General features: G+C 35.5%; 4 protein-coding genes across 7 annotated transcripts; 2 read left to right on the forward strand and 2 right to left on the reverse strand.

The window, feature by feature from the left end:
• The first annotated feature begins 13422 nt into the window (after positions 1 to 13422).
• On the forward strand, positions 13423 to 16961 carry LOC132300516 (uncharacterized). Of its 2 annotated transcripts, none has more exons than XR_009480465.1 (3): positions 13423 to 15232; positions 15321 to 16233; positions 16342 to 16952. XR_009480465.1 is itself a non-coding variant. In XM_059797626.1 (3 exons), the coding sequence occupies exons 2-3, from the start codon at positions 15967 to 15969 to the stop codon at positions 16944 to 16946; spliced, it is 876 nt and encodes a 291-aa protein (XP_059653609.1). In that variant the 5' UTR covers positions 14805 to 15232; positions 15321 to 15966; the 3' UTR covers positions 16947 to 16961. The 2 variants fall into 2 exon arrangements, 1 of the variants encoding a protein (XP_059653609.1); XM_059797626.1 differs by having other exon boundaries at positions 14805 to 15232; positions 16338 to 16961.
• A 1682-nt stretch (positions 16962 to 18643) lies between these two features.
• LOC132300517 (prolycopene isomerase, chloroplastic) lies at positions 18644 to 34033 on the reverse strand. 3 transcript variants are annotated; one of them, XM_059797627.1, is made up of 9 exons: positions 33734 to 34032; positions 32265 to 32488; positions 30184 to 30294; positions 28338 to 28391; positions 27606 to 27893; positions 22380 to 22571; positions 22131 to 22289; positions 20227 to 20463; positions 18644 to 19195 (listed from the first exon to the last, which is right to left on the reverse strand). In XM_059797627.1, exons 1-9 carry the CDS (start codon positions 33915 to 33917, stop codon positions 18881 to 18883), a joined length of 1764 nt encoding a protein of 587 aa, XP_059653610.1. In that variant the 5' UTR covers positions 33918 to 34032; the 3' UTR covers positions 18644 to 18880. The 3 variants fall into 3 exon arrangements, with proteins under 3 accessions (XP_059653610.1, XP_059653612.1, XP_059653611.1); XM_059797629.1 differs by having other exon boundaries at positions 30225 to 30294; positions 33734 to 33873; XM_059797628.1 differs by having other exon boundaries at positions 18989 to 19199; positions 33734 to 34033.
• A 12560-nt stretch (positions 34034 to 46593) lies between these two features.
• On the forward strand, positions 46594 to 51169 carry LOC132300519 (uncharacterized). The gene is made up of 5 exons (XM_059797630.1): positions 46594 to 46750; positions 47129 to 47213; positions 49359 to 49425; positions 50476 to 50580; positions 50767 to 51169. The coding sequence occupies exons 3-5, from the start codon at positions 49381 to 49383 to the stop codon at positions 50881 to 50883; spliced, it is 267 nt and encodes an 88-aa protein (XP_059653613.1). The 5' UTR covers positions 46594 to 46750; positions 47129 to 47213; positions 49359 to 49380; the 3' UTR covers positions 50884 to 51169.
• A 6945-nt stretch (positions 51170 to 58114) lies between these two features.
• LOC132300520 (cell division control protein 2 homolog) lies at positions 58115 to 67907 on the reverse strand. Its single transcript, XM_059797631.1, has 9 exons — positions 67367 to 67907; positions 64921 to 64980; positions 64657 to 64841; positions 60828 to 60948; positions 60147 to 60320; positions 59042 to 59202; positions 58868 to 58943; positions 58692 to 58766; positions 58115 to 58514 (listed from the first exon to the last, which is right to left on the reverse strand). Exons 2-9 carry the CDS (start codon positions 64930 to 64932, stop codon positions 58425 to 58427), a joined length of 894 nt encoding a protein of 297 aa, XP_059653614.1. The 5' UTR covers positions 64933 to 64980; positions 67367 to 67907; the 3' UTR covers positions 58115 to 58424.
• Positions 67908 to 72089: the final 4182 nt, after the last annotated feature.

Below are 72089 nucleotides of genomic sequence, written 5' to 3' on the forward strand. Positions count from 1 at the left end.
CAGAAGTGTCAGCCAACTGGTCATATAAGCCAGCCAGTTAACAGTTCATTTTTGGCCAAAATAGAATGTTGGCATCGCTGAAACATTGTTTCGGCCGACTAACCATCACTGTCAGCTAGCTGCCCCTTTAGTTTCAACTGGCTGACGCATAGTTTCAGCCGGCTGATGCCTTTAGCTGTAATACCTCTAATTTTAAAAAGGATAGTCTTGGTATTTTTATTAAGTATTTTGTTGCATTTTTCATTATTTAATTATTTTTGTTGCTTGGTTATTTGAATTAATTGTTATTTTATGAATTATTTGACTTATTTGGATTATTTAACTTATTTGTGTTTTTACTTATTATTTGTCTTTTTGGATTATTTAACTTAATTGTGTTTTTATTTATTATTTGTCTTTAATTGAATTATTGTAATTTTTTAATTATGTAATTAAGTTAATTAGATTAATTAGGGTTTTCTTTTAGAAGTTACGTATGTGCAGCCAACATAGATTATAACTTAGGTTTTGTTATATGGGCCAACTAGGATTTAATTGGGGTTTTGTCTCTAATTATACATGGACTAGGGTTTGTTTTAGTCTTTATATATAGAACAGTACGTCTGCTAGGGTTGGAAAAAAACCCTATTCACGTATTAGAGAAATAGAGAGAAACAGAGAGAGGTTGTAAGGAAAACAGAGCAACTTTGGTGAAGGTTTTGGCTGTGGATTTAGGGTCTGGCCTAGGAGAAGGGAAGGCTGAGTAGTAAGAGGTTGAGTTGACGGTAAACAAACGTCATCGGAAAGCTTAAGAAGACGGCGACAAGGTTTTGAGTCCAAAACTGTAAAGGCAAGTTCTTTTCTTCCTCTCTCCCGTTGGCCTGTGTTCTGTGCACCTAGATAGTCTCTAGGGTTTAAATGATCATTAATTGAAACTTACATATTTATTATATGTTATATTGATGATCTGTATGCGTTGAATCAATTCTGTTACAGTTCTTACATGTTTGAGTGTCAATTTGTTCTTTAAGCATGTTAAATCAGTATGGTTGTAATCACTGTAATTACTTTTAACTATTGTAAACAAACCATTGGGATGCTACCAGGATTAAATAAGACTCTTAGGTTCAGTGTTAAAGAGGAACAGAAGGGTTGGAATGGCCAAAGGCGACGCTGAAAGTCAGAACGGAGCAAAACTGGACTGGAGGCTCTCAGAGAGGGAGAGAGCTGGCTCCATGGAAGAGGGAGTCGTCTCCCTCATCTTCAGAGTCGGCTCTTGGGAGTCCAGAGCTGGCTCCTAGGCCCTCTGAGCGGCTCCAAGAAGCATAGAGCGGGGTCCATGCTCTAAAGAGCCTGCTCCCAAGTTCTGAGAGCAGGCTCTCCTATTTTGATGCGTATTGGGAAGGTTCTTGAGTACTGTTTGGACGGTTGGTGTATTCTGGGCTATTTGGGACTGTACTCGGAGGTCCTAAATACTAGTTTCATGTGGGATTAAAGTCTTTTATAATCCAAATAATGCTTGTAGGCTAATAGAATGAACAGTATGGAATTAAACAACTCTGCATGCTATTAATGGATGAGAAGGATATAAATTGCCTCATTTTAAATTAGTGATTTAATGGATTATAGTATGAGTTTAAACTTGTTTTAAATGCACAATAGGGTCCTTTAATTAACAGATTTAGCCTACGCATGTGTTGGATTTTAAATTGCTGAAATAGTAGTTCTTTTCTGCAATTACATGAACAAAGGATTTGGATTTAATTGCTGAGATATTTTAAACTATTATGCAATTAACTGGAATATGGTTTAGATTTTAATTGCTGAGATATTACACATTATTCTGTAATTAATTAGATGATGGTTTTTAAATTTTAATTGCTGAAATATTATATATTATTCTGCGATTAACTGGATTATGGTTTTGGACTTTAATTGCTAAACTGTTATTTAGGCTCTGTAATTAATATGGATGTTGTGGATTGTATGCACCGATATGGGACGGTGGCATACTAGGGTTGGTTTAGCTCAAAACGTTAAGACCTAACCTATTAGAATAAAGGAATGGATTATAAAATATTGAATCCTAATTATGTTTAAGTCAGATCAACTGACTAAGTTGAATGACTTCCTGGATTAGTTGGTTGTAGTTAAGTCATATCAACTGAATAAGTTGAGTGACTAACTGGATTATAAATTGTATGTCAGCTCAATGAATAATTGAATGACATACTCTGGTTTTGGACAAACTTTAGATATATGGTTATGGTACTATGAGATGAGCTTGAGTCTCAGGCTCGTTGGTTAGGGTGCGTATATGCAGTGCATGTGTAGCTGGCTATGATAGGTTGAGATGTACCCTGTTAGGTCTAGGTATTTATGCCCACCTTTGGGTGCGTTTTTGCATGTTGCCTTCTATTCAAGTTGAGACCCCTTCGTAGTCTAGTGAATGTCCCTTAGTGTGGATATATATGTATTTATGGACTAGATAGATATTGTGAGTTATCTAGTATGTATCTGCATATCGGGTCACTGTATAGATTGCAGTTAGATTAGAACTTATTCATGGGCCTGACCCACTCTTATATTTTTCAGGTATCGGACGGTTCCAGTCTTAGGCTTGATCGTGCTGAGCAGAGACTACCATTCACTCTAACGAAGACGTAGGATTTCATTCTATGTTCTAGATTTGGTTTTGTTCCAATTATTTTATGTTCAGTTGGGATTTGATTTAGGGGTCCACTGGATGGATTCCCGAGTTGTACTCTTAGAGGTTTTGGAAAGTTGAATTTTATAAATCTTTAAGTTTGAAGGATTTTATATTTGGTATTTCTTTTAGCTTCATTATTTTATTTCTTAAATCTTTTATATTCTGTGTTCGTTTATATATTAATTGTTTGATATTCCCTCGGGTTCGGGCTTGGGCCTAATCAACACGTGTCTCGGATTCGAGAGGTATCACATCAGCGCACCAGAATTCTTGACCCGACTTCAAAGAGTCATATCTTCTTCATTTCTTAACCAAATTGGGTCAAATTTGAGTCTAAACTCAATGATTTTGAGTTCGCTTTCCAATAATATCAATTTCATTCCATAATTCCTACTATTTAGAAAGTTATGACCATTTAAGTGCATATTGCTCCTAAAATTTTCCAAATCGTAAAGGCCTAATTAATTAAGTGAGATTATTGTCTTTGTACCTAGAACCGTACCAAATGAGTTTATATGACTGAGATGACATAAGTGGACTCTTCTGGACTCATTTAGAGTCAAGACATTTCTTTCTTTCACCTTGAATAACCTTATTACCCTTGGGCGGTGTCGAGTCGGATTAGGACTCGAATAGCGTTTCGGACCCTTCAGTTTGAGTCATTACAATGGTGGTGGTGATATATATATATGTATTTATATACATATATATATGTATATATATATCTGTGTATGCGTGTATATTTATAATATGTACATAGAGAAAGAGGGGGTACATATATACATATAACTATCTTGGGGTTGTTTCGACTATTGATGCAAGTTTTGTTTGTAATTTAATGGCATTATAAGGGTAATATGATTTTTTTACTTAATTGAAGGGCATTTTGGCCACTTCAAATTAATTTTTTGACAAAAAGTACAACCTTTTGTACGGAAGGGAGGTCTTTGCAAAATAGGGCAAATCTCAAAGGGACGCATTGCAAAAAAATAACAAACCTCTAATTTATTTGCAATTAAGTTAAACTTCAGGAGAGGTCGTTGAAGTTTACCTTTTTGTAAATATATATATTTACAAAAAGGTAAACTACAATGACCTCTCTCTCTCTTGTTGAAGCATTATACAAGAAGTTGAGTTACCAAACATGTTTCTGTTTCAGACTAAGTTAAACACCACAAAAACATTATTATTAGAAGTAGTCGACAAACGAACCATAATGCTTGATTCAGTCGGAAAGGAAAAAAAATTAGATAGAAGAGATGTGGCCTAACGGTACAAGGCTCCTACTTCCCAAAGGGAGGTCAGGAGTTCGAACCTCAGTGGAGGTAGTGTGTGTGAGTTTCCCAACTAGAAAAAATATATATATATATATGAATGAGACATCCATAGATAAGAGACTTTGTGTCCTTCCCTCTTTTTGTTCGGTTGAATGAAAAAGAATAGAATAAACTCACAATTTACTGTATTTGTTAAGAGAAAAGGAAAAAGAGAGTTTTAATTTTTTTAATAACTATATGTAATATTATACTTTATAGATGATAGTATTGTAATATAAAATTTGTATAATTTAGGATAATATTGTAATTTGAAGCTCCACTTGTTTTTACCTACTCTTTCCCTCTCATATTGGAGAGATGAAAATTTGGTATTTTAATCCGTTAAACTATAATTCTTTTTTAAGTAATGCTCTTTATTGAGTGATGCTCTCAAAAAACTCTATAATCATAAGTCCTCTATTTTAATCAATAAATTAAAAAAATATATTAAATAATTTATTTAAATTTTTACACATTAAAAATTATCTTATTTTAATGGTTAAATATGGAGAGGGCTCGGATCTTTTCTTATTAGAGAGATCTCAAAATTCCCCCAGTCTCAAAATAAGTGTTGCTTTTCCTTTTTATCTGTCTCAAAATAATAGTCCACTTCCTTTTTTCAAAGAATATATTTCACATTTTTTATATATATATCCTTTGAATTTAAAATTTCAAACTTGATTATTCAAAACTTAAAATGGCAAGTTAGTAATTTTTCAGGTAGATAATGTATGTCTCACATGTCTCCTTAAAAATTACTACACTTCATAAGTTATCCTTAAATTAGATCGGAGTGAGTATTTAAATATAGACCATAATGATAAATAATATCTTAGGGTTTATGCCCTAGAGTACTTTTGTTATAAAATATTTATATATTTAATAATAGTTCTACATCGATAACCTTAGGATCCTTCCTCTAGCGCTAGGCTATTTTTGTTATTAAATTGTTAAAACTTTAATATTTTTTAGAGCGGGAATAACACCGCCCTAACCTTATTTAACCATTTTATGAACTAAAGAAATGTCAAAAATATTATTAAAACTTAAAAGAAGCCCTTTTGCAAAGTAAGAAAGACATACCCAATTCACTCACATCAACGTCAACTATTAAATGCATTTTAACCCTTTTTAGCTTTGTTACTTTGGTGCCAAATCAGTGAAAGAAAGAAAGAAAGAAAGAATAGGTGAAAGTATATTTAATAATGTTTGTTATGTTTTATATGTATTTTTTTTATATAAATAAAATTTCCAAATATATATATTTTTTGTTTTTGTTAGTGTAGTTGAACAATATACCATAGATTTTTGTAAACATCCAAACATATATATTTTTTCTTTAAACATTGTACAAGAAACTTGGTTACCATACATATTATTGTTTCAGAATAAGTTAAGCCTGTAAAAATATTATTACAATTATTGGTCAAACGAACCTTAATTCTTGGCACAATATGAAAGAAAAAATTTGGATGGAAGATAGAGAATAAGAGATGAATGAGACATTCCTAAAAATGAGACCGTGTCATTCCATTTTTTTGTTCGTTTAGATGAAAAAGAAGAAAATAAACTCACAATTTACGTTGTTTGTTAAAAGAAAAAGGAAGAAAGAGTTTAAATTTTTTTTTTTTTTTACCATTATACCAATTATTACATGTAATATTATAATTTGTAAAGGATAATATTATAGTTTAAAAATTATATAATTTAGAATAATAGTGTAATTTGAAGCCCCACTTGTTTTTTCTAGTATCGCTCATATTTGAATAAATAAAAATTTATAAAGAATAAAGGATTATTTATCACACCTATCATCTTTTCTCTCCTTATCTATTCTCTATCAAATTAAAGAAGTTTATTCATTTCTTTCTGTTTCCTTCTACTCCTTTTCTTTCCTTCTTACCAAAGAACACAAAAAACAGTGCTAGTAACTTTTCGGGTTATAACTTACCAAGCAAAAGAAATGACACTTGGTGATAAAAGTTTTTTTACTCATTAAATAAAAGAAGAAAGGAAAAGTAGAAAATCTCATCTATTATAATTTCTTTATCGAACCAAAGAAGTTTATTTTTTCTTTTCTATCTTTCCCCCTTTTTTTTTTTCTTTTTTCTTTTTTTTTTTTTTTTTTCAGAAAGCATAAAATAGTGGGAGTAATTTTTAGAATTATAACTTACTAAGGCAAAAGAAATGACATTTGGGCCCCATTTACTTCGACATAAAAATATTTTTCTTTTATAGGTAAAATATTTTTAAAATTTTTATTTTTTCGGTGTTTGATAAATGTATAAGTCGAGATTGAAATCGAGTCCATCGAACGGGACGTATAAAATAACTTGTGAAAAATTATTAGATAAGTTATTTTTGTAAAGTTTTAATACATATTATTTTCGTAAATATTTTACGATAACAAAATATTATATATATATATATATATATATATATATATATATCTTACATCGAAACAGAGCTTGGTGATAATTTTTTTTAAAAAAAAAATTCATTAAATAAAAGAAAAAGAAAAAGTGGAGAATCTCTTGTAGGGCACTTAGGCAACTTAGATCATGCATCAACTACAAAGTAGTATTAATGATAATGATTGATGAGTTACTCCACCATTTTTGAGCCACACAGACACGCAAAAGTGGGTGATGAATTCATAAGCATAAGGCGTGGGACATAAATTTTCCAAAGCAGGTGACGCGTGGCACTTTCACATTATTTGAAGACCACGCCTGTGGATGGGCACACCTTTGGAGTGTATCAAAATTGGAAAAAGGTCGATATCCAAATCATTGAAGAGATAATTGGACCATCCATGTCGTTGACATTTTCGTCCCTCTTTATTTTCAAAACCAAATCTTCTCTCTCTTTTAAATCAAATGGAGTGAGTTGAATCCGGATCCCTCCTGCTTAGACAATTCTCAACACTCTTTCTGGGGAATTACATCATAAAAGCAACATTGATGCAAAAAAAAAATAATAATAAAAAAAATATTGTTTGGTGCAATATATTTATTATAATTATATTACGCTACTATAATACTCATGTAATATATTAAATCGTACTACAAATACCATTAAATTAAAATTTTGATACACTTTTATCAACGTTCGAACTCAGACCTCTCCTCTTCTCTCCTCTTCGAGGAGAAAGCCTACGATACAATATTCCTAAGACGGAATCAGAGTTCAGGCCACAACTCTTTGCTTATATACATATATATAAATATAAACATGGGAGGAATGGTACTCTCGGAGTATTGTAGACTTTTGCCCCTTCTCTTTGAGGATGATGAGATTTTACCATTGGGCTAAAAGTCTTGTTGTATTGTTGATTTAAAGTTATTGCATACATTCACCATGCAAAATTATTCAATTAAGGGAAGGATAAAGAATGACACGAAAGGATCATGGTTCACTAATATTACTCTATTTTAATTGTGTCACGCCAGTATCTAAGATCCCTTGCTAATATTTTTTTTAAGAAATTCACGTACTCATTTACGAGATAGAGAAGATGGATACCAGTAGGTTGCGATCCTCACTAATAGTTCATCTTTCTTATTTCATAAATCAGTTCAGCAATGAATTATAAATGAATTAAGCTCTTAAGTTAGTTTGATAAAGAAATTTGAATATCATTTAAACAAATAAGTAATGCCACTAGGAATGAATCAAAATTTGAAGTCACAATAACCTCACTTATCACTTAATGATGAACACTTTATTTTATTTTTTTATATAAAAAGACGTATAATTTTTTTTTTTTTTTTCAATTTACAAATGCAACTTAAATTTAGTTGTTAAAATTTTTAGTTTTATCAAAAACACACTATTTTTTAACAATCCAATTCAACACTTTAGTTTTGAATATATTAAGTTATTCATTTAAATGTGTTTAGAATAAGTTTGCATATCACAAATTTTTTTTTTTTTTTTTGAAAAAAAAAGGAGTAATTGAGTTAAAATTTTAAGTGAGAGGACTTCATTTAAAACAAAATACTAAAAAAATCCTCAATTCACAAATACCACTTAAAACTTAAACTGAAAATTTTGTTACTAAAATTTTAATAGTTTTATCATACAGCACCTAAGAGATTTTCAGTATAAAGATTCTTCCTACTTATTCACTTAAATTTTCACTCATTTAAGTGAAACTATTTAAAAAAAAAAAAATTCACTCATACACATTCAACGGACTTCACAATCAGAGGGAGGCTGGCTTCAATCAAGCTGAAGAAAATAGCTGACCTGAGTAATATTAACAAGCTTGATGACTTGCAGAAACTCTTTATGGAGTGTTGCAGTTTAGCTCATGCCCAGGCTCTTATCACAGATTAGCTGCTGCTGTCCTAAGTAGAAGATTTGATGAGATGCTATCTCTTTAGCTTTGGTTTAGAATGGTCTTCAAGTAAGTTTTGGTTTTGCTGTTAGCCTGATTTGGTTCTGTATGTTGTTTGTAGTTCTCATGCCAAGCTTTTGCTTGTTAGCTTTTGTTCTTCTTATGTTGCAGCTTGGTGTCCCCAAACTTTGGGGCTGATTTGTACATATTTTCTCATTTTATAAAAGCTTACCTTTAACTAAAAAAAAAAAAAAAAACATAAATTTCAATTTACATTGTTTCATCCATTATTTTTAAATAGATAATGATTTAAAGTCTGAAAGTCGGAAGTGCTAATTGATTTATGTAAGTAAGTGCTGACATCATTATGGTATCATTAAAATTTCTGATATTATGATAACATCAGCCCCTATTCACATAAAATTAGTCAGATGTATCCGATCATCGGACTCCCTATCATTACTTCAATTATTAAAATGAGAGCATAAATGTAGTGTAATCACACAAAACTTCAGTTATTTAATATCAGTGATGAGTTTCATGTTAACTTCTTACCAATAAGGATGTTCCTTTTTCTGCTTTACAATAGCTGAAGGCACTTATTCAGTGTGTTTGCAAAGACTGTACAAATTACAATGCCAGAAGACAAGGACTGTTTGTCTCTCTGAGAACATAATAAACAACATTAATTAACGAAGCTCCAATAAAATGATGAAAATTTAGGAGCAACATTAAATTAAGCTAACCAATGTTATCAGATTCCTACGGCATCAAGAAGTTGCGAGTGTTGAGCAACTGAAACAAGCGAGTTGGCAACAATGGCACCACTAGCAGCAATGCCGGGAAATGTAGAGTCACCACAGCAGTAAAGCTGTGAGATTGGCGTTGAATGTCCGGGAAATGTAGAGTCACCACAGCAGTAAAGCTGTGAGATTGGCGTTGAATGTCCGGGAAAAGTGTCTTTACCGGCTTGTATCGCTGGCCCATAAGTTCCGCTATTCCTTCGAAGAAACCTTTGATGCGTCATGGAGTTCCGACCAACTTCACCTCACACTTCTCACGATTGAAACCTGGACCTAGTGCACGCTCCACGGCCCTCCACATTACCTGGCTTATGAAGTAATTATAAGAAATGGTTTGTCTCGGGAAACTAATTAGACCAGACATTTTGACCAACAATAATCTTGTTTTAAATAATAGTGACAGAATAGATTTCTTGAGCTAGTTGGATGTAAATAAGTGAGGGAGCCAATAGGAAATATGAATATCGAAGTCAAGACTCATCCGGTAGTAGTTAAATTTATAAAATTATTAAATATTATTATTATTAACTCCCAAGTGATTTGCATGACTTATTTGAAAGAAAATCCACAGGATACATTGGTTAAATTGCATCGTACATGATAAAATCAAACCGTCTCCATTACTTTCATTCAACCATAGAAAAAAATTAATCTCCCCCACTCTAAACCCTAAACCCTAAAATCTAAAGCAGAAAGAAGAGGACAAAATCAAAAGAAAAAGGGCATCGAGTTTGGCACAGAAACTAAATTCAACAACTTGTGCATTAACGCTGAAATGACAAAATAAAGCAAGATGATTCAATAATTTACTGTAGCTACTTATTGGTTCTGTTAATTCACCACCAAACTTACTGTAGCTACTTATTGGTTCTGTTTCCTTAAAGCAAGATGATTCAATAATTTTAATCATTACATAAGCTCCAACATATATTAGGATTTGATTTGTCATATAAAAGAAAGGACTAAGAGTGTAAGACACCTAACGTGACAATAAAGTTTGCCCAATATTTCTTCTTCTTAAACTTGATGAGTCAACTTGAAGTAACCTAGTTTAGTAGAAGGAACAAAGTTTTGAGATGCATAGTAAAAAAAAACCAATCTGCAAAAAGACATGTCAGCTTTGAACTTCTTAAAGCTCATATAAGTGTAACCAATTTCTTCTGTCAAATCAACTAAGTTTGAAGAAACCTGATCCAATAATCTCCACATTTTTTATTTCCCAGTTAGTTGTACTCGGTGCTTCTACGATCAAGTCCTTCCCAAAGTCCAAATGGTTCGGTTCCCGGTGTATAGGCATGTAAGGCATGTTTCCCAGGGGGTGCGAGACCGGGACTAAGTACACTAGGTACAGATATCAAAACAACATTCTGATCAGCATCAACTCCTCTCTCCCAATCATTCACAACTATGTGATGTATTCCCAGGTCCTCGCGTATACCCTATTCAATAAGACAGTATCAAAGATTGTTATTTAGATATATGAAAAGAAAAACTGGAAAAAGTGGAGGATGAAACCTAGTTATAACATTACTAGCAGGAAAAAAAAGGCTTCACACGACAGCAAAAAAAGATTTCAGCAAGCAAACCAAAAATATTTTCCAAAGAATTATGATATTTTTTTTCCTAGTTAAAGAATTATGATATTGAATGTAAATTATAAATTCAATTTGCTAATTTAACAACAATATATAAGAAATCACCTTTCCCACAAAGTAATACAGTTTCACATTGTCCATCATATAAATATAAAAAAGAAACATCGGATTCATCTCATAAATGACCATTTCAGATATCCAGACCTACACCCTGGCTCTGATAAGTCAGAGTACGCAAAATCCTAGTCTAGACCTAGAGGGAGAGTGTATAGTTCTAAAAAAGACTAAGGTAACTACCTTTCACAGCAATTCAATTTTCAAGTAACTTCAACTACAATTTAAATCTCAACTAACAATCAAATGTATATAGAAAAAATAGTAGGGTGCAAAAAAGTAAAAGCATGCCGCTTATGAAAATAAAGAGTAAAAGCATGCCACTCAAAACACAAATTTTTACGTGATTGGATAAAAATCACAGGACAGTCCAAACAGATAAATCACTCATAGAAGAAAAAGGTAATTAGAACCCTAGGTATCAGATTCTAAACCCAAGAATCACCCCTCTTCGGACAACACTGCTGTCAATCTACTAACCAGTTCTTCACGTGATTTTTACGCTTCAGCTCGTGATTGATCTGCTCTATTAGTAGTCCAAACTTTAGATTGTATGGATTGTGTTGTGTTCAACTCCTTGAAGCACTTGGAATGTAGATGATAAACGCTAAGTAACATTATCATCTAAATGTTTTGATGATAAATGAAAGAAACAGAAGTTCTAGCAATTTGATTGCTATAATGAACACAAGATGCTTCAAGTATGCCTCTCTATGTTTGTATATGCGTTATATAATTTTCAAAAAGCATAGGGTCCTTTTCATAGACCTTTGAGACTGAAAAATATTAGGATTTTAAATGTTTGAATCTGTTTTTGGAAATTGCCTTCTGGAGCTTTCTATCAATCCAACTTCAGGTTCGATCAACCCACCTTCCTGCAAATTGGATGCTATAGATTTTTCGATTCAAAACAATTTTTATGCCTTCAAAACTTCTTTTTAAAGACCTCATGTTTATGACAAACCTAATCATGGTGATGAATGCATGAATATGAAACCCTAATTTGGTGAGTGCACAATAGAGAGTTGAATACGAGCAGGACAACAGCTAACAAGAATAAATATATCCAGAAGCATGCCACATGGAATCTATTGGTGACACCACTCAGCAACAAAACCAGAGAAATGTAGCCAACATGGTTCAGTCATTTGCAATGAAAACAAATAATTAACTACGTAAGGTAGTTAGAAGTCTAAATGGCCAACATTGAAGTGAAAACTGCAACCCACAAACAGTGCAATGGAAAAATAGAATTTGTGCATCTGACATCTAGCAGTTGAGGCATGATATTGTTGAATGGATATTGGGATTTGGAAACACTTTCCATAAATACGGAAGATCCTCCTTAGATTTCGAAGCATTCATTAACAGATTTGATGGAAAACGCATCTAAAATGATCAGTCAACTGAAAAAAACTATTTTCTAGTAAACCGAATTGATCTGAAATGATCAGTCAATAAATTAATAGGCTGGAACTTAGGTGTTCGTATTGGTCTGGATTGGGTTAAAGCCGAATTGATCTTGTTCTAGACGCTGCCGAATTTGGCTCCGTAATTAATAATCTACAAATATATTTTTCTAGGTAATCATAAATAATTAAACACAATTGTCTGTTTATATATTTGTGTGTCCTGAATTACTCTCAATAAAGGACTATTATTGGTCTGAATTAACTTAGTCCAGATGTTATTGGTTCGAATTAACTCAATTTGCGATAGGTTGTAGCCCCATTAGGTCTATAAATGAGTTCGACTACAACCCCGGCGGGGCATGGATTGAAGTTAAAGCCCAATAACCTGATTTTACTTCAACCTATGGCCTGGGCCTCTGTGTGATAAATTTTAATGGATTGAAGTTAAAGCCCAATAAATGATACTTGGTAGTAGTATTATATATAGTTCAATATATTACTATATACGTATGGTCCACAGAGTAGTTTAAGCCCAATAGGCTTGGTCCTGAGCCACAAAATCTTAATAGCTTTAGATTCTATTAATCAATTAATTGGTTAACTCTCTTCTATCAATAGTCAGTACTCATTAGAGTTATGGTGTGGTTAAAAGAATAAGACCGATATCTAATTAACTTTTGAAGGAGACTAATGCAAAATGCATTCAAAATGGTAAGACTCACATTTTTTATGAATTTAAAGTCTTCGATAAATTAAATTCTAAATGTTTTAAATGACAGGAAAGCAAGTGGACAAATAAAGTCAATAATTAGTAACTACAAATAAGAAGATTAAACTTTTAAAATGGAAATGCTATTGCGGATTGTGAACAATAAGAAACCCTTATCTTGAAATTGCTTTCTCAAGCTAGATTTGAAATTTTGTAGATATTCTTGCATTTTGCTACAAATAAATTTTTTAACTTTCAGTTAAATATCTTTAACAATCATTGATTATGTAATTCAATTAATGCAAGATTTTACAATAGTTAACATGCTGCATGAATATATTTGAGTGGTAATGGCTAAACTAAACATGAAATTTATTGTGTGTGTGTGTGTGTATATTTCATTTTCATTTAACTTCTTGATTCATTGCAAGTATAACATCGTTTGTTTTCATTTTTTTGGTTCCCCTTCCTATTCCCATTGCTATATATTGGTATGAGTCAATTTTTATCCAATAAATCATTATTATCTCTTGTTTGCATTTTCATTAATTCCTTACTTCGTTTAAGCTGACAAGAAGTTTGCAATTTGTAGGTATGAGTCAAATTTTATTTAAGAAATTGTTAAAGATATTGAAAACAAATTGAATCACAAAGTATTGAGTGTTTGTTCATATCCAGTTGGATTAGATATTCGTATAAAAAACATTAATTTGTGGTTGCAAGATGGATCAAACGAAGTCGGGATAGTGGCAATCTTTGGGATGCATGGAATAAGGAAGACAACCATTGCAAAAACTGTGTATAACTTGACTTTTGACAGATTTGAAGGTAGCAATTTTCTTGCAAATGTAAGAGAAACATCAAAAGAACCATGTGGTCTTCTCCGCTTACAAAGACAACTTCTTTCAGATATCTTAAAGCGGAAAGAAACAAAAATTAGCACTGTTGATGAAGGAATCATAAAGATAAGAGAAGCTATTTGCTGCAAAAGAATTTTACTTGTTCTTGATGATGTGGAAAACCGAGACCAATTAAATGCAGTACTCGCAATGAGGAGTGGGTTTCAACGAGGAAGTAAAATTATCATAACAACTACAAATGAACAATTGTTAAATGAACAATTGTTGAAGGCACATGAAATGCACAAGCGGTATAGAGTTGAAGGTTTAACTCATGATGAATCATTTCAACTCTTTAGCTGGCATGCCTTTGGACAAGGCCACCCCATTGAAGGATATATGGAGCACACAAAAAAGGTTGTAGAGTACTGCAGTGGGCATCCTTTAGCTCTTCAAATTTTGGGTTCTTCTCTATGTGGGAGAAGTGTAGATGTGTGGGAAAGTGCAATAAAGAAACTGGAAGCAATTCCTGACTGCCAGATCCTAAAAAAGCTCAAAATAAGCTTTGATTCTTTACAAGATGACCATGATAAAAATTTATTTCTTGACATTTCTTGTTTCTTTGTTAGAATGGACAAAGATTTCATAATTACAATATTAGAGGAATGTGATTTTTGCATAGAGGTTGGGATTCAAAATCTCATCGATAGATGTCTCTTAACAATTGACAAACAAAACAAGTTGACAATGCCTCAGTTGATTCAAGATATGGGAAGAGAGATTGTACGCAAAGAATCACCTAAGGAACTTGGGGAGCGTAGCAGAGTGTGGCACCATAAGGATGCCTTAAATGTATGAAGAGAAAAAACCGTAAGAAACATGCCCCTCATGTCTTTTTTATTTTTATTTTTTTAAATTTTTTTTACTAGTCTGTTAATTATCAACCTCTCTTATCAGGGCACGGAAAAGATTGAAGGCCTCAGCCTAAATTTGCACGTGTCTAGGCAAGATTGGCCTGCTCAGAATTTCTTTGGTTTAGATTATTCAAAAAGACGTCATTCTGAAGATTTTCTTGACAAATTAACATTTCCTTGTGTAAGCAATTCATCAAAGCGCCGTCGTTTAGGTGTCTTCTCTTGGTGCCCAATGAATTTTGCCACGACAAAATCATTGTCCACATCAAAGGAAGTATACTTAAAAGCTGATGCATTTTCAAGGATGCACAAATTAAGAATACTCCATCTCAACAATGCATTTGTAACCGGAGATTACGAAGAATTTCCAAGGAAGTTGAGATGGTTGCGTTGGCGAGGGTTTCCTTTAAAATCGATACCCAATGAGTTCATTTTAGAGAGCCTAGTCGCTCTAGATATGCGAAATAGCTGTTTGAAACAAGTTTGGAAGGGAATCAAGGTATAATTCAAACTTATTCATCTTTTTCCTTTTCTAAAGGATTAATGTAAATATTCATTTTAATCAATTTCCTACTTTTTGACAACAGGTGCTCCCATCATTGAGAATCCTCGACCTTAGTCATTCCCATGGCCTTACAAATACGTCTAATTTCTCAGAAGTCCCAAATCTTGAGAGATTGCTTCTTAAAGATTGCATAAATTTGATCGAGGTTCACGAATCCATTGGGAAGTTAGAGAGACTTGTTCTGTTAAATCTAAAAAGGCTGCAAGAATCTTAGGAATCTTCCTAAAATTGATCAGCTAAAATCTCTTGAGAAACTCATCCTCTCTGGTTGCTCAAATCTTGACAAGTTGCCGAGAGAGCTATGCGAGATGGAATCTTTAAAGGTTCTTGACGCATATGGTGTTACAATAAAACAACTACCCAGCAGTGACATAGAATCATGGCATTCACGCTGGTTCTCTTGGGTTCCTAGGCCAAGAAAATCTTCAGAATCGATTAGTCGTTCACTGCTTTGCTCGCCACGCTCATTTGTAAGCTTGAATCTTGCAAACTGCAATTTGTCAAATGATGCCATTCCGAGGGATCTTGGGAGCCTGTCCCTGTTGAAGGAATTGAATCTAGGGGGAAATCCAATCAGTAGCCTTCCAGAGAGCATCAGGGGACTTGCCATGCGCAACTCACTTGAATGAGTAGGGTGTGAAAAACTCCAATTGCTTCCAGAGCTACCAATGAGCTTAGAATGGTTGGAGTTAGGCCATTGTACGTCACTGGAAATAATGATCAATCTACCAAAACTAAAGAGACGACCGTACGTGTATGCGTGGCAATGTGGCAAACTAGTAGAGGCTCAGAACTGGTTCAGGTTAGAACCCATTCAAAACATTGATGCAGAAATGATCAAGAATTTGGGATTGGTTGAGTTGGAATCCATAGGAAAGGTTGACATGAAATTTTACAATTACCTGACAGATACGCACAATATTGGTCCCATCCAGGTGCTCTCTCTCTCTCTCTCTCACTCTATATATATATATATATATATATATGTCTCTTGCTCTCTCCTATTGTAATTGAAGTTATGATGATTTCCATGGATCAGGCAGTGTATGAATGTGGAATAGTGAGCATATTTCATCCTGGAAATGAGGTTCCATGTTGGTTCAGCAAAAAGAGTAGAAAGTCCTCCATATGTTTCAATGTTCCTTCACTTCCTAATCTCAAGATCCGAGGCTTGAATGTATGCATTGTTTATGCGGATGATTACTCTTCCACCATGAATACCTATATTACCAGTCCATTTGCTATTGAAATCTTCAATAAGACGAAGGATGTGCAGTGGGTCTATTTCCCAGCGTGTGTAGGGATTCCAGAAGAAGGGGAAAATATGAAATGGTCAAGCCTTGGGAAGATTGGGAATCAGTTGGAAGTTGGTGATGAAGTGGTGGTTTCAGCTATGGGTGTCGGATATGAAGTAAAGGAGATAGGAGTGGACATTGTGTATGAAGAAGAGGAGAAGGATACCCAGCTTAATAACTATACTTCTTCTCCTGATTTATCACCATACCAGGTTTCCCAAGGTCGATACGACCTCCGCTATTATTATATACATCCGTTCTGGCTTATATCCTCTTCGTATGACTTCATATTTGGAGACACCTCTCAAGACATATATACTTTCTCTGCCATTATGGCGGTTATGCTCGCTTGACTTCGACACAAAAAAAAAAAAAAAAAAAAAAAAAAAAAAAAAAAAAAAAAATTATTATCAGCGTTGCAACTCAAACATATCGTCTCCTCTCCATGCGGATGATTACGGTATTTACAGGACGGAACCAGAATTCAGGACACAACTCTTTGCTTTTATATATATATATATATATATATATATAAAACCATGGGAGGTATGGTACTCTCGGAGTATTGTAGACTTTCACCTCTTCGCTTCGAGAATGATGAGATTTTATCATTGAACTAAAAGTCTTGTTATATTGTTGATTTAAAGTTGTTGCATACATTCACCATGCAAAATTGTTCCATTAAAGGAAGGATAAAGAATAACAGGAAAGGATCACGGTTCACTAATATTACTTTATTTTAATTGTGCAATCTAAGTTCCCCTGTTAATACTTTTTTTAAGAAATTCACGTACTCATTTGCGAGATAGAGAAGATGAATACCAATAGGTTGTGACCCTCACTAATAGTTCAGCTTTCTTATTTCATAAATCAGTTCAGTAATTAATTATAAATGAATTAAGCTCTTAAGTTAGTTTGATAAAGAAATTTGAATCTCACTTAAACAAATAAGTAATGCCACTAGCAATGAATCAAAATTTTAAGTCACAATAATCTCACTTATCACTTAATGCTAAACACTTTATTTTATTTTTTTTATATAAAAAGACATTTTTTTTTTTCAATTTACAAATACAACTTAAAATTTAGTTTTTAAAATTTTTCAGTTTTATCAAAAAAAAAAAACACTATTGTTTAACAATCCAATTCAACACTTTAGTTTTGAATATATTAAGTTATTCATTTAAATGTGTTTATAATAAAGTTTGCATATCACAATTTTTTTTTTTTTGGGAAAAAAAAAAAAAAAAAAGAGTGATACTGAATATGAGTTAAAAATTTAAGTGAGAGGACTTCATTTAAAACAAAATACTAAAAAAATCCTCAATTCAAAAATACCTCTTAAAACTTAAACTTAAAATTTTGTTACTAAAACTTTTAATAGTTTTATCATACAGCACCTAAGAAATTTCATTATAAAGATTCTTCCTACTTATTCACTTAAATTTTGACTCATTTAAGTGAAACTATGATTTTTTTTTTTTTTTTTTTTTTTTTTTTTTTTTTTAAAAAAAACACTCATACATGTTCAGCGTGCTTAACTTATATATTTAAACACATTTAGTTTTAAGTGTTGAATTAGTGACCTCTTTTAAAAATATCGTCCAAAAGATTGAGTTTTAAAATTTTGATATCAGGTAACTTACCAAATTCAAATCCAATCTTAGGCAGTGACTCCATGCATACTTAAACTACTTTTTCTTTGCATTAAACATAAATTTCAATCTACATTGTTTCATCCATTATTTTTAAATGGATAATGATTTAAAGTCCGAAAATCATCCATTATTTTTAAATGGATAATGATTTAAAGTCCGAAAATCAGAAGTGTTAATTGATTTATGTGAGTAAATGTTAACATCATCATGATATCATTAAAATTCCTGATATTATGATAACATCAGCCCCTATTCACATAAAAGTAGTCAGATGTATCCCATCGTCGGACTCTCTATCATTACTTCAATTAAAAAAAAATTTTGTTTTTTTGATAAGTATTACTTCAATTAAAATGAAAGCATAAATGTAGTGTAATTACGCAAAACTTCAGTTAGTTAATATCAGTGATGAGTTTCATGTTAACTTCTTACTAATAAGAATGTTCTTTTTTCTGCTTTACAATAGCTGAAGGCACTTTATTCAGTGTGTTTGAAAAGAATGTACAAATTACAATGCCAGACAAGGATTGTTTGTCTCTCTGAGAAAATAATAAACAACATTAATTAACGAAGCTCCAATAAAATGATGAAAATTTAGGAGCAACATTAAATTAAGCTAAGAAATGTCATCAGATTCCTACGGCATCAAGAAGTTGCGAGTGTTGAGAAACAGAAACAAGCGAGTTGGCAACAATGGCACCACTAGCGGCAACTGCCGGGACTCCAATGCCGGGAAATGTAGAGTCGCCACAACAGTAAAGCTGTGAGATTGGCGTTGAATGTCCGGGAAAAGTGTCTTTACCGGCTTGTATCGCTGGCCCATACGTTCCTCTATTCCTTCGAAGAAACCTTTGATGTGTCAATGGAGTTCCGACCAACTTCACCTCACACTTCTCGCGATTGAAACCTGGACCTAGTGCACGTTCCACAGCCCTCCACATTACCTGGCTTATGAAGTACTTGTAATTAGACCAGACATTTTGGCCAACAATAATCTTGTTTTGGATAATAGTGACAGAAACGATTTCTTGAGCTAGGTGGATGTAAATAAGTGAGGGAGCCAATAAGAAATATGAATATCGAAGTCAAGACTCATCCAGTAGTAGTTAAATTTATAAAATTATTAAATATTATTATTATTAACTCCCAAGTGATTTGCATAACTTATTTGAAAGAAAATCCACAGGATACATTGGTTAAATTGCATCGTACATGATAAAATCAAACCGTCTCCATTACTTTCATTCAACCATAGAAAAAAATTAATCTCCCCCACTCTAAACCCTAAACCCTAAAATCTAAAGGAGAAAGAAGAGGAGAAAATCAAAGGAAAAAGGGCATCGAGTTTGGCACAGAAACTAAATTCAACAACTTGTGCATTAACGCTGAAATGACAAAATAAAATTAAAGACAACAAAAAGACTATACATTGTTTCCTTAATATACCACCTAACTTACTGTAGCTACTTATTGGCTCTGTTTCCTTAAAGCAAGATGATTCAATAATTTTAATCATTACATAAGCTCCAACATATTAGTATTTGATTTGTCAAATAAAAGAAAGGACTAAGAGTGTAAGACACCTAACGTGACAATAAAGTTTGCCCAATATTTCTTGTTCTTAAACTTGATGAGTCAACTTGAAGTAACCTAGTTTAGTAGAACGAATAAAGTTTTGAGATGCATAGTAAAAAAACCAATCGGCAAAAAGACATGTCAGCTTTGAACTTCTTAAAGCTCATGTAAGTATAACCAATTTCTTCTGTCAAATCAACAAAGTTTGAAGAAACCTGATCCAATAATCTCCACATTTTTTAATTCCCGGTTTCTAATTGCTAAAAAAGTTGGGTAGCAAGTTGAATAAACTAACTGTATTATGCTAAGTTTCTCAATTTTCAAGTTTCTTAGTTTTATAGTTTAGCATGAATGACAACACAAGAAAGAACCAACTAGAAGAAATTGCCAGTAACTGTACCTCAGATCGCTTAGCTTTGAGTTCTTTGTACTCGGTGCTTCTACGATCAAGTCCTTCCCAAAGTCCAAATGGTTCAGTTCCCGGTGTATAGGCATGTAAGACATGTTTCCCACGGGGTGCAAGATCCGGACTAAGTACACTAGGTACAGATATCAAAACAACATTCTGATCAGCATCAACTCCTCTCTCCCAATCATTCACAACTATGTGATGTATTCCCAGGTCCTCGCGTATACCCTATTCAATCAGACAGTATCAAAGATAGTAATTTAGATATATGAAAAGATAAACTGGAAAAAGTGGAGGATGAAACCTAGTTATATTTTCCAAAGAATTATGATTTTTTTTTTTCCTAGTAAAAGAATTATGATATTGAATATAAATTATATATTCAATTTGCTAATTTAACAACAATATATAAGAAATCACCATTCCCACAAAGTAATTCAGTTTCACATTGTCCATCATATAAATATTAGAAAGAAACATCGGATTCATCTCATAAATGACCATTTCAGATATCCAGACCCACACCCTGGCTCTGATAAGTCAGAGTAGACAAAATCCCAGACTAGACCTAGAGGGAGAGTGTATAGTTCTTGAAAAAAAAAGTTAACTACCTTTCACAGCAATTTAATTTTCAAGTAACTTCAACTACAATTTAAATCTCAACTAACAATCAAATGTATGTAGAAAAAATAGTAGGGTGCAAAAAAGTAAAAGCATGCCGCTTATGAAAATAAAGAGTAAAAGCATGCCACACAAAACACAAATTTTTACGTGATTGGATAAAAATCACAGGACAGTCCAAACCGATAAATCACTTATAGAAGAAAAAGGTAATTAGAACCCTAGGTATCAGATTCTAAACCCAAGAATCACCCCTCTTCGGACAACACTGCTGTCAATCTACTAACCAGTTCTTCACGTGATTTTTACGCTTCAACTCATGATTGATCTCCTCTATTAGTTGTCCAAACTTTAGATTGTGTGGATTGTATTGTGTTCAACTCCTTGAAGCACTTGGAATGTAGATGATAAATGCTAAGTAACATTATCATCTAAATGTTTTGATGATAAATGAAAGAAACAGAAGTTCTAGCAATTTGATTGCTATAATGAACACAAGATGCTTCAAGTATGCCTCTCTATGTTTGTATATGCTTTATATAATTTTCGAAAAGCATAGGGTCCTTTTCATAGACCTTTGAGACTGAAAAATATTAGGATTTTAAATGTTTGAATCTGTTTTTGGAAATTGCCTTCTGGAGCTTTCTATCAATCCAACTTCAGGTTTGATCAACCGACCTTCCTGCAAATTGGATGCTATAGATTTTTCGATTCAAAACAATTTTTATGCCTTCAAAACTTCTTTTTAAAGACCTCATGTTTATGACAAACCTAATCGTGGTGATGAATGCATGAATATGAAACCCTAATTTGGTGAGTGCACAATAGAGAGTTGAATATGAGCAGGACAACCGCTAACAAGAATAAATATATCCAGAAGCATGTCACATGGAATCTATTGGTGACACCACTCAGCAACAAAACCAGAGAAATGTAGCCAACATGGTTCAGTCATTTGCAATGAAAACAAATAATTAACTACGTAAGGTAGTTAGAAGTCTAAATGGCCAACATTGTAGTGAAAACTGCAACCCACAAACAGTGCAATGGAAAAATAGAATTTGTGCATCTGACTTCTAGCAGTTGAGGCATGATATGGTTGAATGGATATTGGGATTTGGAAACACTTTCCATAAATACGGAAGATCCTCCTTAGATTTAGAAGCATTAATTAACAGATTTAATGGAAAAAGCATCTAAAATGATAGTCAACTAAAAAAAAAAACTAATTTCTAGTAAACCATTTGATGATGCCAACCGTCACAATAACTCACCTCTGCATCAAAGCCCAGGTGCAGATGCATGAATGATTCACATTGTGGGGTCGTTTTAATCCTGTCCTGATATGCCTTTGGCACGACTTCCTTAGGCAATAAACTCAATGTGTCCCACATAGATGCATTACTAACAACAGCCTTCTTAGCACGCACAAACTGCAGCAAAAATAGGTGTTTAATCAATTAATGGCAATTCAATCCATGACAGCGTTACGGTCTTTTTCTTATTGATTAACATTAACTCACTTTACCACTTCTTAGCTTCACACCTATAGCTCGACCATTTTCAACAACAATATTTTCCACATGACTCCTGAGAGAGATCTGTCCACCAAACTTCTGTATTCCGCGGACAAGAGCATCAACAACTGCCCCAGTTCCATGAAGAGGGTACTCCAGGCTGCAACCTGGCTTGTACCATTCTGCAAACATGTAAACCTGAAAAGATTGGAGAATGAAGCGATTATGTTATCAAGAAAAAAAGCACCATCAGAGTCATAACACTAACAGAATTAAAGACCATGGTAAAAATTATATGATATTATATTAGATAAATTTAAGAAATAAATAAGGGAGAACCTACTTTAGAGTTGTGGAGAACTTAAATGATTGTCAAATCCAGTTGGATTTCTCTTGAGCTTGAAAATTTCCTACTTAAAAGAGTATGCAAAACATTGCAAAATGCTTGTTAGACAGGGTTCACTGACAAGAATAAATCTTGGAGTAACAAAATCTCCCTAATGCAGGTAGGCTTCAATTTATCAGCTCTATATTAGCATGCCGCTGCGTTGGATCAGTTCTTTCATCCTTCCAAAGAAGGTCTATAATTACTCGATCAAAACTTTCAGAAGAGTTCGCTAGACAGGAAATTCCTCAAGTCCTTAGGGTGATAGATTGCCTGGAGCATATCTCTCTTCTTAAAAGAGTAGGTGGTCTTGGTCAGAAAATTTTAGAATTTAGCTACCCAGAATACAGCCTTAATCTCTAAGCATACATTGATGTTGCTTTCTCTGACAGGCAATTCCATTTGGATTGCTTAGGTCCAAAAATACTTGCTGAGGGACCGAGTTTCGGGGTTGTCAAACCCCCTGCTATATGCTCCTTGGGGTTGGAAGAAAATTCTTCAGTTGGTACAGGAATTTTAGGCCTTTCTTTAGCACAATATGATAGAGGAGATAACACTTTTATTGGTTTGATAACTGGCGTCCTACTGGCCCTTGCACTTGCTTATTACTAGAAGATCCATTCCTCAAGCTCCCTTTGTAGAAATGTTAAGGTCACTGAAATCCTGGTTGATAGTCACTGGCTCAGGCCTGATTCTAATTTAATCCCTCTTGCTTCAATTGCTCAATCTATAACTCCCTTCCCAAATTCTCACACCCCAGACCAAGTCTCATGGTCTCCCTACAATTCTAGCAAATTTTGTTCCAAACCAGCTTGGGAATCTATCAAATTTGGAGGCCCTGGTGTTCCTTCGCACCTCAATTCCTTAGGTTTCCTTAATTCTTTGATGGCTCTCAGATAGGAACTCTATACCACGGACAGGGCACAACTTTTCAAGCCCACTTCTTCTTCATTATGTTTGTTCTGTCAAGCCTCTCAAACTCATGCTCACTTCTTCTGCTATTGTCTCTTCTCCTTTGGAATCTGTTCTGCTATATGGAGAAGAACGGCATTTCAGCAACCTCCCTTGAGTGGCCTGAGATCATTCAGGATGCCTCTTTCAAGTGGAATGTGAATTAACATAACCAGAAGATCAATAAACTATCCCTTGCAGAATCAGTTCACTATATCTGGTAAGAGAGAACCTCAGATTGTTCAATCAATCCTCTACATCCGATGTCTTTATCCTGCAGGAAATTTCCTCTGCTATTAAATAAAAGTTCTATTACTTAAAATCCTCTTTAGTAGAGCTATTGTTCAAGCTTGGAATTGCCGCAGTCTGTTCCCTCATTGATTTTCTTCTATGTTTGCAGTTGGCTTATTTCTGGATCTTTGGTCCCTTTAGTATATTGGGCTGTCGCTAGCCACTACTTTTGGAATGATTACTTAATCTAGGACTTAGATCAGGAAGTAGTTGGTCCAGACACTTTATACCTTGTTCTCCTTTTGGTGATATTAACGTTGCTTTCTTCCTCTTGAGATTTCTTATATTTTCTAGCTATGTTTGAGCTTTCTCTTGTGTCTTCAAGGGATGTGGCCCTTGTAGCTTATATAATTTTTTGTTCCTTCTGAAAAAGAGAATCTTACTGAAAGAAATAAAAAACATATACTATCATGAAAGTTAGGTTACAATGACCAAAATTGTATTAATTTGCAACATGAAAATGGAGGTGTGCACTTCATTGAATCCAACAAATTGACCCACGTAAAGAATATTGTGCTCTGACCTCCTTTACAAATGATAAATACTAATGTGGGTAACGTGAGTTAGTAATTTTAGATGCCTAAAACTAGGGGAAAAAAAAAAAATTAGATGCTTAAAAATGATACATGGTAATGAACATGTTTGAGTCTTATCTGTAGACAACCAGATCAGGTGGATAAGTTGTTTACTGGTCCATGATTCCCAAAAAAGATAGTGTATTTCTTAGCAAAACTTGTAGGCATGAGTATTTAGAGCATATGGATAATATTGCACATTGCAAGTAATTTTATAATGTAGAACATCCAAAAAATATGGATAATATTGCACATTGCAAGTAATTTTATAATGTAGAACATCCAAAAAAAATTATCAATTGTCATATATTGTATAAAATGCTAATATGAGTGTTTTCTGTTGGATTAAGGGACCGTTACCTGAGATCATCTTGATTGTGATATAAATCTCTATAATACTAATTAGTTATACAAATCAATTTGATCCACACAAACCACAAAAGTAAATAGTAATAGCAAGGACACAAGAGTTTTTACGTGGATAATAAAATCACGAGACCTAGTCCAACCATAAACAATCCACTGTATGAGAAAAAGGTTACCACTAGGTTAACAGTTCGCACACTATAGAACTATTAGTGTATTTTTTTTGTTGTTGGTGAACTCTGTTCCAAAATATGTTTGCTACGGTGTGAACAAAATGTCTTGAATAGTTTACGACGGACACTTTGCAAAGGTTCATCTTTGAAGACTGAGTTATGGAGACAGAAGCTATTTCGAGCACATCTTTAAAAGACGCTCCATGATGCTAAATCATATTAGGCAAAGGTAAGTAAGTTCTTAGACCCCCATTGGTAGTTTCTTCAGTTTTACCATTTGTTTGGTGTTGCACCGGTGGGGCATTTGTTTGCACCTGTACAATGTCGTTCTGTTTCATATCAATTTAGGACAGACCACTATTACACCAGTAGGTGATTTGGTTACACCAGTTGAATAGGATTCTGAATGTACATTGTTTAAGTCCGGAACACTATTGCACCAGTTGGGGTTTTTAATGCACTAGTACCACCTGACAGGAAACCTTTCAAGAAATTAAGTTCAAGTTGAATTCTATTTCGAAGGTTACTCTTGATAACTATATAAACAAGGTTTTGCAGGATATTTAGGGTGTGAAAAATTTGCAGTGATTTCTGAATACACCTAGGATTTCAAAAACCTAGTTTTCCATGAATTTGAGAGGTTCCTTCATTCACAAGGAGATTCACGTTAACCCTTCAAATTACTTGTGATTTAGTTGAGAGTAAGAAGCTTCATTGTGATTGTTCAATATCAATTGCACTATCATTCTCCATTTAGTTCATTATTGGTTTTGTTGAAGGATTTAACTATTTGAGTTACACTCTTTCCAACAGCTTCAAGCTTTTAGAGTAGATGGTCGTTAACATGGTATCAGAGCAGGGTAGGTCCTGTGTTCAAACCTCACCATCACCCTGATTTAAAATTGAAACAAGTGTTGGACCAAAAGCAAGCCACACGTGAGGGGGTGTGTTGAAGGATTTAACTATTTGAGTTACACCCTTTCCAACAGCTTAAGCTTTTAGAGTAGATCGTTGTTAACAGGTTTTATATCATAGGAGCATTGGATCACTAAGAGAGCAGATTGTTCATGGAGCAATTGTGTTCAATTTGAGCAGCTCATTTGCTAGATTGTGGGAGTAAGTCTGAGGTCTGCAGTAACTGGGCTCGTGCAAATTCGAGTAGGAAACTAGTAGTGAGTCTAAGACGGTTGGCAACCAGGTCTTGCCAAAGGTGATCTCTGAATCAAAGCTAGTGCAACTTTTCTTAAATATAGTGGATTGCTTTGCTCTGGACTTTGGTCCCGTGGTATTTCCTCGCTGAGGTTTTTCACATAACAAAAAAATCAGGTGTATTATTTCCTTTACTTGGTTTAATTTACTGTTTGATTGAATTGCGTGTGATTGATTTGTTAATAAGTGTTAATTTAATCTAAAAATTCAACCAGTTACAAAGATAAGCAAGGAGACCTATTCACCCTCCTATGGATCTTAAGGAAGCACGAGATCATACCATCCCAACTATATACTTCCACAAAGTATAACTCTCCTGAACTCCTCCTAGTTACCTCTAGACACAAATTGTAGCCAAGTTCACACTCAAAATCTTCAGGTCCTTGATCCGCTTTGTCAACAGACTTCACTCATGCAATCTACTTCTCCATCGTTGTTCAATCCTTTTACTCTATGCTTTAATCGGTTGAATTGCGCTATCTCACGTGCCTGATGATCTCCTTGTAGTTGATCACCCAATCACATATAATTATATATGAGGTAAACCCTAGGATTGAGAAGACAAGGATTCTCTTTCTAGACCCATGCTATATAGTAGGTAGGATCCCTTTAGAAATCTGATATGAGAGAATTACCAAAAATAGCTTCTGCACGGATCGATTGATTGACCAATAGACCAACACCTACTGAAATCCCATCAGCCGATCAATCCTTCGATCGAGGCTTACTGGAGTTCAACTAAAAAAAAAATCTGAAAAATTCGATTTATCCACCTGTCAATCGAGACTTGTTGGAGAGCACTCGATCGATCAACCTATTGATTCAACAAACAATGTTTTCCAATAAAAATATAAATTTAAAACCTGTCAGAGAAATCATAAAGTTAAAAAACTTATTTTCAAAAACACATCTAAATAAATATTTGGAACCTTCCTAAGACCGAATCTAGGTTACCTACGGTCTTTCTAAGGACTATTTATGTATGCCCTAGATATGTGATTGAGCATACAGATTTTATGCCGTGTTCTTTTTGAATAGGAAATTGTATATCTAACAATTTCATCAGCACATCTTCTACTTGTCATTCAATTACAGTAATATGAGTGTTTCTTTTTTCTCTTCATTTCTCTTGCCTTTTTAATGCCTATGGAAGTTATAATATTCATATGCAATAAGTTGCATAATCCTAAACAAAATACAACACAAGCTTTCACAGGAAAAGGAAGAATGTATTTTAAAGTTGGAAAGAAATAAGAATATATAAAAGAAATATAGAAGTTACCATCTCTGCTGATAGTACACCATCAGATTTCACCCCCGCGAGCAAGAAAGACAGAAGATCAATCCAATTTCGAATAAAAGGATCTTTTAGCTCTAATGAGTCAATGATTTCTGAGAAGGGTCTGAGAAGCTTTGTAGCACCAAGAGCTCCCTGAGGTCCCATCTGGGCGAAAGATTTCAGGAGGGAGGGGGCATATCTAGCTCCAGCAGTGGAAAGAACACCTATATCACCTCGGATAGATAGAGGAGGAAGAGCCATAGCAGCTACAGACAATGGAAGTATCGCGTCCTGTAGACGAGCGTATTTTAAATTTAACAGATAAAAAAAGGAGAGGCAATAATAGAGAACTATGTAGGAATGATCTACCAAATCACATACACTAACATGATTTTTCCAAGCACTTTTAAGCTACTGTTCAGTCTGCCAGTCAATGTTCTGTACTTTGTCATATTTTAATTAGTTCTGTATTTTAAATTTAACAGATAAAAAAAGGAGAGGTAACAATAGACAGATTGATTATTTATATACTATTATTGTTTTTTTTTTATGATTGACAACCTTAAACAGAAGTAGAAGAAAGATTTTGGCTCATTTGACAGTTTACAAAAAGAGAAAAAAGTTGCATTATTTACTATATTTAAAAAATGAAAAAAAATAAAAATATATGTCTCCATAATGATGGATACACATTGAAAAAATTGTAATGAAGAAGAGAATAAATATGATACTTACAAGAAGTTTTCTCCATTCTTTCACAGCATTCGGACTTGCATACTTCCGAAGATCCTGAAGAATTGATAAGTTATATTGAGTAGTTCACTTAAAAAGGATCACGGGGTGCAATTTTGAAGGTTGAGAAGAATATATATAACTTGCACGCTTCTCTAGGTCCTAAAGAATGACTAAAATCATATTGAGTAGTTTGCTTAGCTTAACAAGGTCCAAGGGATGAAATCTTGAAGGCAATACATACATACATATATACACTTATATATGATAAGCATGCAATTACATTTCAAATTTTCTTTGCTCTTCTTTGATATTCTGCCTTTCTTAAGGTCCTAGTGTTTTTTGGTTCATATAACTGGATGAAAATTTTAATAAGGTGTTCTTTGTCACACATTTTTTACCCGGTTAAGTTGTATGTCAGTATGAAAATTAGTGCTCTCACTATTTTTTTCTAATACATATTTATTTCGATATACTGAATCTCCATAAAAGAAAGCTCTACAGGTAGAGTCCTGTGTTGGTCTGTGTGAGCTACTATTTGGGTGACATTCTCAGTTATTGCCATTTAATGCCAGGAGGTTTAATCCCTTCCCCTGTTTTCAGTTAATGCAATTGCTCAAAAAGGTTTAAAAGGGCATTTCTGTATTTTTGGTCCATAGTCTCCTTTGGTAGTAATCCCATTTCAGATCTTAAACTGGTCAGGGACTCCATGGTAAATTCCATATTTGGCTTTACACATTTTAGTCCCTGTTAACCTTTCTTAGTTACATTTATTTAAAGGGCTTTTTCGTAATATTTGCTGTGGCATTATAAAGGTGCATTTTGGTCTCTCTTAATCTAACAGACACTTTCTTCTCTTTTTGAACCCTACCGGTTATCAGATATACACACACACACACACACAGAGGTATATACATCAGTCAGTTTTTTCACTTTTGAATTTTGGCCGTGCCATGAAGTGAAATTGTATTGTATGTTAGTTTGAAGAGAGGGAACAAAAATTGAGTGTGAAAAAGAAAAACATATATTGAGACTCCATTGAATCAACGATAAATAATCATTCTTGTCTCTTGAACTAAGCTCATGTGCCCTTAACAAAGTTAATCTGAGAACTGCAATCTTATCTATTTGTTAGAGATTCAACTAACTTTCAGAGCTCTGAAATTGCCATGCACTCTCTGCTACAACATTGAACTGATGCTCAAATTCAATTTGAAGGTTGCTGAGACTCCTCACTGTAAGTAAATAGACTCACCGATCTTATGCTCTTCTCATGCTTATTATCTTGTTTGTTTGAATCAATATTGAGAGTCAAGTGTTTATGTAAGGGCACATAAACAGGGGAGATACACATTTGTATTTGAGAGGAAATTGTGTGAGTGATTGAATTGTAAACACTGTGAGAATGGGTGTGTCATGGAATTCATTCCTACCCTCTTGATTCCAATGTCCTGCTACCTCATTAGAATCAACTTTCTAGTCAAGCCGGACCACAATACATGTTTGTTTTATAATTATAAAGTACTTCAACTTCTTTACGGTGGTTGTGTCAGCACCAACTAACATGTCAAAAACCAATAACCATGTTTGTGTCCTTTCCACAGGATTGTTAAACCAAGAATACTGCAGTTAGGTTCTTTAAAGTTTCATTCATACAAGTAATCAAGTCCAAAACTTGTTCCTTTTTTTTTGTAATAACTATATTTTATCAAATACAACCTTTTCCATTTTAAAGGTACAAAATAGGTGGGGTTTTAAACTTTAAGAGTAAGCCCCACAAGGTTAAGGGAAAAATCAATTAAATGTTTATGTTAGAAACATGAAACCAAAAATAACATTGATAATCCACCTTGAAAAATTCTGTAGGGCCAATGCGTGATAGGAATTCACCTTCAGGTATGTATACCATCCACGAGTCATAATTGGCACACACAATTGACTCGCCCAATGCATCCAGAACCTACAAATAATACAAATGTGGTAATTAAATTTCTGTTACATAGAACTACAGAAAAAATTCCCTGTAGATGACTTGCTGCACCATCAAGTAGAATTCATGCTAAATAAAGTAAAATCCATTAATTGTCCCCTTCTGAAGTCAACAAGAGGAATAGCACCACAATTGAATTCTAGATGTACTTAAAACAGAAGTAATACACTACCAAAACATGTCCTTATTCATCAAAAGGTGTTTAGCGGGAATAGACAGAAAATAATCGTATCATAAATGATATATCAAGTCATTGAATGACAACTTCCATCAATGACATAAAACCATTACTGCCCATTGCTGGTGGTTCATACCATGGGATTATTTGCTTATGAAATACATTGAAATGTACAGTCACCTGTGTGATAATTTATTTATTTATTTTTTCAAAAGGGTGGTGGCGATGGAGAGGCAGATAAAATATCATGAATAGTTAAGACTATGACAGGGCAATATCACTACTTGTGGGTCCAGAGTTATATCCCAGAGACAGGAGGTGATGGGTTTATTCAGCTCTCTAGCAATCTACAACCTTTTACAACTAGTTCTTTCATTTCCTTGCAAGCAGAATTGAAGCTACGTTAGGTATGCTGGAATGGAATAGAATGGAATGCCCATTCCAGCTTCTCATTCCCTTTCTCATGTTTGGTTAGGAATCCATTCCCGCAAAATGTTGGAATGACTATTCCTCTTCAAGAGTTAAGGAACCATTCCATCATAGACTCAAAATAAGATATACTAAGACAAAAACGCCCTCACCGAACGTGTGTATAATAAAAGTTATTATATTATTTTGTTATAACATAATATAGAAGATAATATTATAAAATATCTACTGCATAATAATTTATTAAAACTATATAAAATAAATTTAAAATATATAATAATTAATAAATATTTTGTGTAATAAATTATTTAAGCCATTATATAATATGTTATATATTAAAAATATTTATTATACCGTTTAATATATATAATAAAATATTACAAATAATACATAGCTTTAGTATATGATATATTAGATTAAAAAAACAAATAATGATGTATTTTATATTAAATTTTAATAAATTCTGAAAATATAATATGTTAAATAAATATTAAAATGCATGGCAAACACATATTTTACATTAAATAAATATAATATAAAATTATATGAATTGATTTATTATACTCTTCTCTATTCTGCATGTCATTTGTACTACAAAGCCTGAGTAGTGAGTGAATTCCTCTCCAAGCAAGTAAATATGCTGCCTAAAGTGAAATGATGCTGGTATCCTTTTGGTTTTATTTAGTTTATCCTTAGCTGCAGCAATGAATTACCAGATAAAATGCCATCACCATCAGTGGTAGAACCAGGATTTACTCCAATGGGGGAAACTCTTAAACAAAAACAATAAATACAAAAATCAGACACTGATTGATATCATTTTTATTTAATACATTTACAATTGTCCTCAACCAGTTTTTATTTTTTGAAAATGCTGCATGATAACTTCAATATTAGTGCCACTATGTAAGTATGTATATTTTTCTCAATATATACAATCAAGAAATCTATTGATGTTAAAAATTTTCTTCTTTTTTTTACATTTTTCTTTTTGCATAAAATTTTTATTTTGCAGAAAGAGCAAAATTGGGTAAGAAAAAGAGATTGGATATCATTTATCAGCAATGATTGTTGTCTAGATAGTTGCAATCTGGTCTGGTATCACCAATTCTGGCTGCTAAATTATTACAATTCTTTGGGACATCATTTATCTTCTGTAAACAACACAACCAAGCCCCAACAATTACCTAGAGCAAGAAACTTAAACGATGTAATCAAAAGTGAGTAATTAAAATAACAACTAAACAGATCAAGTCCTTACTCAAGCAATGCAACAAATTAGATGAGATAACATTTATTTATAAAGTAAGTCAAAATGAGAAGAACAAAGTACTTGTGCAAGAGGATTCGCCTGAGGACCTCTTGATTGAAATCCAGAGAACAAAGATGGACCAGAGTCGAATTTGTAGTCTTTGATTTCAAATGAGTGAGCAGCACCTCCAGGTACATCATGGCTTTCTAATACTAACACATCTTGTCCGTATCTAGCTAGAAGTCCCGCACAACACAGTCCAGCAATACCACTCCCAATTACAACAATGTCTGCCTCTGGTTTGCCTGCACATCATTCTTTGCGTTAAAAATGTTCCTATACAGTCCCTGGATGATGATAAGGATATTTTTAAGTTAGATTTTATGATAGCTTAAACTTCCAAATAATGTTCGTACTTTTAATGAAGCCTGAAGCTTGGACCAAATCAACTGGACTTTATCTTTTAGATTGTTTTATTTCCTTTAAGATTTTCAAATTTGTACCGGTTTATCTTTGAGATTCCAATATATCTGACCTGGTGGAACCATAAGTTACCACAACAGGTCAATAAAAAAAGGATAATACATATACATGCATATACATGCATACACATAAATTTTCAATTTAACCATTATGTTTCAATTCTTTCACGTGTTGACTGAATGGGATTTTCTAGCCGGAGTTCACTGGAAAATGACAGTAAACAAAACCACGGGACATTCCATTCAACAATTCCCCTAAATCCAAACAAGAGAACTCAGCTGTATATGAGTTCTTAGAAAATAAAATATAATCAGAAGATAACCAATAGTCCATAACTTACTTGACAAAAACGCATACCACCACGTACTTTTTAACGCATTTGAGGTATAAGAAAAGGGTGTACACTTGTTTAATTACCGAAACAGAGTGTCAGATCCACTGTAAATCTTACTGGTGTCCAACACCAAAATTGTTTTATAAGAAGTGTCCTACATAACATAGTTACTATTCTGATCAATATAATCAAAACTGATGAGAGAAGTAATAACTCACACATTTACAACTAATTTGGTATTGAAAAGCTAGTCATGGACCTTCAATTAATCTCTTTTTGTAGTGCAATACATTCCAAATATTTTTTTTGGTAAAGCATACATACCTACACACATTTGCTCCATCAGGACCCGAATTTCAACAATTTCAATTTTTAGGATAATAAAAAAATGTGGCCAGAATTTCAACAATTTCCCAAAATCGTTAGAAGAACAATGGCTTTTATTCTATTCTTTAAATAATTTTTTTAAAAAAATAAATAAATAAATTGTTTGAAGCCCTAAATGAAATATCCCTCAAATTATCAACATTACGGCTCTAAGCCTCAATCAGATAAATGAATTATGTACGTGATTTCACATCATTCAGACCCCCTTTCCCCATTGACCCAAAAAGGCCAAAAATAAATAAGATCTTATGTTACTATGTATCAACCCAAATGAAATATACTTATGTATATATAAAGATATATACTCATACATATATATATATATAGAGAGAGAGAGAGAGAGGACCTGGGAAGGATTTATTCAGTTCAGTTGTGGTTGTAGAAGAAGTAGAGGGGTAGCCGTTGGATGAGGAAGAGCGCGGCAAAAAAGGAGTGAGTTTTCTGGTTTGGGAATTGAAGTTGAAATTGGGAGCGAGAGATTGGGTTTGGAGAAAGTTTGGTGGTGAAACAGTAGTAGTACACAAAGCCATCGAAAATGCTATGCTATGATATGCTATTGAATTCCATATACAGAGTATGTTACCTACTGCTACGCACTGAGAATTCAAACCCTCTTCACAAGACAATCGAGTGTCTTTGTAGTTTGAAACTAGCCACGTTGGCTCAGTATATATAGCCACCGAAAAATTATCTCCATGCTACTTAAAAAAATAAAATTAAAAATTAAAAATTAAATAAATAAATAAATAAGAAAAGTACGGCATGAATACATAAAAAAATAATAATATAATAAATACTATTATTTATATAAATAATATATTTTTGTTATTTAATCCAGAGTATCATAAATAAATCAATAATTTAGAGTGTATAACTTGAAATTTGTTATTTTTGTTTTCTTAAATTTTATATATTTTTTTTAATAACTCATAATATATTTTAAATTTTATTGAATTATATATTTTTAAAATTATATAATCACAAAATCACCTGCTTATGCTTGTCATGTCAGACTAAAAATAAAATATTTACCATTTAAGATATTTCTTGCCATATCCGACATGTATTCAAATCGTATTTGTATATTCTATAAGTATTCATATTTCCTAAGTTGAATCTGACTGTTGGCATATAGTTTAACAATTGCCACATGTTATGAAAAATGACAAAAACGTTTAGTATCCTTCTTTAAAAACAATAGAAATATTTATTATTTTTTTGAAAATAGAAAGAAAAAATTCGAGATGGGTCTAAATGCAGTGATGGAGCTAAGAAATAAAATGGGAGGCGACTATCTTGAATAATAATAAAATAAAATATATTCAAATTAGCGTAATTAAAAAATTATTGTAACTTAATAGATATTTTTGTTTGGATAAAGCTTGTCTTAGGCATCATAAACAAGGCCCTTCTTTCTAATGTTAATATGAATCAATAACAACATGACATGTGTAAAAAAAAATTAAAAAATAAAACTTGAATCATTCGGATCATTTCATATGTCATTCAAAAAGGAAGAAGATTTTCTCTCACATGTGAGACCTGATAGTGGGCTCTCCCTCTCTTTAATTCACGATTCCTTTTCTTTTTCAGTCAAATCTCCATTGATGCCTACCATTTCCCCAATTTTGAAACTATAATGTTAATCATCTCTTCTGCCAACCGACCTCCACTACCTCCATTGCTTGCCCCCTCCTTCATTCCCAAACCTTAATCTTTTACATCCAATTTTTAGAGATGATTCAAGTCGACACATTCATTGTCTTCCATCTCTGTTGCAACCCAATCTCCAGAATGACTCAAGAGGTTGATCAATTAATAAATACATACGGCTCCAGTGGCATCCAAAATTTTAAGATTTATCACCACATGTTACAATATGAAACTAAATTAATTTCCTTAAAACTTCATTGATAATTGGAGTCTTACAATTATGGTTGATTTACCATATTTAGGCTAATTGTTTAGCTTCTTCGGTAACTGAGGAGGCCAGAAGTGACATGGGCCGGATATGACCCGCGAACATGGCATCCGGTCCGAGCAGATAGGTACAGCCCATAGAGAAATACTGCCATATGGGCCGAACGCGAATAGCCCATCAAAGATGACCAAAACTCACAGAGGAACGGGCCAGGATCTAGTAGTCCATTAGTGTTTGTAAGTATCTATAAATATGAGAAGTAATGGATGGATTTGGGGCATTCTGTTGAAGTGTAAGAGTTCTAGAGAGAGAAAATGAAAATGAATTTCTTGCATCTTCAATTGGCGCCGTCTGTGGGAATCGTTGAAGATTGATTGATCATTGATCAATATCGCGTGGATTCAGACCAATTCGTGAAGACGAAACTCGATCTTTGGGAGTTGGATCCAGATCTGAGCGATTGTGACCTATTCTGGAGGAATTTAGTTCCTGTTGCTTTGGCGGAAGTGGCTTTAGATCTACGCAACAACGAGTTGTTCGATTGTGGCCGGATTTGACGGATTTAGAATTCGGACAATTCAGATCTCGTCAACCGTAAGCATAATTCGGAGAATTCGAAACCAGATCTGAAAAATTCGCGCTCACAAAGCTCAGATCTACTCACGAACTTGAGATTAATGCCTTTACTCCGTTCAGGAATAATGATAGGTGAAAGCTCCAATTCGATGGAGGCTGTCCAGCAAACGAAGCTTGAGGAGTTGATGAGCTTGATCGAAGCTCTCAAAAAAGAGAATGCAGAATTGAAAGCTGGAATGCAGCATCAGCAAATACCCGCGGTTCCGCATCCACTTCCGGCCGGTGAAAGAGGTATTCAATCTAATATCGCACATCAAGGCGAGCAGGACGAGAACAATCAGTCAGCTCTCCACCGTGATGAAAGGAGGATGGACGATTTGCCGCCAAATGTTCGTCGAGTTGAGGATCACGAAGGATCGACTCACGTTGATCCGTGACATGAGCAGATCAGACAGAACGAAGCCATGACCTTCGATCCGCATCGGGAAAGGTTCAACCGAGAGGAAGTGATAGAGGTTGATCGCCGCCGAGCTGTATCGCCTTGGCAAAGAGAGCTCATTGAGGAACGGTCGTTCGATCCGTCTTACCGGCCCTCCATAGCTACAATCACTCATCGCGGTTCGGAGAGCAGATCTGTAGCTCATAGAGCTACCGCTGGGCTCCAGAGAGAGAATGAAGCACTCCGATCCACGGCTCGGACGGTTGATTCACCATTCACTAATGAGATCCTGAATGCTCCGCATCCAAGGAAGTTTGCTATGCCAGTTTTTATTTTGTTTGACGGAACAACCAATCCGATCGATCATGTGTACCATATCCAGTTGAAGATGGCCCTGAATACGGAGAACGACTCTTTAATGTGCAAATGTTTCCCTACAAGTCTAGCCCGGACCGGCGCTTAGCTGGTTCAAGAACTTGCCTAGGAGCTCCATTGATAGCTTCCGAAACCTGTGCGATCGGTTCATAAGCCAGTACTATGGGAACAAGCGTCCACCGAAGGACATCTCGAGCCTATTCACAATGAAACAGCACAAAGATGAACGTCTCCAGGCTTTTCTCACCAGGTTTAATCTCACTAAGAGTATGGTGATCGAATGCCACCCTTCTACAGCGGTTCAAGCCTTCAAGTTGGCCATGACACGTGGCACTCCGTTCCATACCAGTCTAGTAGTGAACACGCCGACGACTATGGATGAACTCAATGAAAGAGCCGATGGCTTTGTGCGCCTAGAAGAAGAGGAGGCAGCCAATGCTCGGACAGCGTCGGTCGTGTCGACCGAGGAAAAGTCCAAGGCAAAGATCAGGCAGAAGCAGGCTCAGCCGCAACATCAGACCTCCTGGAAGGCAGAAAAGAGGTCCAGGGAGGAAGAGCTGATCACTCCGTTGAAGGTCACTCTGGCGAGGCTATATCAGGAGAACAAAGATAAGTTTCATCCACCACTGCCAATTAGGCAACCCCTCGAACAGAGGGATCAAACTAAACATTGTGCTTTCCACTCCGATTTCGGCCATCAGACTAACGAATGCAGGAATTTGAGAAGACAAGTGGAGATGTTGATAGCTAGAGGGGAGTTCGTGAGTTATGTTCAAGGCTCGGCGATAGAGTAGAATCGACTGATGGAGCAAGTAAAAAGGAGTCAGAAACAAAGCTCCTATAATTCACAGCCAGTTCGTATAATCAATGCTATCCACGGTTGACCCGAGCCTAGCGAAGACTCAGATGAGCTACTCCGAACGCGCCTCCGGCAGGCGCAGATGAAGAAAAGGGTTAGCAGTGTGAATACTCTGCACCAACAGGTCGCATCGATACAGATAAAGTTTGACAGGACAGACCTGCAGCGTGTTCAAATCCCCCATGAAGACCCGTTGGTAGTCAGCTTAACAGTGGCGGACTGCCTGGTGCGCAGAGTTCTGATCGATCCCGGAAGTAGTGCGAATGTCATGCCGAGGGACACATTTGATCGGCTCGAGATTAAACCAAAGAGGCTTAAGCCCACTGGAAATCCCCTGTTAGGATTTGATGGTAAGAGGGTGGAGCCCATCGGAATGGTGGAAGTAAAAGTTCAAGCTGCAGAACGAGCGCTTATGGAAACTTTTGTGGTTGTGGAGATTCACCCCTCGTACAATCTCCTGATGGGAAGAGGATGGATTTACAGAGTCCAAGGTGTGCCCTCAACTCTGTATCAGGTCATGAGGTGCCTCGGACCCGATGGAAATAAGGTGATAGACATTCGTGGGGATCAGGTTGCAGCCAAAGAGTGTTATTCCGTCACACTAAAATATGCTGGGAAAGGGAAGGCGCCCGTCCGTTCGGCAAGCCCCAGATAGCAATTACAGGAACCTCCGCCCAAGCAGAATAGGGTGGAGGAGTCAGTTGACTTGACCGAAGAGCCCCTTCTGGATGTGCAGATCGATCAGTCCAAGCCAGAGCAAACTACCAGAGTAGGAGTAAGACTAACCAGGGAAGAGCAGCGGGAGCTAATTGACTTCTTGTCTCACAATGCCGATGTATTTGCATGGAGTCACCTAGATATGCCTAGAATTAATCCCTCCGTATCCTGTCATTCCTTGAATATCAATCCCAATTTCAAACCAATAAAGCAGAAGCAACGAAGATTTGCTCCAGAACGTAAACAGATCATAGCCGAGGAGATTGATAGGCTGCTCGATGCGGGATTCATCAGAGAAGTGCACTATCCTGATTGGTTGTCCAACGTCGTTGTCGTGTAGAAGAAGAATGGGAAATGGCGAGTATGCATTGATTTCACCAATTTGAACAAAGCCTGTCCAAAGGATAGCTTCCCGCTGCCTAAGATTGATCAAATGGTGGATGCCACCACCAGGTATGAGCGTTTAACCTTTCTGGACGCTTATTCAGGTTATAATCAGATCCCTATGGACCCGGCAGATGAAGAAAAAACTTCTTTTGTTACCGAGCGAGGGACATATTGTTACAAAGTTATACCTTTCGGACTGAAAAACGCGGGAGCAACTTATCAAAGACTTGTTCGCAAAATTTTCAAGGATCAAATAGGAAAGACTGTGGAAGCCTATATTGATGATATGGTGGTAAAGAGTAGGAAGAATGATGATCATCTGAAACATCTGCAAGATGTATTTGATGTGCTGAGGCGATATGGGATGAGGCTCAATCCAACCAAGTGCTCGTTCGGTGTGAGTTCCGGCCAGTTTTTGGGACACGTGGTCAACCACAGAGGCATCGAAGTTAGCCCTACTCAAGCAGAGGCTTTGATTAAGAATGCCGAGCCAAAGACGATCAAAGAAGTGCAAGCCCTCACAGGACGAATAGCTGTATTAAGTCGATTCATTTCTAAGTTGTCAGACCGCTACAAGCCGTTCTTTGACACGATCCGGAGTCATGGAAGACAGGTCTGGAGGGATGAATAACGACAAGCATTGACCCATTTGAAGGAATATATGTAGAATCCACCAGTCCTGTCAGCCCCGGATCCAGAAGAAAAACTATATCTATACCTTGGAGTATCTAGTGTTGCGACAAGTGCCGTTCTGATTCGTTGCAAGGAAGGGGTGCAACACCCGGTGTTTTATGTCAGTAAGACAATGACCGAGGCAGAACGAAAGTACTCGAAGGCCGAACGGGTGATACTTTCACTCGTAAACGCAAAAAGAAAGTTGAGGCATTATTTCGAATCCCACCCTATAGCTGTTCTAACAACTTTGCCAATCAGAGTGCTTATGCACAAGCCAGAACTCTCGGGCAGAATGACAAAATGGGCCATAGAGTTAAGCTCATTTGACATAACGTATGAGCCGAGAACAGCTGTCAAAGGACAAGCGGTAGCCGATTTCCTGCTAGAATGTGACTCTGAGGATACGGAAGAAGACCTTAGATGCGGCTCTTGGAAACTTTATGTGGATGGCTCCTCTAACCAGATGGGGGCAGGAATTGGGGTTAAACTGCAAACCCCAGAGGGTACTTCTTTGAGTCAAGCACTCAGACTTGAATTCCAAGCCACCAATAATGAAGCGGAATACGAGGCGTTGCTGAATGGGTTAAAGTTGGCCAGAGAGCTACAGGTCAGAAGTTTGACTGTTTATAGTGACTCACAGTTGATTGTTCGACAGGTAAATGGTGAGTACGCGACCAAGGATGACATGATGGAGGCATATCGTTCTGCCGTTCTGCATAAAGCCAAGGACTTTGCAAAGATTGAATTCATACAGTTACCGAGGGAACAGAACGCAGATGCGGACCGGTTAGCATGTAGTGCTTCGAGTTCTGGCGAGACATTGGCGAGGGTGATTCCAATAGGAATACTGACCCAGCCATCTATTTTTTGAGAACCTTTAGATTTTGACCCTTGGCAAGTCAATGTCATACCGTATGAACCGAGTTGGATTGACCCCATCATCACTTATATTCGAGATGGCGTTTTGCTTATGCAAAGGGATGAAGCTAGGAAAATCAAAAAGAATGTTGCAAAGTACGCCATCGTGCATAACCAGCTGTACAGAAGGTCCTGCTCTGGCCCATACTTGAAGTGTGTCACCCCCACAGAGGCTCAGCAGGTGTTGCGAGTTATTCATAAAGGCGTATGTGGCAATCATTCTGGGGGAAGATCGTTAGCGCACAAAGCAATGACAAAAGGGTATTTCTGGCCGAACATGTCAAGAGATGCGGAGGAATTCTCTCGAAGATGCGATAAATGCCAACGGTATGGACCATTAATCCACCAACCACCTGAGGAATTGCACGTAATGGCCTCGCCATGGCCTTTCGCGCAATGGGGGATGGATGTGGTCGGTCCTCTGCCAACTGCAAGAGCTCAGAACAAGTATGTGCTACTGGCCACGGATTACTTCACTAAGTGGGTGGAAGCAGAACCATATCCAAGCGTGACTCAGACTCATGTGAGACGATTTATCTGGAGCCATATTATCTGCCGTTTCGGCGTTCTAAGGTCAATAGTCATGGATAATGGCACGAACCTCGACAGCAAGCAAGTAAGAGAGCTGCTGGAAGAGTATGGAATTAATCAGAAGTTGGCTGCAGTAAGTCATCCCCAGGCCAATGGACAAGCAGAAATTACAAACAGAACAATTTTCGCCTGCATTAAGAAGAAGCTAGAGGACCATAAAGGGAAGTGGTTGGAAGAGCTCCCGAATGTCCTATGGGCTTACAGAACCACCCCAAGGCGGCCGACTGGGGAGAGCCCGTTTGCAATGGCGTATGGTACCGAGGCGGTTATACCGGTTGAGCACTTGGTCCCAACTATCAGAAGCTTAGCATGGAGTCGAAGTCAGAACGACAGAATGTTAAGATTGAACCTCGATATGATAGACGAAAAAAGGGACGCTGCAGCAATAAGGTTAGCATCATACCAGCAAGTATTGGCGAATAGTCACAACAAAAGAGTGAAACACAGAGATTTTGCCCCTGGCGATCTGGTTCTGAAAAGAAAGGTGGGGATAGTCAAAAAAATGATGCCACCCTGGGAAGGCCCATACAGAATTACAGAAGTCATAGGGAAGGGGGCATATACATTAGAGACTATGGCGGGAAGGTTGGTCAACAAGCCCTGGAATGCTACGTCTCTGAAGAGGTACTATCAATAAAAGCTAAGTTTCAGTTTTATTGGATGTTGTTTGTTTTCAATCAAGTACGTATGAATGTGCAAATTCCTGAGATTTATAAAAATAGCTTTCCTTTTTAAAGGGTTTTTTTTAAAAAAAATGAGCACCAAGTAGCAAGTGGCATTCTAGCCGAGCGCCAAGCACTTAAGCAAGGTAAGTGGCAGCTGGCACCATAAGCCGAACGCCAGACACTTGCTAAAAAATGAAAAGCCAAGTGGCAAATGGCATTCTAGCCGAGCGCCAGGCACTTAAGCAAGATAAGTGGCAGCTGGCACCAAAAGCCGAATGCCAGACACTTGTTAAAAAATGAAAAGCCAAGTGGCAAGTGGCATTTTAACCGAGCGCCAGGCACTTAAGCAAGATAAGTGGCAGCTGGCACCATAAGCCGAACGCCAGGCACTTGCTAAAAAATGAAAAGCCAAGTGGCAAGTGGCATTCTAGCCGAGCGCCAGGCATTTAAGCAAGATAAGTGGCAGCTGGCACCATAAGCCGAACGCCAGACACTTGCTAAAAAATAAAAAGCCAAGTGGCAAGTGGCATTCTAGCCGAGCGCCAGGCACTTAAGCAAGATAAGTGGCAGCTAGCACCATAAGCCGAATGCCAGACACTTGCTAAAAAATGAAAAGCCAAGTGGCAAGTGGCATTCTAGCCGAGCGCTAGGCACTTAAGCAAGATAAGTAGCAGCTGGCACCAAAAGCCGAACGCCAGAGACTTGCTAAAAAACACGCACACGATAAAGTCAATAAGAAAAAATATTGAAAGTGGGTTTGAACAGAGCGTAACACACAAAAAAAAAAAAGAGAAGAAGAAAAAAAAGAAGTTTTATCATCTCATTCATAATAAGCATTGAGGTTACAAAAAGTGAAGTATTCAAGTCACATAACTATAAAAGAGTATGGAATCGAAGAATCTGGAAGAGCCCTAGCTAGCTGCCTCAGTACCGACAGCCTCCTGGTTGTGCTGACCCACCTCCTCGTTCCCTTCAGCCATCTCACCCTCACGAGGTGGGGAATCTAGATGAATAACAGAGTCGTTCTGCTGGGGCCCAACGTCAGCAGTGACTATGGGAGATACCACAGTTGACGAAGGAAGAGCGATTAGAGGCTGAACGGTAGGAGGAGCTGTAGTGATCCTGGGGGAAGCAATCTCCTGACACTCATCAAATATGTGCTCGGCTTCGGTGGGTTCTGGGTCAACATAGACCCCCAGAGGGTCAATCCCTAGATCCTTATCAATCTCATCCGGAGTTGAGCTGGTCTGGCCCTCAGCCGGAACTCGGTCGGAGAAACCATCTCGGAATCCCTGAGCATATCTAAGAGCTCCAACTCTTGAGAACAGAGCATGAAGAGCCAGCATTCCACCATTCACTCTGCTAATGGTGTCAATCAGAGCGTTGCGCTCGTCCAGAGTTCTTTTCTCAAAAGCCATCCGAGCAGATTGCTTGTCAGCCAGAAGGCGCTGGAGCTCTGCCTTTTCATCTCTGATTGAATCACGTTCAGTCTGCCAGACACTCTTCTCAAGCTGGAGGGCATCTTTTTCATCCTGAAGAGAGTCGGTTTCCTTCTTTAAGGCATCTCTTTCTTTTTCGGCTTCTTCAAGCCGAGCCAATATCTCAGTGTTCTTGCTGGCAAGAATGTCGTTTTCCTTATTAGCCACATCCAGGCTATCAGAGAACTTACGGGCCCTGGCGTTCCCCATTTCCACCTGTTTATGCATAGCCATCATACCGAACAAAGTTTGCATAGATATGCATGGATATTGGTTAAACCGATCGCCTGGTCGGACGAAGGCAAGAGCAAATATTATGAGAAGATTCATGAGTTAGAAAATAAAAATCACCTCCATGGCAGATTGGGGAAAGCAGCTGAACACATCCTTTTGTGACAGACCCTTCGCCGCCTCAAGGTCTTTTGGAGTCCACATGCTCTTATAATACGCCATGGCGATCTGGCCATCGCTTAACATGGTCTCGTTCGGCTTCACGAACGTCCCATCCGTTCGGGTGTATCGAGGAGCCCATGGTGGTAGAACAGGAATAGAGGCAGAGGCAGAAGCTGAAGCAGAGGTAGAGGCACCAGCTGCAACAGGCCCGGAGGGGGCAGGAGCTTTGACTGGGCGATGCAAGAAAGCGCTCGGCCCAGAGACTCGGGTCCTTCTTGTAAGAGATTCCTCCTCAAGGCTGACTCCACCCTCAGGATGAGGTCTTTTGTCTCGCTCTTTGTCCCGATCACCCCCAGCGGCAGCAAGGGTAGTAGTGATCTGTGGAGATGTGTTCGGGTTGGTAGCAGGGGTGCTAACAACAGGATCAATAGCCACCGTACTCGGGATAGTGTCAGAGATGGTGGCTGAAGAAGAGGCTGATGCAGGAGAGGAGGTTGCTCCAGCAGCAGTAGTGGCTGGGGGAGGATTTTTCCTCCTACCAAAGGAAGGAATCTGAAGCCTGCTCATTGTATAGCCGAGGGATGAGAGCGCTAGAAGGTTGTCTGAAGTGAGGAGGTCTGAGCAAGAAGGAATATCGTTCAGAACGTATTTCTTCAAGTAATTACTCCTATCCCTGCAAACACTGTAGCTCAAGTCATCACAAGGTATGCCTAAGGAGTGACATAAGAAAGTACAAAAGCGAGGAACACATGTTTCGCAGGGATAATCGTTTTTATGAGATTTGAATTTCTTATACGAGGAGACAGAACAGACGCCAAAGGCGCTCAGGATTGGGTAATCCTCTGCAGCAGGCGAAGACCAGGCCCCACTAACACCCACAATGTTATCCCTCCAACCCTTTTCAGATTTGATTGTATCTGTACATATGGACATCTTGTCGATCGGGTAGAGGTGGTAGAATGGCTCGTCAGTTCGGATCTTACTGACCTTATAGCAAAGAAGAAGATCTATGAGGTCAAGGTCCAGACCTCTGTCACGAATCAACAGTAACATAACGGATATGATTCTAAAGAAATTGGGGTTTACCTGCAGGGTGGATATCCCCAGTCTATTGAAAACATAATTAAATAAGGGATGCAGAGGGAACCTAACGACATTCAGTTGAAGGTTAGTAAATAAAACCTCACCGGGAAGAAGGCCGACACCGGTCATAATATTAACATCCCTAGGGCAAACCCTAACATGGATGTCGTCAGGAAGTCTAAGTCTCATACGAAGAACATCTAGATCTACAACCATGGTGGAAGCAATTGAAGGATCTAAAAGAGTAAAAAGAAGTCTGCCGAAAGTAAAAAGGAACAAGACTAACCTCTGGGGTAGAAAGCAACAAAGAGCACTGCAAGATCGCTGGAAGAATGACTCTTGAAGAATTTCACCGGATGAAATCTAGCACCGTTCTAAAAAGATGAGCGAGAGATTTGACTGATGATGGAGAGAGATGGAGATGGTAAAAAGGCATGAAGTGGCATTCTAGAGCCTTATAAAGGCGAAGTGGACCCGAGGGCCGAAGCGTCAGGGAGGCGAGAAGTTTATCGAACCCCGGAACATTGATTCCAGATCCGACCGCCCATTCCCCCATAAGGGTTTCTCAAGCCGTCAACATCATGATGAGACGCCTTTGATAATTACTCCCTTTTTAAACAAGGAGTAATTATGGGGGCAGTTGAGGAGGCCAGAAGTGACATGGGCCGGATATGACCCGCGAACATGGCAACCGGTCCTAGCAAATGGGTCCAGCCCATAGAGAAATACTGCCATATGGGCCGAACGCGAATAACCCATCAAAGATGACCAAAACCCACAGAGGAACGGGCCCGGATCTAGTAGTCCATTAGTGTTTGTAAGTATCTATAAATATGAGAAGTAATGGATGGATTTGGGGCATTCTGTTGAAGTGTAAGAGTTCTAGAGAGAGAAAATGAAAATGAATTTCTTGCATCTTCAGTAACGGATTTCAATATGAAGGGTTTGTAATAGAAAATCTCAAACGCACGAGGGGAAAAAAAAAATCTTTCCGTTTGAATGATCCCCGCAAAAAGATTGAAATAATTTTTATTAATTATTTTAAAAAGCTTTTAACACGTGTCATATTTTTATTGATCCAGGTCAGCATTAGAAAGATATCCTTATTTATACGGCTTAAGGCAAATATTGTTCTTGATGGTAAAATCTTAGCTAATGATGGATTCTTTGAGAAACAAATTGAATTTTTTGATCAGCTTGTTTACGTGAATCAATAACAATCTTGTATTTGAAGGAATGCAAATTGAATTTTCCTCTCTCTCTCTCAAGGAGAAGAATAATAAAAAAAGAGAAAAATGAAAATTTTCATCTCTTTTTAAAATTTGTATGTACAATTAAGGATTGCTGCCATATCAATCAAAAAGACTGTTCTCGTTACAAGAATATTCTATTGATGTGACACTAAAGACCGAGAATAAATCATTAATAAAGATCGTTATGCATGCCCCTAATGAGTGCAATAGATTTTTGAGAGATAAAATGTTAAAAGATTAGTAGAGGCATTATTAAAAATTTTAGAAATCTAAAAGATGTAATATAAAAAATAAAAAAATAAAAATAAAATTTGTAGGGGACAAAAGATTCTGGAGGCATTATTATTACAAATCGAGAGATTAGTAGAACCGTTATTAAAAATTTTAGAAACCTAAAAGATGTAATATAAAATAAAAAAAAATTTGTGGGGACAGAAGAGAAAAAGTTTAATGTTTATGGAGGTATTATTAATTCAAATCAAGCAGTGATGAAAATAGTGTGTATGTTTGTTTTATCATTATGGAGAAGGAAAAAAAAGCTCTTTAAAGAAAAAAAAAAATAAAACAGGTAAATAAATAAACTCTTCAAATGGGTCCTACTGATTTACGTGTCAAAATATGACAACGGTCATATTAGGGTGGCCCCCTCTTTGACCACAAGACCCGAACTTGGGTGTTCTTGAGAGAATTTTTATACATCATTTCAATACAAGAAAATTATTTCTCTTTGCTTCAGATATTCAAATTCTCGTCTTCTCTATATTTCTTCTATATTTATAACAGACGCATATTCATCTATTGTGTTTTCTCTCTCTCTATATATATATATATATATATAATTTTTTTTTTTTAATTTTAACGATTTTTATTTTTTACATTTTTGGTAAGTGATTCTTAAAATTTAAAAAGAAAAGAAAAAGTAAAGAAAAATATCATTTCTCTACTTCCTCCCTCTCTGCCCTTTCCGCTTCGACGGAGGCGGGAGACGACACAAACCATCACTCATCGGCGATCTCTCTCTCCACCATTGACGGTTAGTCTCACGTTCTCATCTGTTTCTCTCACTACTTTTTCCTCTGCTTCCAGCTCGGTCCGGCTAACTGCCTCTCATCGCAAGCACAATTTCTTTTCTTCAACTTCATTGCTATGAAGATTTAATAAAGAATTGAATTAAAAATCTTTTTTTTTTTTTTTGCGTGTTATTCTTTTTAAATTTGTCACTTGGTAAGTTTCAGAATCAGTATTGATTACAATCGTTTGCAATAGAATTCTTCGATATTGAAAGGGTTTGAAGAGGCTGTTTTAGGTCATAAATGCTCAATTTGGTGTTTTTGATTACTATCATCTGATTTTTTTTTTAGTAATTTTCCAATATATATATATATAATTTCTCTCTTCTACACTTTTACAGGATGCTTAGTTTGAGGTACTCTCCAGCTATATATACCAGAAGATTGGAATCGATTGAATTTTCCAGGAGTAGTAGTAGCGTTGTGGTGAGCTTTCGTTATATATTATTCAAGAATTATTAATTCATGCGTTGCCTAATAATACCATATTCTCAATGAAATATAGAAATTTAATTTAATTTAATCATCCCTTATTTGATTAAGAAATGATGGTAAATGAAGTACTCAACTTTGATCCTTTATAATTCCGAAATAGAATGGCAAAGCCTATGTAATCATATTCATTTTGTATGTAAATCCATCAATCAATAAGCGAACAATTTATAGAAATTTTAATCCCTCTTTAGCTTGTCAATTAGGTAATATGGGTGTCTCTAACGAGGTCCACTCCAATAGACATTTTCTTCTTCTTAATTGCCGCTTTATGTTTACATTCCGCACAGTCTGGGACGTGTCTCCTGCTATTAGCATTTGGTTCTCACGTTGAGTTGTTGACTGGCCATATTTACATTCTGAAAAAACTTGGCCAACGAGGATGTTGTAGTTCTTCATTTTATTGACTCACTTCAGGGGCTGTTGGCCAACTAAGTCGCTATTTTCACCACTGGCAGTGTCATTGGTTACATGATTATCACCAGGTTTTATGTTAATCTAAAAATGTAAAATAAGTCCCACCGGCCATTTGTACGGCCTTTATATTTTCAACCAACCACTTGGGTGTCCCTCTGGACGCGCCAAAATTGTTTGGTTTTCTTTGTGGGCATGCTAGAGGTCCCACATTGGAATGTGAATTCAATAACCAAACTTATATCTAGAGGACTCAATTGCCCTGAACCAAATATGGCATAATTGGCCTAAAGTGGGATCAAAGATGTTGGGAAGAGGGGTTACTCTTCCCCTCAAGTTCTAAATGCCTCAAATTGAGAATTTTAATTGAGACAAAATTAAAATAAAAGCATCTTGAAGTTATTTTTGTTCAATGTCATTTTCTTCATTACAATGCTCATAATCAAATTGAATACAAGTGAGGTTCAACAGGATGAACTATTTCTACAACTAATCCTACTTTCAGAAAGTAAAGGACTAACAATGTCTATAATTATGACAACATTGGCTATAAAAAAGAAAATGATAGGGAGAGTATTGATTTGGTCAGGGACCCTTTTTGTGAGTGTCACTTCTCACATTATAAATAGGTTTAAGCAGTTTAAGGAAGTGTTAGGCAGTTGAAAATGTGTTAAGTGGACGTCCGTACAATCACATCTCACGTTTTCCTGCCAACTTTTAAACAAATTCCTTACCTTTTGAATTAATAACTGACTAACCTTATTACTTTGGTGCTCCCACGATGAAAACCCTCTCTTCACAGGTCCTGTCTCTCTATACACACACACAACTGTATATATATATATATATGCCTTTCTTCTGTCAGTAAAGGTAGGTGATTTTTAGTGAATCAAATTTGGAAGTGGTTGTGTATGAATTTCTCATTTCAAATCTTTGTTCCACATCTCTTGCCTTTTCCCCTTCCATTTCTTGCTCTACTTGCTTGCATTCAATCAACTTTTTTTCTCGTTATTACATTTTAGGTTTCTCTACTATCAGTAATTGTTGTCAACTCAATTAGGCGCATAGGTATGTATCCGCATATATGTTCGAAGTTACAAGTTGCAAATTTGATTTTGGAGGGTCTGAATTTTAGGTCTATGTCTATTAATGCGTGTGTGTATATATTTGACAAGTGTATACATGTATAATTTTCTCTTGCCATGTAGTTGGTTGTGATTTTTGAAGAACTCAAATACTGCGCCTACATGTCTTTACATATATGCAGATATATGTGTTGCATATGTGAATTATTATCACTTGCCCTGTTGTTGATTTTACATAATTATGATGGGTAAGTGATTAATTACAATTTCAGTACTTGTGCTAAACTGAAAGTATTTTGTAAAGATATAGTTTTGTATGCTACTTTGAGGATTCTAACAACGTTTATAATTTTCAGTCTACTTTTGTGCTTGCCTTGAAACTTTATCTTATAAAATTGAATTTGTGTTTGATTGGCAAATTATGATTGGAATAGCACTTGATAATTCTCAGCAACAATAGCCTCCTTGTTGATTGTATGGGTTTTTAAACATGTTTGTCTGATTTTTCTTATCTATACACCAGTATTTGTTTCCTTGCTTGTAAGCTAAAGGAAGAAAATGTGATTGTTATCATTTGCAGTTTGAATTCTTGAGGAGAAGAAATGCATCCACCTTTAACGTTACATAGGCATCCAATGTGTGCCGAAGTGAGTTATCTTGCTTCTCTCATGTTCTCCTTCATTCCTTGTATGTATATGATTATTCTATGCTTATAAAACATTTTTATGGTTCATGTCTTGGAATGGATTACTTAAATTGTACTATATGTAATAGTATTTGTTAGGTGCAACATTTATGCCAAGTGTTGGTGTGGGCATGTGTCTAGTTAATAGATTCGTCTGATTCTCATTTCTTTTTATGCGGGAAAACGGTTGGGTTGTTGAAACTTTCTTTTTCTATATTTTTTTTTTTTTCATTCTTATGATATTGTATGAGGAATTGTTGAACCACGGTCTCGATTATGAGTACTAACCTCATTCTAACACCCAAGACAAAGACTACGAACATATTTAAAAAATGGCCAGTGAAACTTTTTCTTGATAAGTGGAAATGGACAGTAGAACTGATAACAAATTAAGAAGACACCTTCCTTTTCCTCTGTTGGAATGCCAAACACATTTCCATGTCCGTATTTGAGGTGTATAGTGTCCATGCGGTTACTTCAAACGCTTTGGAGTATCATCCATTTAATATTGATTATTGCACACAATAATGCTACGAGGTCAATTTTTTTATTGACTTGTTCCTAGCCTAGAGCAAGGAGGGTTGTCCCACGCAGATAGGCATTTGTAAATCTTAATGGTCAACTCTTTATCTAAAGAAGTCTTGAATTTTTTGAATGAACACCGGTGTTTTGAACGAAGATTTGGTTTTATACTGTGAAAAGAGGATAAGTGGACTCAACCTCAAAATGTTTGGACGAGAGTAGGGTGATGTAAGGGGAAGTTGATTTTGCCAACGCAATTTTCAACTGCTAAAATGTGAAACTGTGGGTTTGAGCCTTAGGGATGGCTATTTTGTGCAAACAATGCTAAAGGTTAGGCATGTACCCTGCCTGCCACTTCATTGGATGATAATGTGATGTAATTTCTTGTGGCCAGGGGAATTGCTTTTTCTTTTTTAATTAATTACTATGCAAGAAAGCAAGTTGGCAAATGTTTTTATATACAATTTTTTGATTTGCTTACTCGCTGCAGATTATTGAGCAGTTCCAAAAATGTCATTTGGATCACCCTATTGCGAAATTCTTTGGTGAATGCACTGACCTCAAGATAAAGCTTGATCGCTGTTTCCGGCAAGAAGTGAGTTTTTTTTTTTTTTTAATTGGTACTCACACACACATGCCTCTACCGAGACTTGAACCCCTGACCTCTCTTTGGAAAGTAGGAGCTTGGTACTCCTAGGCCACTGGCTTGTTGGTTCATCTGGGTATTTTGTTTCTCTCTGATGGCAGAATGTTTCAATAGTTTCTTTCTTTCCTTTCGCAGAAAGCTTTGAAGCGGAAGGCTAACTTTGAAGATAGTAAAAAACTGAAAGAGAGGCTTCAAGCTTACAGGAAGGAAAATTCTGAGAGAAGCACTGAAGAAAAGAACATACAAGCTTAATGATGAAGTACGACGGTATTTGAAAAATAATTCTAAGTTAGAAGTTTACATAAAGACTGGTTCTAACCCCACAAAAGTGGAGGGAAGTGGGGAATATATTAAAAATTACAGTGCGACTATAGACAGGAATACAACCAATGTCATGCTGCAATTTGTTCAGTTATTCATATGATAATGTTCCCATTATATCAATAAACTTGTGAGAAATTTAATTTTTATAATTGTAAGCACAATTTTTTCACCAAGTAGATTTGCAATAACCAATTTGGGATGTGAACTTTCTATAGTTGTGGGGTGTTTGTTGTTGGCTGTGGAAATTGTTATTTTATTTTATTTTTTTGCTGTAACTGAAGTTGATGTATTCCCTTGAATTTATATTTTAGGCTATTGTTCTAATTTTTTGACAGTTTTTTTTTTTTTTTTTTTTTTTTTTTTTTTTTTTTGTTGAAAAAGAGATATTCGGTTTAATAAGACCAGATTTTAGGGGATATGATAGGTGTGTAAATATAGATGGTCAATGGCTAAGATTAGGAAATTTTGTTAGTGTACAGCCTGTAGCTTCTGTTAGTGTACAGTCTGTAGTTTCTATTAGTATACATGTTGTAATTACAGCCTGTAAATTGCTGTTACAGCCTATAGTCAGCCTGTAGTTTCCTTTGTTAGTCCCTCGTATTTCCTATTTAACTAAAGCATTGTAAACCATTCAAAATACAGTAATATACATATTCTTTTCAATCTTGAAATCGCCTATTTGGTATCAGAGCATCTTACCGATTCTTCTGAAAAAAAAAAAAAGAACACCCCCTAGCCGTCTTTTTTTTTTTTTCTCTTCCAAACAACCCTAATCACCATGTCTGATGATGTACCTGAGTCCAAGACCAAGACCTTTGAGTCCCAAGTCCAAAACTCTCAAACACACTCGGTCCAGATTACCATAATTTGGCTAAATGGTGAAAACTTCTTTCGCTGGTCCCGGTTTGTGCGGATGTACATCCTAGGCAGAGGCAAAATCGGCTACCTGACAGGAGAAAAGAAGGAACTGAAACCTGAAGATCCATCCTACTCGACTTGGGATGCAGAGAATTCAATGGTGATGACCTGGTTGGTGAATTCTATGGAGGAGGACATCAATTCTAATTATATGTGTTACCACACAGCAAAAGAACTCTGGGACAATGTCAACCAGATGTATTCAGACCTAGGAAATCAGTCTCAAGTCTATGAACTAACGCTGAAAGTCGGAGAGATCCGTCAAGGAGATAACAGTGTTACAAAATATTTCAACTCTCTAAAACGTTTGTGACAAGACCTTGATTTGTTCAGCGATTATGAGTGGAAATCGCCTGAAGATTGCAACCATTACAAAAAGAAGGTGGAAGACAACCGCACCTTCAAGTTTCTCATTGGACTCAATGTCGAGTTTAATGAAGTGAGAGGCAGAATAATTGGACGGCAGCCCCTGCCTTTAATCGGTGAAGTCTTCTCCGTGGTTTGAAGAGAGGAAAGTCGCAGGCTGGTCATGCTTGGAAAAAAGTTATCAAATGGTGCTGTTGAGACCTCTGCCCTGGTCGCATCTGAAGCGAATATTGGCAGGAAACATAATAAAAAGCCCGGTCTTTGGTGTGACCACTGCAACAAGCCTCGCCATACCCGTGAAACTTGCTGGAAAATTCATGGTAAACCAGCGAATTGGAAGAGTAAGCAGGAAGGTAGATTCAACCAAGCCCCATCAGCTCATGAAGCCGAGGCACTTCCCTTCAGCAAATAACAGATGGATCATCTTCTAAAATTGCTGAAATTCAATTCATCATCTGGTACTCCTAATGCTTCTCTTGCTCAAACAGGTAACAACCCGAAGGCCTTATCTTGTCATTCAAATTCCAGTGTTACCCCATGGATCATTGATTCAGGGGCTTCTGACCATATGACAAGTTTTTCTCATTTATTTCAAACTTTTTCACCTTGTTTTTGGCTCTGAAAAAATCAGAATAGCCGATGGTTCTTATTCTCCTATTGCAGGCAAAGGTTTGGTAAAACTTTCAAAAATTATTGATCTTAAGTCTGTCCTTCATGTCCCTAAGCTTGCTTGTAACCTTTTATCAATTAGTAAATTGTCCAAAGACTCTAATTGTCGTGTTAACTTTTTTGAATCCTATTGTGAATTTCAGGACCAGAGCTTGGGGAAGACGATTGGCAGTGCTAAGATGATAGATGGTCTCTACTATTTTGAAGATGATATTTCAAGTAATAAAAAGGCTCAAGGTCTGAGTAGTTTTCATTCTATCCCTGTTAGAGAACAAATAATGCTATGGCATTTTAGACTAGGGCATCCTAATTTCCCTTATCTTAAAAGATTATTTCCTACTTTGTTTAAAGGATTGGATTGTTCATCTTTTTATTGAGAGAATTGTTTTTTTATCAAAGAGTCATCGTACTACGTATTCTCCCAAACCTTACCAAACATCAAAACCATTTTATTTAATCCATAGCGATGTTTGGGGCCCTTCTAGGATCACAACTCTTTCTGGAAAAAAATGGTTTGTGACTTTTATTGATGATCATACACGTTTGTGTTGGGTGTATTTAATGACTGAAAAATCTGAGGTTGAAAAATTATTCAAGGATTTTTATATGATGATTGAAAATCAATTTCAAACAAAAATTGGCATTCTTCATACTGACAACGGCACCGAATACTTCAATGAAGTTTTAGGAAGTTTTTTAACAGAAAAAATAATTTTTCACCAATCCACTTGTGTTAACACGCCCCAACAAAACGAAATAGCTGAAAGAAAGAATAAACATTTACTTGAAGTTTCTCGTGCCATCATGTTTTCAATGAATATTCCTAAGTATTTGTGGGGTGAAGCCGTTTTAACAGCAACATATTTGATTAACAGGATGCCTACTCGTATTCTTAACTATTTTACACCCCTTGAAAGCCTTAAAAAGTCTTTTCCTGAAACTCGGATTTATTCCAACTTGCCTTTGAAAGTATTTGGGTGCACTGTCTTTGTCCATTACTTAGTAGACTTCGGTCTAAATTGGATCCTCGGGCTGAAAAATGTGTATTTGTTGGGTATACCCCGAATAAAAAGGGATACAAATGCTTCAATCTGAAAACAAAAAAAAAATGTTTATCAGTATGGATGTCTTTTTTCTAGAAAATCATCCTTATTTTCAGAAAACTTTTCTTCAGGGGGAGAAAGAGAGTGAAGAAAATTTTTGGGAGATTTCTATTAATATTCCCTTACCTAAAACTATTGTCTCACACTCTATTACTCCGAACACTGATCTTTTTAAACAAGGAAATGATGTTCTAGAATCAGGAAACCCGGGGCCTCCTAGTACTAATCTGCCGAGCCTTACTGTATCTCCAACAGGGGGAGAAATCCTACCAACCGTTCTAAAAAAATCGAATCCTAAGCTTCTGGTTTATAACAGGAAAAAGACTCATCAAAAGAGTAGAGAGCCTACTATTGTACCTGAGCAAGGCCAATCAGAGGTCCCGAGCAATGACTCCCTGAACACTCAAGATACTCTAAATCCTAACTTGTTCCTACTATTTCTGATAGTAAAGAGTCACCTAGCCAAGTTCCTATAGACATTGATATCCCTATAGTTGTTAGAAAAGGAATCTGAACCTGTACCCAGTATCCCATTGCCAAATACTTGTCTTATGATAAACTTTCCCAAACATAGGGCTTTTACATTAAATATTTCTCACTTGTTTGTTCCAAGAAACATTCAGGAAGCACTAGATGATCCGAATTAGAACTCAGCAGTGTTAAAGGAGATGAATGCTTAAAAGGAACGGAACGTGGGAGATAATTGACTTGCCTAAAGGAAAGAAAACTGTTGGGTGTAAATGGGTTTTCACTATTAAGGTGTAAAGCTGATGGTAGTGTGGAAAGGTATAAGGCAAGACTTGTGGGGAAAGATTTTACGCAAATGCATTGCATTGATTACCAAGAGACGTTTGCTCATGTAGCAAAAATAAATTCTATCCGAGTTTTATTGTCATTGATAGTCAATTCTAACTGGCCATTACATCAGTTGGACATAAAAAATGCCTTTTTAAATGGAGACTTGGAAGAAGAAGTGTTTATGAGCTTGCCACCTGGGTTCGAAGGAAAACACGGTCAGAGCAAAGTCTGTAAACTCAAAAAATCCCTGTACGGTTTGAAACAGTCTCCAAGAGCGTGGTTTGAACGCTTTGGAATGGCTGTGAAGAGTCATGGGTATCATCAGAGTCAGGCAAACCATACCATATTCTACAAACACGGTGAGGAAGGGAAAATTGCTGTTTTAATTGTGTATGTGGATGATATAATTTTGACAGGTGATGACATTGAAGAGTTGACCAGACTAAAGAAGAAACTTGCTAAAGATTTTGAAGTCAAAGATCTGGGAGCATTAAAATACTTCATTGGAATGGAATTTGCCAGGTCAAGAGAAGGAATTTTCGTGAATCAACAAAAATATGTACTTGATTTGCTTAATGAGATAGGACTACTCGGGTGTAAAGCTGCTGACACTCCAATTGAAGTCAACCTAAAGTTAGAAGCTGCCAAACCCGAGAATATGGTTGATCGTGAAAGATATCAGAGATTGGTGGGAAGACTAATTTACTTATCTCACACACGCCCAAATATATCATTTGCAGTCAGTATGGTGAGTCAGTTCATGCACTCTCTTGGACAGGAACACTTTGAAGCAGTGTACAGGATTCTGAGGTACTTAAAGGGCTCACCAGGTAAAAGACTTATGTTCAAGAAACAAGGTCATTTGCAAGTGGAGGTGTACACAGATGCTGATTGGGCAGGCAGTATAGTTGATAGACGATCTACCTCAGGATATTGCACCTTCGTTGGAGGAAACTTAGTCAAGTGGCGAAGCAAGAAACAAAATGTAGTAGCGAGGAGTAGTGCAGAAGCCGAGTTCAGAGCACTCGCCCATGGGATTTGCGAAGCTATATGGTTAAAAAGACTCCTTGAAGATTTGAAGGTTACTGTTTCTCCTCCAATGAGAGTCTACTGTGACAACAAGGCTGCCATTTCAATTACTCATAATCCAGTCCTCCACGACAAAACCAAACATGTGGAAGTTGACAAACACTTTAACAAGGAAAAGCTTGACTGTGGTATGATTTGCATTCCTTATGTCTCTACTACTGAACAAGCTGCAGACATCCTTACCAAAGGACTACACAAGAGACAGTTTGAAGTTTTAAGAAGCAAGCTAGCTATGGAAGACATCTACAAGCCAGCTTGAGGGGGAGTGTTGAAAAAGAGATATTCGGTTTTAATAAGACCAAATTTTAGGGGATATGATAGGTGTGTAAATATAGATAGTCAATGATTAAGATTAGGAAATTTTGTTAGTGTACAGCCTGTAGCTTCTGTTAGTATACATCCAGTAATTACAGCCTGTAGCTTGCTGTTACAGCCTATAGTCAGCCTGTAGTTTCCTTTTGTTAGCTCCCTGTATTTCCTATTTAACTAAAGCATTGTAAACCATTCAAAGTACGGCAATACACAGATTCTTTTCAATCTTGAAATCGCATATTTTTTTATATTATGATATTATCTGCTGGTGGATAACATTTATGAATTTGAACTGATCTAGTCTAGTTTGCATTATATTGCTTTGGGTGATATATAATTTGGCTTCCCGTGGGTTTAACAAAATTTTTGACTTCATGCTCAAAAAATTGATTGTTTCGTCTTCTTTGTAACTCCTAATGTTGATATTTAACAGGTTAACATAACGATGTTCTGGTACTATTTTGATACGAAAGGCAAATTTCAGGTTGTTTCGCTGTCAATATCTAAGCCCCATGATAGACTTGCTTAAGGACCAGAAAGAAAAACCTCATGTAAATACCATGGAATAAGATTTGATCTATTCATAAAGCAAGTTGTACACAACTGGGATTAGGGGTGCTCGAGGAACCTGAACCGGTTCCAACGGTTCCTAGAAAATGGAACGGGAATTGTTGGGACATGGAACCGGAACCGAACCGAACCGGTTCTGTTCCGGTTCCTGTAGTGCATTTTATATATATATATATATATATATATATATATATATATATATATATATATATATATATCCCTTTGTATGCATCAATAGACATATATTAGTAATCATATAATTAAAAACATAAATTTATAATTATTTAACGGTTCCTAAAAATTAGAATTGGAGCCGAAGCACCGGTTCTGGTTCCAGTTCGGTTCTACTGGTTCTTTGTGCACCCCAATTTAGGATTGCCCAATGTTCTCTAGTCATATCCCAAAGCATCCTTCCACTCTGTGGCATTCTTTCCTCTCTAGAATCAAACTGTCATTCCCCGCCAGAATCAGCTAAGCATCTTTTCTTTGAATGTGTTGGTTCCCCTTGCAGAATTTGGCGTCCAGTCTTGCTGAAATGCAGCATTCGAGGGCACCATGTAGTGGCCTAATATCATTTAAATGGGTGAATTATAGGATGGAAAAACTAGATTACAGAAGCTCAAGTATCGCTAAATCCATCAGAACTGCAGTGTCAATTACAGGAGCATTCATTGTAATCCCTTGCAGAAAAAATTACAAAAGGAGCCCCTACAGTGATTTCAAAAGTTGGGAATTTTTGAGGTTGATTTGGTGCTCGGCATTTGCTTCACTAAGTCTCATTAAGAGAATTAGTCAGCCTACGTTATGTAATCCCATTGCTGATCCATTAAGAACAACCCATTTGTTTTGAACGAGCGAGCATTCGATTGTTTAGAACATAAATGTAAGACAATTTCCCACCACACATATTTATGTACACATACACAGTAAGTTTTCAGGATCTATTTGGTTCAATTATCTGAAAAGAAGAAGAAAGTTTTCAGGCTGTTAAATGGAAATGTGTGTTTGTGTGTGTGTGTGTGTGTGTTTTTTTTTGTTTTTGTTTTTGTGATTGTGTTTCTAAAACTATCAACCAGACAAATTCCCTATACTGCTTTCCCAAGATTGTCCATTCACATTTTTTTTCCCCTGGACCTATCCCAAATAGCATCATTAAGCTACCAACAAGATACTCCAACTCTGATAAAAAGCAGTACAACTAACGCAGACCAACAAATAGATGAAAGCAAAGAGTAGTCATTCATGAGAGCACCGATTTTATGTCCTCTTCATGACATTCTTTCCTCTCTCTTTCCTGTAATCTTTTCTTCACAATATTTCAAGACAACCAAACAAAGAAAAATGAAAATTTTCCATAATTTCTTTTTGCGTTCGCACTTGGTTTCTGAGTTTAAAAAAGTGGCACCATAAGCAACATTCAACACCTTGTTATCGTAATAGTTTCTAACAAGTGCAAATAGTGCCTATGCAAGTGATGTACTTATTTTCGTAGTTGAGTGGAAACGAAGAATCACATCAAACATCGTAGATGGTGATGGTACATGCATGAACTAATCCGCATAGAGTCTTGTGTTGATATAAACCATATATCGGCATTGCTATAGTTTTCAATCCAGCAACAGAAATGGATGAAGGAATGGGGAATCAAGTACCAGCAGAGCCCTTTCCGAAGTAAGAATGCTGACAAGCATCAGCAGCAGTAATCCTTCTACTTGGATCCAAGCACAGCATTTTCTGCAAAACAATAACCAAAGTACCACATATAATTTAGATTTTAAATATTCCGTCACTTTCAAAACGCAGTAACATTTCAAACTAGAAAGCTTAATTTAACATGAGTGGTGATCAGACGGACTTGCTAGGGCAGGGTTAGAAACAGAGTTAGTTAGGTATAGCAAAATCAGAACTTACAGAAAGAAGATCCAATCCAGCAGGTTCAAGTCCAGCGACCTCGTCTCTAAGGTTTCGTGTATATTGAGGGAGGAACTGTTGGCAGAAGAGAAACAAGGTGAGAACGAAAGGTACCTTTTTGAAGATTCCGTGACAGGAAGATCAAAAAGACAAAGCAAGCTCAAAATCTCTATTACCGGGGGTACGTTAGCAATGTGGCGACATAATGAAGTCACTCCAGGCCAGGTTGCTTCAGTTGGCACACCTAACAAGCTTCGTACAGGAATGTAGATGTCAATATGAGTGCTGAACTTGAGATGGAAAATGGATATGCACATAAAATTGGTTTTTGTGAGCTAAATTATTAGCACCTGAATATGTCCATCAATACATTAATCTCACTTTCTGCACAGAACAGAGGTCGATGGGTCACCATCTCAGCAAATATACACCCCACAGCCCACACATCAACTGGAGTGGAGTAATTGGAGCTAAGGAGGAGTTCGGGTGCCTTGTATCCTAGAGTTGCGTCCTGGAGTGCACTTCAAACGTATCAAAATCATAGACAATGTGATAAACAAGTCGACTGATGTTTGAAAAGTTTCTCAAAAAGTTATCAAATCATGGTATATTTAAAGATGTATTGATACGTTTCGTAGGAAAAGACAACCCCACTAGAACCTAATCCATCAACATTACATTTGCAAGGGACTTCCTTTCCTAGTAAGGTCCTAATCACGACCTCTAGAGTGTACTCGATCAGTTTTTTCTTATCATCCAAACAACATCGAGAAAGAATGGTACTTTTCCAACTACTATGGATTTAGAAAACTTAAGACACCTAGAGGAGAACTTCCCAAATTTCTCTCGGTCACTGCGCCAAATGTCAGGACTCAGGAGAATAACCTTTTTATTTTTATTATTATTATTTTTTTTTGTATTAATCTAGTTATACAATGATAAGAGTATCAATGTTTCACAAAGATAATGAACACATTTGTTTTCCAAGTGGAACTAGAATTACTCCACTCCACCAACCCCATTCAGGAAGCATAATAATTTTTCATTACAATTTACAGCTTTTCTTGATAAAATCAATAAAAGAAAAAGAATTTTTTGGTATGCAGGAAACATCTAGATGCCCATGAAGGAAAAATCTCAGCATCACTCCAAAACACCGAGCCAACATTAAGGAAAACGAACGTAACAAATTTCATAAACATGATTTCTTATTACAATGCATAATGTAAAAATGTCCCCTAAGGAGCAATCTAGAACATTTATTTTTTGGGACCAGTTATTTCTTTATTGTTATACATTATAAAGAAAGGCATATCTAAATGTCTCCTAAGTTGTGGTATTCGAATTGTGCAATTTCCAAGCCTACATATTCGGCAAGTGAAAATTTGTTTACCAAAACAATCAGGTATACAAAAAGGACAAATAACAGGATAATTGTAATGATCAGTGACATACCTTGCCAATGTAGTTCGTAAGAGGAACACCAAATGCCCTGGCAAATCCAAAGTCATCAATCTGAATGACCATTTTGTCGATATCTATCAGCAAATTCTTAGGTTTCAAATCCCGATGGATTACTTTATGAGAATGACAATAAGCAACACCACAGAGAATCTGATAGAGAAACCGCTGCAGAGAAATTATGTTCAAAGGTAATCGTCATTCTCATCTCAACTAACTATCCAAAGTAACTGCAGACAAACACTGCGAAACTGCAACTAAAAATATATATAATTATTTATAAAAACACAAATAAATAAACAGTAACAAAGAAGAAACATAAAAAAAGAGCATTTGGAAAACCTTATGGAGTTTTAGTCAGTATCCTTCGTTCTTATTCAGTTTCTGATCATGTTATAACTCAATTTTATCAGACCACACAAAATTGAAAAGATTCGTTATCATGGAATTTATAAATAAACCACCTCAAGTGCTATCATGTCACAACAATAGAAAAGTGCTAGAGTCAAATATAAAATATTCATACAATAAAGGAAACTTTATCGATCTGTAGAAGTGAAAGAAAAGGTCATAAACATCTATAACGTTTCACCAATGCACCAGTCTAGCTTTATTTTTAAGTCACAGACAGAAGTCATCAATTTCCAGAAACGCAAGCAGAAAGCTCTCACCCACCTTTATTATTTGTTGATCCTTTGCAATCTCAGAATAAGAAGCAATGAACTTTGACAGGTCAAGGTCCTGAAACTTAGAAATGAGATCCGCGTGTGTCCCAAGGGTTATTACATCAAGTACCCTGTTTCCAAAGTTCCACATATATATATTATATATTTTTTTATAACAAAATTAATACTGTTTACATGTTGTCAGATGTTCAAGAAATTAAGAAAGTTAATAGAAAAATATAACGATAAATCAAACACAAGAGATTTCCTACTGTTCTCAATCAATAAAATTTTAATTATAATAAATAGATAAGGGCCTTTCTGAATGACGCACTATACTCATGAGACAATCAAGTTCTACATACATCCATCAACCAGAATAACAATTAAAAGAGAATGGAAAGTTAGCCCTCCTTAATATATTCATTTTGGTACAAGTATTTTTAGAAGTGTGATGTAGCATAAAATGCCAAAAAGAAATCTAGAAATGTCTGTTGTACTGTATGATACACAAGGTATCAAGATTAATACATCACAAATAATACCCAGGAAAAATATAAATTATTGTAGAAACACCATTACACAGATTAGTATTATTACTATTTTTCCGATAAGCCATGCAACTCCCACGACTCCCACACGAATACAATGGCCCCATTGAGTTCTAGATAATATATAGCATTCCTAGGAATACATCCATCGCCTCAAATAGAGCCATTACAAGGGAAAAGAGAGAGAGAGAGAGAGAGAGAGAGAGAGAGGAGTTATCTTAAAAACAATGTCATAAAATTTGATTGTTACTTTATGGACAGGTTTGTAATGATTATCACAAAAAGTGATGAAGCCTTTCATTTTCTACAATGACGCAATTCTAGATTTATAAGTTTTCATTTCTAGTTCTATAGACACACAATGGGACCATTCGCCCCCTGTGACTCTGTAAGTTATGATTTTGCCTCTGAGAAATGTGATTAATTCACCAAATTTGGGGCTCATAATAACAACAACACACATACACATTCAAAGTGTCCCAAGAGAAGAAGAGAGAGACAAAGCAAAAACTAAATAAGTTATCCAAGGACTAAAAAGTTGCAACATTTATTGCCATCTCTCACTATGCTGAAAGGAAAACAAGAACAGTTCTGAAGTTACCTGATTCTCGAGGGTTAAAATTTATGAGACTAACTGCAAGCTTCAAAACGAAACATAACACTAAAAAACACAAAAGAAAATTTGTGATCTATATTATGAATGACGTGGCTATTCCACATCGGTAATTAAGAGCAATTTGTTTATTCATTTATTACATGGATAAAACAATTCTCCGATAACAAAAAATCATCCTATAAGATAAGAACAATGGTGATGTTTTGATGAATTTGTCCAACCGTAGTTGGAACCTGGTCTCCACTGAAAAAGGAAAACCCTAATCATCATCATTATCCTTGCCTTAATCCCATATGAATAAATGAATTCTCTTTCTCCTTATTTTCTATTACAAGCCATCTCTCCTCTAATATTTAACTTTTTAAAGTCATTTCTAATGATTTGATTTCATGTCACTTTCGGGAGCCCTCTTTGCCTCATACCCTCTATGCAAATTATACTATTTCTTCTCACCAGTGCATATATAGATTTTTTGTGTATATGTCCATACCACCTAAGTCTACTCTCTCTAAGCTTATCACTAGTATGTGCAACACCTATTTTCTCCCTCACATTTTGGAAAACCTAATCTTGCTACGTTTTGATCATTGCACCATTACAGTATGAAAGTCTACGTTTTAAGGAGATTGGACCTCCATGAGTTTCAACATCTATATCCAAAATTATGACAATCATTTTCTGAAATGTATTATGGAAAGAATCAAGAAGATTTGAAAGGGGAAAAAAAAATTATAATCTTCATGGAAGGATTCCAAGTTTTGCCCTTCCATAAAATTGGCAATTGTCAAGACAATTTCAAGCATACTTGAACTGGTTTGATGTTCTTGATCAAGTCCAGAACTGCATGGATATTAGTGGACGAGTTGTTGAGGCAGGGGAGGTTGGCCAGATCAGGTGAAGGAGTCGGGCAAGATGCTGATGAAGTAGTGATGTTTGAGGTTGGGGATTCAGTGTTGTGATGGCAGAATATCTGTTGTAGCTGAGTCTAAAGAAAGAAGGAGTCCCGAGAAAGAAGATACCACAAACCACATTTTATTAGTTCGTGTTTGAGACGAGTATCACTGCTCTAAAAAGAATAAACGATCAGGAAATCTTCTTTGACTTAATTTTTATTTCATAACTAAACCAAATCTTACATTGCATATAAATAATTAGCCCTAGCATTTCAGGACAAGTATGGAACCAAACCTTGCACTCTGAAAGTAGCATAAATTCCTAGTCTCACAAATGTAAGTGTTGCCAAGAAATGATATATCAGCATGAGATAACTAATACGGTAATTTAAATGTAAGCAATTAATTTATGTGATTAGTCTCTAAATGAAAGTAATACCTCACTGTTGGCAAAAAAATTAACATGGTTTAATAAGATTTGATTTTGGTACTTCATACATGCTAAATCAAAATAATTTCTATCTGATGGATACGAAAACAGATGGCCAAAAATCAATTTATCATCTGAAGATTTTACACTACATAGACTCTATCATATTCATAATCAAAAGAAAAAATGGCATACTTGAGAAGTTAGAGGAGGTAAACATCAAACGAAAGACAAGAAAAGTCAAATGGAGGTGCAACATGCAACAAACACTAACAGAATGCACAAATATGTGAGACTCGTTTTATTCAAGTACAGGAAAACCAAGAGAACAGGAAAACCAAGAGAACAACACAAGTGGCAAAAAAATTGGATAGAGCAGGTGAGAAAAGATATGAATGCTTATGATTCTATGAATGATATGCCTTCAGATAGACCAGATCACATGACTATATATATACAAACACAAACACACACACACACACACACACATATATAAGTCATCTAAAGGCATGTTGAAATTAAGTTCAAAACTGTTTATACTTCTATTAATTATTGGATACACGCCTCTGCTTATAGAATACGCAAACATCATTAAAGGTAACCCCAAGGGGGTGGAGTTGTTGGCCAAGAACATGACTCACGAGGCAGAGGTCCTGGGTTTGACGCCTCACATAATGACACATTGGGACCTGCCAATTGTCAGAAGGGAGAATGGTCTCACCCTAAGGGTGAGGACACCCCTATGAGTCAACAAAGAGAATTGAAAAGAAAAAATAACCATTAAAGGTACTCAGATACTTTTGTACTTTGAGTACTAATTCTGTAAGGTGCAGAGAGTATGAACGAAGTTACAAAAGATATTATTTAATTTTCAACAATATTGCTGTTGCATGGCAGGTGGCATACTATGGAGCAACCGTTGACACCAACCAAGTGTATCCTAAGTTTTGCATTTTCGTGATCAATTGTCATTAGGAAAAAAAACGCGATTATACTATTTACACGGCATTATACAAGACAAATTCATTCTCTGCATTAGGTGGACGTTCTCCATCCCCACCCGCCCACTTCAAAACTTCCAAAGAAATCAACAATTAATTCACCAATTCTTAATATAAAAAAGGCAGAGGTATTTTAATTTGTTTTTTTTTCTTTTTGATTGGTTAAGAGAGAGAAAAAGTTCAGTCTTGTAACTTGCACCAAGATTCCATAACTTTCTTAACCAAGTATCAATGGAAAAAAGAGAAAAAGAGGAAGCAAGAAGAGGAAAAATTATCAATTTTTTAAACATTACTCTTTCATCTCATTATTGGCTATTTGTCATAACAATTACAATAAATGAGTATCACCTGATGATACTGACATGATCCAGTCCTTTCAAAAGCGAGATTTGTTTTATTACTGAACTAGGGACACCTTCTTCTTCACCTCTAAAGGAAATCCTCTTCAGAGAAAAAGTCTTTTTGGTCACGCGATCACGGCACTTGTAAACCACATGAAAACTGCCTTCTCCAATCTTCTCAATCAGCTCATACTGCAAATCCAAATGGATGAGCAACCATGCAAGGAGACTTGGAGTAGCATCAAAGTAAACTAGAAGTAAGAAACCCTACCTTCTTGTCCATTTATCAAGTCAAACAGGACCACCAAATAGAAAAACTGAAGTTTTTGATCTGGAAAAATTGGAAAATGGATAACTAATAAACGGTCAATTAACAAGGGAAAATAAATGGATATGTTAACATAAAATCAAGCTAACCCTCAAAATAGGACAGCTGTTAGTCATGAAATACAAAGAAACTCAAAAGCTTGCAAACCACAAATCTGCATTGAGAAGAAAGAAATGAACTAATGAACAAAGAAATCAACTCGGGAACTTCCAAAAATTTAACCATTACAAATAGAAAAAGAAATGAAACCAGATGTGCCAAAAGAAAACATTTGAAGGGACACTTGACCAGAACTTAAAAGCCAGAAATGCAATGAGTGCTTATCCATAAACAAATGTATCTAAACTCTCAGTCCTGAACAAAGAAGTCAGTGCTAGACATGCCAAAGGGAGCCATGGATGGACAAACATGAAAGAAATTTATAAAAATTAGTTTCTGGAATTCATTAGATCCAATCGGGAACAAATGTCCTTTTTGCCTTTTCATTTCTTGGGGCATGTGTTGTAGAGTCATTTATCATGCATAATATTCTTCAAAATATCTGTTCTTCCGACACTAGTTAAATTACCACCTGAAGTATAAAACACTAATATACCTAGCTTAAAAAGAGAGTAAACCCAAAACTCCCATTTTATTCCTTCCGCTGCAGAAATATTTTACATTTTCTTTAACCAATCGCTACAGAAATCAAAATGTCAAAAGGTTGCAAGATTATTAATAAATTAAATATTGATATTATACATCCCACTATTCTTATTTCACCTCTTTCTATAGATACCATTGCCCACATAACCTCCAGAACCTCCTAAGAAATCTTATTTAGCAAGATGCTAAGCACCAAAAAACTCATTACCGAGTCACTATACTGTTTCTCAGAATTTCTTTGTGCATCTGCTGTTTTTCCTTCACTTTTCTTTTCTATTAATAAGAAACAGTATTTCTTTTTGCGTCCACAGTTTTTCCTTCACTTTTATTTTCTATTTATTCCATGCTGACAGAATGCATCTTTAAGTAAACACAAGGAACAAATAATTCACCTGACTGATAGAAAAAATAGTAACAATTCACCTGACTCAAATGTCAGCAGCCTTTTTCAGCCATTTTAATGATTAGTTTGTCTATAGACTTAGAGCCTAAAAACTTAATTCATCAAGTGGAAACGAGAGAGCAGCACTTTCTTTGTACTAGATGAGAAGCATGAATAATATTAAGAGCACAAAAATAAATGGTGGGAAATGTAAGAACACCAAAATGGGAACAGGAAGGAGAAAATATATATTATGGTAGTAAAGTTCAGTCTGATAGTTGTTGAGATCTAATCAAAATATCATCAAATGAACTTACTTCAATGTTTAGTACTTTCTGTTTCTTTTTTCTTTTTCTTTTTCTAACTTTTTATTTTGGTAGGTAACAATATATATATATATATATATATATATATATAAAATAAATATAAGTACAAAGCAAGTCATAGGTACACTAGCAACCAGTAACGAACCAAAGAAATGATGACAACTATATCCAAAGTCCAAACACTTTTTCCTTAATCCCGTAAAGCACCCTGTAGCTTTTATTACTAGTATTATTCACAGCTCTGCAATTTATTTCTTCCAAAGATGGCAGAAGTCATAGACAATTTCACATCAAAACTCCCAGCTGCAAACACTGTCAATAAAATGGGAACTTAAATTTACGCATAGGGGAAGGTACACAAATTAATACAAAATGCCGTCTTCCTCACCAATTCCACAGAAATAAAGGCGGCTTGAGATCGCAAAACATATTAACTGTTTAATAATTTAAGATCAACTACAAAATTATTCAATGCGCAGATGATAATTTCATCTCTAACGTTCTGAATTCTATCTTCAAATGTTTCAATTGTTTACTCAAGTGTATTATATTCCATCTATGAAAACCTAGGAAATTATAATATGTACTGTTAATGAACATATATATCTTGCACACACCATAGGAACTTTATATACTATAAGCCACAAGTTCTTTAACAACTTGTGTAATCAGAATATCAGGACAGTGATTCAATTTAGAACATAAAACAACTAGAAAGTTTCTACAGAAAATCATCCTAAATCATCATCATCGTCATCTCATAGACGTATAAATACAGATCTATGCATATAGAATATATATATATATATACATCAAATTGGAGATGTTATATGTGTGTGTATACGCACACGACCTTCACAGACATACATCGCAATCACGAGATCGTAATCAATAGATCGTAAGGATCTGACAAAGCTCGAGTTAAAGAAATCTTAAAACTAAGATAAAAATTGAAGATAGAATTGAAATTGAAGATGATATGTGTGTGTGTCTGTGTGGAAGTGTGTGTTGAGAGAGAGAGAGAGAGAGAGTTTACTTGTAGAAAGTGACGATCACCGGTTTTGCCCTAATTTCCCGATTGTTTTCGAAGTCGAACTATAGTTGCAGAGAGAGAGAGCTTCAAAGCGAAAATCTGTTGAAATGAGGAGAGAGAATCTTATATACACACACACACACACAGAGGCGTAACAGCATTTCCCTCCAAAATCAGAGAGAGGAGATGCTGGGGTGTAGCGCTTGTAAATTGCTCTCGATCATCCAATCCCTCAGAATCGTTGGATGCATTTTGAATGTTGTTTTGCCTTCAACGAATCATGATGATCGTGATTGCCACAACATTTTTTAATTTTAATTTTTATATTTATAAACGAATGGATTTGAAGGTAAAGAATTGGGGATTAAATAAAAGTTTAAGAAGTGAAATTAAAAATTGAGAATTGCAAATACATATTTCATGCTATTATTTCGAAATTTACACAGAAAATGGCCTCAAATCCGTCCTTAATAATTCTTGAAATTCCTATGTTTCTTGTGCACGAGATTTTTTTTTTTTTTTTTTTTTTTTTTGTATTTTAATATGTAATATCTATTATTCTTTTATGTTGCGATATACTTAAAATATATCGATCAATGTGCAATTGTTATTACATCTATTATATTATTAAAAATACATAGAATTTCGATGCAAAGTGGATTATATTTTTATTGCTAAATTTTTTAAAATGGACATAAGTGACTATAAAAGCATTTTTTAAATTTTGCATAATTACACACATGCTTCAATTAAAAATAAATAAATAAACAAAGAAAAAATCTAATCCCAAAAGCTAAAAAAAATTATTTTTATTTGTTTTTGTTACTATAACTAAACAATTGTAGCAGTTTTTTTTCTTTCTAAAATCAATATAAAATGGGAGTAATATAATTTCTTTTTTGTTTTTGTTTTTACAATCTTCCGATCATTGCGTTTTATTTTTAAATATTGCAAAAATTTGGTATGGTATGGTTCACAATCAATCACGTAACAACCAAAAAAAACACGTTCTAGCGGAAAAATACAAAGTGGAAGTTGTGGACAAAAGGTCCTTTTAATGATTGTGTGAATGCAGTTAAAAATGGTTAAATTCCAATTTTATTAAATTAAAATAATTATAGAATCGTCAAAAATGCCAACGCGGATAGTAATTCTTAAGAAATAATTCTCACGTGATCTAAAATTTAATAATGTGACCTTTAACTAATATTGATACGGTGCCTGTCAAAAAACCATCCGACGATCAAGTCAGACATCGAAATTCTAAATTAAACATAAACTTTTGTATTTAATTGTTTGTACCACTTTTTGAGCCATACTTACCATCTTGGAAGCAGTGAAATCTCTGTTCTTCTTGCTGTTCATTTCTTCCCATAAAAAAGGATTGATTAATTAAAATGTTGAGTTAGATTATAACCACAGTATTCATAAATTTTGTGCAGTCTGATGGGATCAATAGTTATTGTTATTGGGTTTTATTCAGTGATGTGGGGAAAAGGCCAAAGAAGGAAAAATGGTGGAAGAAAGTGGAGTAAATAGCTCGGCTTGGACCGGTGAAAAAGTTTCTCAAGACTATGTTCGATTGCATGAAATTGAAATTTTAGAATTAAAAAAAACAATTCATAAAATTAAACTAATTTTATTATTATTATTATTATTATTATTTTTATTTTTTTCAATTCTATCAATTCTAAATCCAAGATCTGAATTATATGTGACCAAACATAATCTAAGAGAATTAGTCAGCCTACCGGAATTTTAATAGTTGAGAATTTGGAGCTTGGCTTTTGCTTCACAAGTCTCGTGAAGAGAATTAGTCGGCCTCCGTTATGTAATCTCATTTCTGATCAATTGTGAGCAAACCATTAGTTTTAAAGTAACACGAATTCCATTCTTTAGAAAATGTAAATTTAGTAGCTAGCTAGTCAAATTTAATCACAAGAAAGAGAATATAAAAGTTTATCTAAATCCAACAATTTAATATAAAAAATCTGTCATCCAAAATTTTTACTGCATAATCCACATGCTAAATATTCTATTTCAAACGGTTTTGTCCTTTTCAAAATAAGTTTATTCTTATTAGCAAATATAAGGCACCATTAGTGAAAATGACCTATTAATTTTGCTTTTCAATTGTAAGGACCAATAAGTCCTATTTTTATTATTTATTTTTTAAGGACAACTATGTCCTACTTTTAGTTAATATTTCCATTAAGTTTATAATTCCACTTAAATTGGTTTTCTTCCCAATATTTATAGTAAAAGTGTCCTCCTATTAATAATGATAATAAAAGTTTATAAGTTATCACTAAGGAGGCCAAAAAAAAAAAAAAACTCGAAGCTAAAATACCAATTTGAAAAAGTAACATCAACCCTAAAGCTAAATAGAATAAGTACAACCAATAGAGTCATAAATACAGTGATTAATTTAATTTCTTCAACAAAAAAATTAAAATAGATTATTTGTGTTAAACACTAATTGACTCTAGAGGAGGGTGAATAGAGTTAATAGCCAGTTCTTGCAATTTATAAAAGTGATTTCTAACTAACTATCAAACAATAATCAATATGGATAATTAAGCAATTCAAAGCATAAATGTAAGAGAGTTAGGGATGAGAGATTACAAACAATGACTTAGAGATTTTAGCGAGGTTTGGAAACTCCTACTCTTCAACTTAAGATTCCTCTTGAGACTTTCTAATCAACTAGAGCTTCTCCTTAAGGGTGGAGAACAAACTTTCACATGAAGCAAACTCTTGTTTCTCTTCCTTGCTAGGCTTTCTTTTGAGTCACACCAACCCTTACAAGTTTGTAGTAATGTATGTAATTGAAATACAAAATTGAATCACTCTTAAAATAGATGTCCAAATATAAGCTCACAACTAGAGTAGATATATGAATCAAATGAAACTCAAATCTCTAAGATAATATAAGAAAATAAAATATATGGAATAAATGATCAAATAAAGACTTGAATGCTCTTAAATACTCTTTAATGCTCTTAAGAATACTCTCAATGATTACTTATCAAAAAAAAAAAAAAAAGAATACTCTCAATGATTTGTGGCTGTGTTGGTCGACTGATGGAGTACCTTCGGCCGAAGTCCCTTGTTGGTTCTGTTTTCAGTTCTGTTTTATAAAAAATCTGTCCTGACAGTTCTGTTTTCAGTTTAGATGCCAGTCTTTTAGCATACCTTATTTTCATTTATATGTCCATTTTCTTTAAGTTTACAATGTAAATAAGGAAGTACCCCCATTTGGATTCAATAAAAAATATAAGAAAATTGAAATCCAACTAAATCAAAATGTAAAAATTCAGTTTTAGTACAAATTTGAATTTCTGACAGTTTTGGTAAAAATGAATCCTTATGTAGACCAATGTAGACTTGGTCATAAATTTTAATAAAATTAGTTTAGGCTATTTGAAGTATAAGGAGTTATTACCAGGAAAAATTATTTTGAAATGATCATTATTTCAAAAATTTATTTTTCACACTTAGCCATAGCCAAAAACACAGTTTTTTATAATGCGGATTCTGGGTCCCAATGTCTGTTACCAACTCATGGTAATGAAGGCTTTATAGATAAGTAATTTAGTTCTAAGCCTTCGCATTTACTTTCTAGAGACCAAAGTAAATCATGTAATTGATGTGCATGGTCCTAACATTCTAGCACAAGTGTTGAGTTCTTTCAAATCTTAAGCAAGTTTGAAGTAACTCATTCTTTAGCAATGACTTCATATGTCAAATATATATGTGAATGAAGTGCATAATCTATTACTAATGGATATAGGAACATGTGAATGATAATGATGATATGCATGATCTTATAGAGATGAGTTTCAAATGGATTCATAAATATCTTGATATTGAATCCTAAACACTCACCAACCTATCTACCCATTTCTTCATGCTTTATCCATGATTGTTTAAGTTTTAAGGTACTCTTGCTTTCTTCCTTTCTTTGAGTTGCTTGCTTGTTTATTGTAGTCCAAGCTATCTTTGAATGGACTTTACATTTGGCTTCTTGAAACTTCAAGTCTTTTTTGTATCTATTTATTTTTTTGATGTGATATTGAATAATGGAATATTTGGAATGATCTTTATAACTTCATTGAGATCGTTCTTGAATGTGAATGATATATATAACACTTAATGTAAACATTAGTCCTTAAACACCATTAATGGGTTGTTATCATCAAAACACCTAGATTGTCGGTAGATGAAATCCTTAAGGGCAACAATTTGCATTTGGGACTTCTAAGAGATAATTATTTTACAATTTTAGAGGGGTGTATTTAATATTAGAGGAAAAGACAAATACGCAAAAGTTAAAATAAAAGAAAATTTAAGTGGGGGTGGTTGTACCCATTGGTCCTTGTAAGTGCCATTGCCACTAAAAAGAAATCATGCGTCTTTTTAATTTCTATACTCGAAAGTGTTGTTTCACTTTGTTATTCCAATGTTAATTGTTAAAATAAATTTACAAGTCAATTAATGGAAATAACAATTTAGAATAGCCCATTAATACAAATTCTCCTCCTCATAGAGGAAGACACGTGGTGAAAAATGTTGTTCACTGTTATTCCAATGTTAATAGTTAAAATAATTTTTCAGGTCATCTAATGAGAAAAACAATTTAGAATAACTCCATCGGTACAGATTCTCCTTCTCAAAGAGGAGGACACATGGTCAAAAGTGTTGTTCACTCCGTTATTTCGATGTT

Source organism: Cornus florida, unplaced genomic scaffold (genome assembly GCF_030987335.1).
Source record: "Cornus florida cultivar Cherokee Brave unplaced genomic scaffold, ASM3098733v1 CherokeeBrave_3.0.0_Hap2_Chr03, whole genome shotgun sequence".
NCBI lineage: Eukaryota > Viridiplantae > Streptophyta > Magnoliopsida > Cornales > Cornaceae > Cornus > Cornus florida.

What these genes read in the sequence shown, in the direction of transcription:
- LOC132300516 (XM_059797626.1), top strand. Translation starts at nt 15,967, where the DNA reads ATGAGCTTAGAATGGTTGGAGTTAGGCCATTGTACGTCACTGGAAATA. An exon ending in ACAATATTGGTCCCATCCAG is followed by an intron (nt 16,234 to 16,337) that starts GTGCTCTCTCTC and finishes TCCATGGATCAG; the next exon opens with GCAGTGTATGAATGTGGAAT.
- LOC132300517 (XM_059797627.1), bottom strand. Translation starts at nt 33,917, where the DNA reads ATGGCTTTGTGTACTACTACTGTTTCACCACCAAACTTTCTCCAAACC. An exon ending in AGGCGAATCCTCTTGCACAA is followed by an intron (nt 30,295 to 32,264) that starts GTACTTTGTTCT and finishes TATTATTTGTAG; the next exon opens with GTTCTGGATGCATTGGGCGA. An exon ending in TCAAAGCTAAGCGATCTGAG is followed by an intron (nt 19,196 to 20,226) that starts GTACAGTTACTG and finishes TTCATAAGCCAG; the next exon opens with GTAATGTGGAGGGCTGTGGA.
- LOC132300519 (XM_059797630.1), top strand. Translation starts at nt 49,381, where the DNA reads ATGCATCCACCTTTAACGTTACATAGGCATCCAATGTGTGCCGAA. An exon ending in GGCATCCAATGTGTGCCGAA is followed by an intron (nt 49,426 to 50,475) that starts GTGAGTTATCTT and finishes TACTCGCTGCAG; the next exon opens with ATTATTGAGCAGTTCCAAAA. An exon ending in ATCGCTGTTTCCGGCAAGAA is followed by an intron (nt 50,581 to 50,766) that starts GTGAGTTTTTTT and finishes TTCCTTTCGCAG; the next exon opens with AAAGCTTTGAAGCGGAAGGC.
- LOC132300520 (XM_059797631.1), bottom strand. An exon ending in TTACGAACTACATTGGCAAG is followed by an intron (nt 59,203 to 60,146) that starts GTATGTCACTGA and finishes AGTGCACTCCAG; the next exon opens with GACGCAACTCTAGGATACAA. An exon ending in ACATTGCTAACGTACCCCCG is followed by an intron (nt 58,767 to 58,867) that starts GTAATAGAGATT and finishes TTCTGCCAACAG; the next exon opens with TTCCTCCCTCAATATACACG.